This window comes from Sinocyclocheilus grahami, unplaced genomic scaffold (assembly GCF_001515645.1).
Source record: "Sinocyclocheilus grahami isolate Dianchi unplaced genomic scaffold, SAMN03320097.WGS_v1.1 scaffold100.1, whole genome shotgun sequence".
In the NCBI taxonomy this organism is placed as follows: domain Eukaryota; kingdom Metazoa; phylum Chordata; class Actinopteri; order Cypriniformes; family Cyprinidae; genus Sinocyclocheilus; species Sinocyclocheilus grahami.
The window spans coordinates 515,674-583,889 of record NW_015505279.1 but is presented as its reverse complement, the minus strand read 5'-3'; the positions used below and the strand labels follow the sequence as shown (position 1 = coordinate 583,889).

Here is a 68,216-nt window from a genome sequence, read left to right as displayed (position 1 = left end):
ACACACACACACACACACACACACACACACACACACACACACACACACACACACACACACACACTCTTGAGCCCTGCTGGCACCATAGAGGGAGGTCATTCAATTGTCTCTGCTTGGAAAAAAGAAGGGAAAAAAATCACTGACCTACTGCAAAATTGGCCATATTCAGCTGTGGGGGAATATCAGGTTATTGAGTTGGTCCATGCTGAGTCTACTAGCCTGCGGAAAACGATCAGCTTCAGCATACGCCAGTTCTGCAGTTGATCAAGGACACGCGTGTGTGGTGAATGCAGAGCGCTCTCACTCCCTAAAGACACTTAGAGGAGAAAGCAACTCTCAAACTCTCTGCCATAGAAGCAGATTGATTCCGTCATCCAAAGAAACTGAGCACCACTACATTCAAATAAGACAAACACAATAGTGTCTAGACAGATTTACGACAACCATTGTGAAAAACAGTACACTCTGGCATACTGTTAAAAACAGTATATATATATTTTTGGCGTAAATAATATACTTTTTTTTGACCCACTTAATAGGTTTTCTTTAGTAGTACATCTTCATCAATATGTACTGACAAATAGTTATGGTATTTCTAAGTAATACACATTTGTAATGATGAAGTTTCAATTGAGTTCATTTAAAACATTTTAACTTTAAATTTAATATCAAATAAATACAAACCAGTTAATATTATAATCAAGTGCTCAGCATGATATTTAGTATGTGAGTCAATACATCAAAAATTAGTGTACTAAAGCATGACAAATGAAATATTTAAATTGTACGTTCAATTAAAACTTTTAGTTTGACATTATCTTTTTAAAAGTGTGCTAAGAAACAGTCATGAAAAGTGAATTATCTTAAAGTACACTTAAGTGGCGTTTCATTCTTCATTAATATATTATCTGAAAATATATATTTTTAAATATACTGTAAGATTTGCAGAACACTACAAGTGCACATGCAATCAAATAAAGCAAACTTCTTTTTCACAATGGAATATTTTACAGCATGCAGAAAATGAATTTAATGTTTTTTTGTGTTTTTTTTTTGTGTCTGACATTAATAAAGGCCTTTCGTTAGATTCTGATCTCCGTTTCAGATCTTTATGAAGATGAAATATGAAATTAAGGTAGGACATAGCCAGAAATGTATGGTTTCAAGTATTTTGTGACTTATAAATTACTTAACAGTTTTATCGTTAGAAGTTTTATTCAATAAGAACATGACTGTGAATAGGAAAAGAGGCTTTTATACCAACCTTAACTACTCATGCTAACCAGACAAGCTTTGACCAATCGGACAAACCCTCATTTAACAGCTTGTAACATGGAATAAAGCAATGAAAGCACACCAGTTTACTTTAATCCAGGTACTTCATTCACAATCAATAGAAAGGAAGTGTGACAACAAAAGACACACAAACAAACCAATAGCTACTTAGTATCGGTAATCGCATATGTACATGTATATGGTAGCCCATTTATATAGATTATTTTATTGAACAAAAATGTGTATACAGTACTAGGTGAATAATAGAGCTTTGTGGTCCACAAGGTTCGAATGAGTTTTTTTATTTTTGGTATAACTTTCAGGTTCATCACCACTACAAGATCTTTAAACTTTCATTTAGCATCTATGGCGCCAATCTGCAATCTGCCCCGTCATCTATATAACTTAGTCCTCATAAGTAAATAATCAATAGAAAGGAAATAAAGTGTTAGCGCACATGATTTGCTACAAGGGTCAGAAATAGACTTTTCCATTAATGGGCAATATTTGCAAGTCAGAATCTCACACACACATATACATTACTGTAAACATACACTGTAAAAAAAATTATTGTGATTTTAACAGTAAACAACTGTAAAATGCTACAGTAAAAACCTGTTAACTGGTTAACAGTAAGTTTCCATACTATATTCAGTGAATAAATGTAATTACATTTAATGTGATTTCACAGTAAAATACTGTTAAAAATACGTTTTTTGGAAGTGAAAAAGAAAAAGCCATTGTATAATTTACAGTGAAAAACCATAAATTGACACTCCCAGAATTCCCTGGAAGACCCTTCATATTTGATTTTTTTTGTTGAAATAACATGTTTCTTATCAGTTGTGTACACTAGAGTTTAATCTTACATCTGTTGTTAAATGCATGTTTATTGCATTATTTCAGTATCATGTGTGTCACCGTGATGGGCTTTAGTGTTTGTGTAAATGACACTGTGCACCTTCTATATAAAAGTATTGCCCTCCTCAGCTCGTAGAAAAGTCATGTTTGTGATGAGCTTTGGTTCATCGTGTGACTTTCTCCTCACCACCAGTTTTTGGAGGTTATCAGTGCATTTAAATGGTTTAAAACAGATATTAACACTTCAATATGCTGGTTTATTAACATTACATCAGTTAATGAAATATGGTATTTTATTGTGAATTTAAGTTAAGTCTGTAAAACCTAAAATGTTGCTACCATATTTTTTACGGTGAAGTTCTGGCAACCACAGCTACCGGTATTTTACCGTAAATGTCAGTTTTTTTTTTTTTACAGTGTAGGTTCTAGTGCTGTTTAACTTTACTTCCCTATGTTTATTCATATTAGCAATATAAACTATGTGTATCGTGTAATATGGACTTCAACGACAGGATGTTCGTAAATGTGACTGCGGCAGGGATTCTCATGGCACGTGTGTGAATATATACATTAGGCCCGAGTATCAACACATTTACCAGAGCTGAGAGACACCACGGGTAGAAATGTATGTGAATAGCACAAAGTGGCTGAATGAAACACAGAGCACATGGCACATGAATGCAGCTCTCAGAACGATTCCGAAGACCCTCCTCGCAAAGTTGCTGCTCTTTCAATCTCATTGAATAGTGGCCATTTTGGGAAATTACTGCCTTATATTTAACCACCTCAAAAGCGACAGAAAGGAAGAGAGAGCGCGCGAGAGAAAAGCAGTTCAACTAAATGGGAGAGACCGAGATGAAACCTCAGGTTTCTTGAAATGTGCTACATCCTGAGGTAAATATAATAAAATAAACCATTTCTACCAACTGTTCTCATTATGGTCCTGTTTCACAGGAGCCCTTTCCCTCAGGAATATCAAATTGTGTCACAAATGCGGCTGAAAATGCCTTTATGTTATTTCTGTGTGGGCTTTCGGCCGGCCTGCTAAATCTTCAGTTATCTCATTTATATATTTTACACATGAATTGAAATGAAAAAAAGTGGAAGACTGGGTCCAATTACTCTAATTCGAAGTGAGAGGGCCTTCACAGACACATCAGGAATATCAAATTGTGTCACAAATGCGGCTGAAAATGCCTTTATGTTATTTCTGTGTGGGCTTTCGGCCGGCCTGCTAAATCTTCAGTTATCTCATTTATATATTTTGCACATGAATTGAAATGAAAAAAAGTGGAAGACTGGGTCCAATTACTCTAATTCGAAGTGAGAGGGCCTTCACAGACAGCCATTTGGCATCTCAAACCACAAACAGCTGTGCAGATGAAAGAGAATACCTGAAATAACACTCGCCCTCATGCATCGTGCGCTAAATTCTTATTGCTTTTACTTTTAAAAACTACCGTATTTTGCTACCGTCGATTCCCCTGAGCTCACACCAACACTGGGAGAAGTCTTGTTTTACCCAAACACTTCAGCAAATCTTGTACACTCTTCAAAACCACAAGGTTCAACCATATTTTATATATACTGTATATATATATATATATATACAGTATATATATATATATATATTATACATGCATGAATGAAATGCAGATTGCTTTCAGAACAGATTTCAGTATAACTTCAGCATCTTTAGGGTAAATTTGCAGTCTGCCCTTTCATCAACAGAACCTGCTATCATAACATTAATACTATTTATTTCTTTATTATGGTTAGCCATTCATCTTTTTTTGTAATATTTTCTTCCTATACTTTCAATCTGTTTTCTATAGATGTTTTTGGCATTTCTGCCACCGGGTTTGCTCAGCTGGGGTTTAAAAGACAATAAATATTCACTTAATATTATTGATTTGACTGCACTGTCCGTATCGGAAGAGAATAAAACTTGAACTGAATTGAGTTGGATAATGACAATAACTTTGCAGCATTGACACAGTTATTGAACTGAACTGAATCAACATTGAACTGAACTGAGCTGAATAATGACTCTGCTTCTAGCTGAATTACACTCGTTAACGATGAATGAATTTTAAATGAACCGAATTAAGCTGAATAATGATTACATTATTGTCTTCTGTAGAGCTGCCGATAACTGAAATCAGATTTGTTTCATAAGTGATTCATTTTACATTAACACTGTTATTTTCATGTTTGTTAGCTGCTTTGAAAGCTTTGTATAACGGAATATGACTTGATTTTTGTAACAATTCTGTCTTCCTTTTTTCCTTTCTCCCTCAGCTTTATGCAAATAAATAAATAGAATTTCAGTAATACCCACACAGTTCAAAATTAATTTCTAGATGTTGTTACTGTGTTGTACTGTTTTTTACTTGTAATTTATGGTTTGATAATGTTATTAATAAAAGTTCTTATGTTGGCGATAAAATCTGGTATTTTAATTGATTTATTTGAGGGTCTCTGGCTTGGCTGAGAGTCTCCGGTCTGAAACCATGCATGTTTTAGATGGAGTCCCCTCAAAACTGTCCATTTCTCATGTCCCCTTAATCAAACACACCTGATTCAACTCATCAGCTCATTACTAGAGACCCCAAGACCCGAAATGAATGCGTCAGTCAATGGAGGCATGCAAAACATCCAGAAACGAGGTTGGGGACCATTGTTTTAAAGCAATTTGAACACTGAATATGACAAAATGCAACTCCTGAAAAACAACGCCAGCTGGAGAGTTGCATCTACTCTTTTGAGCTGCCCTCCCCATCCAGATCCCGCTGGAAAACATGGGCGCTTTTATCTGTGCTGTCCAGCAGAAAGTGGCCCGTCCACACCAGAGCGATTTCACTTATCAGAGCTGTAGCGTGGCCGGGGGTCCACGGCGGGCCTCCCATCGATCTCCTCGCACCGCGGTCGCTGCTTTTACAGGAATATATCACTTTCCTTCTATCAGAGGAACCGGACATCACACAAGGTCAGAAAGAAGTCGTCCAAACAAAACTCAGCTATCAGCTGGACTGCTGATGCTTTTATCTGGCGCTTTAAAGGCGCCCGGCTCCAATTTGAGGAAGGCCTGTTTGGCGACTGGAGGATTCTGGGTAACCTGAGGCTTGGAAAGGTGAGGATGTGGTGATTCATAGGGCTTGCTTCAATATGCCTCGCTCCCCACCTGACTTCAATATTCAGATTAGCGTGCACTGGAAATTAATTGGACTAATTAACATACAAGTAAATGATGATACCGTTAACACATTTCATTAACTCAAACTGTCATTTCATGTTCACCGTGCTCTCTGTATTGAATTACAATGAATTGAATTCATTAAATTATGCAAATGAAAGGTGGCAAGCAACGGACGGCTCCATATGAACGTTAAAAGACAGTTTTCTCCGAATCTCTGCAACAAATCGCGTCGAATTCAGGAGCATGTGCTTTTTTCGCTTTGATTTGACAAATACACTTTTTCAGTGGCCACACTTTTGATTGTGTGGCCGCAACCGTGTAAGTGACGACAAAAGCAGTTTGCAATTTAAAAAGCACAAAATTTGATGGATAGTCCACATGAAAAGTCAAGCTGTCGAGCTGTTGTTGGCTATTTTAACCATGTTTTCTTTATAATTATCTTAAGTGCAATTTTTGGAGTAGCTATTTGTGTTTTAAAAAATTCATTTTACACACCACAAGGATGTTTAAGGGGATAGTTCATTAAAAAAAATAAATGAAAATTCCTCATGTCGTTCCAAACCTGTATGAGTTTCTTTCTTCTGTTGAACACAATAGATGTTTTGAAGAATGTGGGTAACCAAACAGTTTTGGCTCCCATTGACTTGCACTGCATTTGTATTTATTTTTTTTGTCCATACAATGGGAACTGTAACTGTTTAGTTACCCACAATCTTCCGAATAACATTTATATAAGCATTTGAAATAAAAAAAATGTCTTTATATATTAAAATAAATGTAAACTTAAAAGCTTGATTTAAAAAGAAAGGACATTGTCAAATATCCAAATCAATTTCCACAGTGTTCACCTTGAAAACAATAGACAATAGTTAAAACAGACTCTGATCATCAAATGTGATGTGCTTTTAATATATAAGCCCCTCTAAGAGGAAATTGCCGTAAGTGTATTTCTAAATTGAAAATGAAAAAGGCATGAAGGGGAATTTTGTTCACACTTGAACAAGTTCAAAAATAAACTACATATTTCATATGCAATTTAAGGGGGTAAAACGGTGGGTTGGGTGGGTGGATGCTCGTCATTTTATACATATTTTAACATTGCCAAATAAGCTTCTAGACGCACTTGAGATGAGGACTATATCAGGATTTAGAGGGCAGGAAGACTCAGCTGGATGTCCTGCTCTGGTCCTGTTGCTGCAGTGACATCTGCTGGACTTCATACACACAAAGGACACACACACACACACACACACACGTCTGGTCAGCTATCCTTGTAGGGACTCTCCATAGGCGTAATGGTTTTTATACTGTACAGACCGTATATTCTATTGTCCTACCCCTAAACCTACCCCTCACAAGAAACTTTATGCATTTTAAGATTTTCAAAAAACTTCATTCTGTATGATTTATAAGCTTTTGTACCCATGGGGACCACAATTTAGGTCCCCACCGTAACACGAGTCCCCGGGTGAGTCTGTGTGTAGTCAGGTTTAAGTCCCCACCAGGATATATAAACCAGTACACACACATACACACACAAATATTACAAGGTAGAAAATTTAAATCACAAAATTTGTGGTCTTAATACAAATACTAAAAGATGGTCTGCACATATTCATTCTGTATGATTTATAAGCTTTTGTACCCATGGGGACCACAATTTAGGTCCCCACCGTGACACGAGTCCCCATGAGTCTGTGTGTAGTCAGGTTTAAGTCCCCACCAGGATATATAAACCTGTACACACACACACACACACGAATATTACAAGGTAGAACATTTAAATCACAAAATTTGTGGTCTTAATACAAATACTAAAAGATGGTCTGCACATATGCTTCTGCCTATTCAATCTGTTTATAGTTTTACAAGAATGCAAATGTTTAAAATCATGTATTGTTATGAACTCATACGAATTTACAGACCTCAAGGAACAGTTGTACTTAAATGTCAGTTTAAATAATTTCAAATAAACTAGTGAAGGCTAAGAAAGTAATTGAAAATGGTAAAGTAAAAAAAAAAAAAAAAGTGTTTTTGAATGATCTTATCTTTATTCCTGTGATGCAAAGCTGAATTTTCAGCATCATTACTCCAGTCTCAAGTCACACGATCCTTCAGAAAATAATTATTTCTTATTTATATTCCTTATATTGAAAACTGTTCTGCTGCTTAATATTTTTTGGAAACTGGGATACATTTTTTGATGAATATACAATTTAAATGAACACAACTTGATGTGTCCCTGCTGAATTCTTTTCTAAAAAAAAATAAAAAATAATCATACTTTACCAAAATTTTTAACAGTAGTGTACAACTTCCCATACCGTTTTCTTTTGTTGTGATGATGGGGGTAAAAACTTGGATTTCATTTGTCAACCATCCATTTTTTTCTCTGTTGTGTGCAAGTATGTGCCCCAGTGTTCTGTGAGAATAAGACAACTGACAAACACAGGAATATGTTTAGTCATTTTAGTGTGAAATAAACAGCTGCCCTCAAAAGTGGGCGTTGTACAATAATCCGAAGCTTTCTTGGAAAAATGACCAAAATAAAAATAGAAGTGACATGTTAAGATGCTATTTATAATGAACAAAATCAAATTAGACTTCACAAACCAGCAAAAGACAAAACAATTCAAATTAAGCAATTCTGGATCACGGTGACAGAACAACCCTTATCAAATCAGAAAACAAAATAGTGTTTGATTATCTGCCATTAACCCTGCTGGACCTTTTCAATCAAACTCCTGATCGTTACGAACTTGGCTACGGGAAAATCCCCAACACAAAAATTGGCAAAGGTACTCAACATTGGTAGTTAAAGAGACATGAAAATCATGATTAGCTAAAGGAATAAAAACAGATAAGCGGAGAATAATTGTAAAGTACCAAGTGGAAACAAAGCCATACTTGTACATGGACTGACAGCAAATGAGTGCATCCTCCCTGATGACCTGCAGTGTATTCAAATAAAAGAACTTGAGAACTCCTTACAAAACGTTCATTATCGAACTCCTATGAGGACAATCACTCTCTGTGATTAAAGGCGTCAGACTCACGGCAATAACGAAGGAGAGGGAATTCAAAACCTACATATTGACCACCGTGAGCGTCGCCTGCATCATCACATGGTTAGGCAGTGATTTGACCGCAAAAGGTAAAAGGCTCCCAATAGGCTGTTACTGAAGCTGGCCGCAGTATTTGGACACAGCACTGCTAGATTGATGCCAGATACTCAAGAGCTGCTTGTTTGGTCCTCAAACACATAGTACAGATGCTGCAAACCAGACGACATAAATCAAGAGTTTTCTCTCCATTTTATCAAAGAGTGCGAATTCAATTTGGCAAACTACAAACCGATTAATTTCATACAAATGATTCTTGATGCTGATTACAGTCCAGTTCTTTAAAAAAAAATAAAAAATAAAAAAAAGTAAAGCCGAAGGGAGTTTTTTTTCCCTTAGAAAAGCAGTTGTGGACACCACAAATCCAAGTTATTATAAATATCATTTTGCTCAAAAAAGACTTCATTCGCAACAAACTCATATTGAAAGATCTGATCAACTCCAAGAGGTTTGAGAATTACGATACATAAAATGCTTTTAATTACATGATTGTTTCATATTTTTTCCCCTTTGTTGGGCCTGGGTTTACCTACACAGAATAAAACTACATAAAATAAATCAAATGCATTTTTATGAGGACATGTAAAGACACTATTGGACACCTTCATGACTCCCAAGAGCACACTGGCAGGCTTCTCTCTGAAGTTCATGTTTTACATCTTCCTCCTCGTATGGAGAACTTTCACCACGAATATCACTTACGACCTATAATTAAAATGAAGCAACAGCTCACCCACAAATGGAAAGTCTGCCATTACTTACTCCCCCGCTCCACAACAACTAGTTCAGACTGAAGACGCTACATTCCCAGTCTTCTGAAGCTTTGTGTGAGGAGGAACAGTTATGGGGCTGATGAGATGACTTTCACTGAATAAAAGCTTACTTTTTGAGTCTGATTCTCACACGATTTAGAATACAGCATCTGAGTCACATTGACTATTCTGATGGGAGTTTTTGTCCATTCTGGAGCTTGACAGACGTGGAAAGAAATCAATTTTCCCTCAAAGAACCCACAGAAGTTTGGAATGGAGGGGGAATAGATAATGGGAGGATTTTCACTTTTGGCTAAGCTGCTCCTTTAACATCAGCCACCCGTTTGTCACCACCACTGCATTCTTTACACAACATGATTATTCCCATTCCAACAAGTACACACTGAAACAGACGCTTGACACCCATGAAGAACTCGAGATTTGTACACGACAGCTTATAATACAATATAAGGCATTTCAGTGTTGTATGTGAAAACAAGAAATAATGCTTCCCTCATAAAAACACGAACAAAACCCCCAATAATTCTATATTTGTAAAATATATATATATATATATGTGTGTATATATGCATTTACGTAAATATACATATTTACGTAAAGGAGGGTAAATATGTAAAGGTATAAAAGCAAGGTATATGCGTGAGCGTGGAATCGATGTAGTCAAAATGAAGTCTCAGGTTGGGGGAGAAGAGGATGTGATGTTGTACAGGAACCTTGGCAGTCCGACAGAATTTTCAGCTGCATCCCAGAGCAGCGTTTCGTCCTCTTCACGCGTGGTCGCTACAGCCATCCCGCCGTCACTCGGCCGCGTCCCCGGCAGACACAGAGACTAACTGCAGAGGAATCTCGGCTGTGCTCAGCTGGTCCTGTGAGCTAGACGTGTTGACGGTAGCGCTGACGGTGGCCAGGCCCTGCATGGTGCCGGGCTGGATGTTGGTGAGGATGAGTGTGGTGCCGCCCGTCGTGATGATGCTGTCCGAGGACACGGCTCCGCCCAGGCTGGCCACCATGGCTCCGCCCCCTCCCTTCTTGTTCTGATGCGTCTTTATGTGCTTGGCCAGGTGATCGCTGCGCATGAATCTCTTCGAACACTCTGAACACACAAACTTCTTCTCTCCTGTTAATGGTAAAATAAGCATTGAAAAAGAAATGAGAAAAAGAACAGATAGAAGCTGTTATAATAACTAGTGAGATCTCGACATGTAGCCAGCTCCAAAAGCTCAAAGATACTCATTTTAGGAAACTTATATGTGACCCTGGACCACAAAACCAGTCATAAGGGTAAATTTTTCAAAATTGAGATTTTTACATTATCTGAAAGCTGAATAAATAAGCTTTCCATTGGTGTATGGTTTGTTAGGACAGGAGGACAATATTTGGCCGAGATACAACTATTTGAAAATCTGGAATCTGAGGGTGCAAGAAAAATCTAAATATTGAGAAAATCACCTTTAAAATTGTCCAAATGTAGTTCTTGGCAATGCATAATGTGATGTAAAGCTGAATTTTCAGCATCATTACTCCAGTCTTCAGTGTCACACGATCCTTCAGAAATTATTCTAATATGCTGATTTGTTGCTCAAAAAACGTTTCTTATTGTGATTAATGTTAAAAACATTTGTGCTGCCTTATATTTTTGTGGAAACAATGATACATTTTTTTTCAGGATTTTTTGTTGAATGGAAAGTTTAAATATCAACATTTATTTGAAATGTATTTATTTATTTTTTTGGTAACAATAAAACAAGTCTTTACAGTAATTTTTGATCAATTTAATACAAGCTTGCTGAATAACAATATTAATTTTTCAAATATATTAAACATTTTGAATTGTAGTGTACATCTGTTGACAGAACTCAGTTACTGCTCAAAAATGCATTGCTACACACAGCATTTAAGGGCTGGGTATCGAGTTTGATACTTTTTAGGCACCGACCGAATTGCCTTGATACCACAGAGTATCGAAAAACTTCTCGTCGTTCGGTACCAAATTTCGATACCTAAGGGGTTAATCTCATCAGCGTCAGTGAGCCAATAAGCCTGCAGAACTAGCCGGTGTGTTCGACTAGAAGAGGTGCGGCGCATATCGAGTGTTTGTTTGACATCGGCGAGAGCGATTCAAAAGCGCACAGAGAAGTCTGCTCTCTCAGCACTGCAATACACCGATCGGTCTGCACAGTCTGTTCAAGTCGAACACACGCGAGGCACGACCGAAAGCGCGTGTTATGTGATTATTCATGCAAACTGTAGCATCATGCTACATAAGACAATAAATAAGATTTATATTCCACTTTTACTCAAAACTCACTTTAAACCACCATCAAGTGTTTATAATAACTTCCGACTGCAGTCTAATGTGTGTTTTGGCCATGTAATGTAGCTGAAATTAAAGATGTTATTACCTCTGACTCCAAGTCAGAGCAGCGATCATGGAAGAGAGAACAAGCAGACCGCGCTGGAAGCTGTTAATGCTCATCAGTAAATCAGTGGAAAATAAATAGATATCATGATTCTGTCTGAGCTATGCGTTTTAAAACGAACACTAATTAGTGTAAATGTAGCCTAACAGATGTATAAACATTTTTCTAGATTTGTAACAGCACCACTCGCTGCGTGTGTGTGTGTGTGTGTGTGTGTGTGTGTGTGTGTGTGTGTGTGTGTGTGTGTGAGAGAGAGAGAGAGTGAGAGAAAGAGTACCAGTGTGTGTTCTCCTGTGTCGCTGTAATTCATCACTGCGCGTGAACCTCTTCCCACAAAACATCCAGGTGCAGACAAAGGGTCTCTCTCCCGAGTGCCAGCGCAGGTGAGCTCTCAAGTGAGATGTCTTCCCGTAAACCTTCCCGCAGCCGGCTATATGGCACACGTGCTGTTTCTTCTTGCCCATGTTAGATCCCCTACAGCATATCATTAGAAATGTACAGTCAGAATGGAAATATATTACACACATCCAGTGATGAAGACATGTAGTCAAACACACACCGTGGGGTGTCTGTATTACATATTAATATAAACACAGAAATTGTACCGTGTCTCAAAACAAAGTGAGGAAATGTGCTAAAGGAAATGTGCTTTCGGCAGTTTGCGCTCACCTCCCGCCTCCCTCTTTGCAGTTGGGGCAGGTGCATGCGACCCTGCGCAGACGTTTGCCCTCCTGGTTCAATCCCTCCATCTCCTCCTCCACTAAACGAACACGAAGGTGAGAGAGGTCATTGGCATTCAGCGTAGAGCTACTGTCCAGAGGCCACTCCTCCGAATCAGGCTCCTCCTTAATCTGAATATCTATAGAGTATAGTATGATCAGCGTTACACTAACAGCACTGCATCATTAGTGCTAAAGACATCTTCCCTCTGCAATGTCACTCTAAATTTTCTTCTTGACTGCTTCATCTTGTTTACTTTAGAAGGTCTCATTTTTAGGGCCCTATGATTTCCATGATGAGGAAAACGTGGATGGAATCCAGTCATAAAAATGGATTTTACGGCATAACTTGGAATTGCACAGAATTTGGCAAAATTTGGGTGAATAAATGACGTTTGTGGGGTTTATGGTCCACATGAACTTCATCCCTAAAGCTGCTCTGATTTTACACAATTTTAATTTAATCAGTAAATCTCTGTTGTGCAACACTTTGTTTCCCGTAAAAAGAAAGGGACTGTTCTAATTTAATTTGATTACAGTTTAGAAGATTATTGCTGAAGTTGTATGCACCGAATCTAAAATGAACAACACAGAATTTATATAAATAAATACATTCCATAGGGCAGTATTATAGTTACAATTTTAAGAAATTATTCAATTAAGTTGTATGAATTCAATTGATTAGAGATTTTTTTGATTATTTAAATTTTAATAAACTATTAAAACAGACTCTACACAAATTAAAATGGATAACACAGAAAAAGAAAAAAACTTCATAGGGCCCTACATCTAACTAGTATGTTTTTTTTTTTCCATTTGGAAAAGGTTTACTACAGACATCCAGACACAGACAGTCTTCCTGAAACACCAGCTGCAGTACCTCCAGTGCTGTCTGTGTCCTCGGACTGCTGGAACTGAATGCCTGTCTGGCCCACAGCGTTCACCGTCACCGACTGCAGGTTAGGCATCTGTCCCTGACCCAGAGACAGCGTTTGCACCGGGGCAAGAGTAATCTGCTGAGCTGGAGCCGTCTGGAGCTGAAGATTCTGGAGGTTCTGAACTCCTTGAACCTGAGCGGACAGATAGGGGCAGGAGAACACAAACTATTAAAATATAATTCAACTATTTTTGCTAACATTTTTAAACCACAGCAGGCTTGTGTTATTTTAAAGAGTTTGTCAGCACTTCTGTGTTCAGTCACACTGTTAAAATTTGTTCACATGACAAATTATGTTTAAATAAAACATATATGACGATTCAAGTTGGCTCAGATGTTAAATGAATCGCGATTCAGTTTGTGGTGGGGGTTTATATGAATGTGTCTCTGAGGGAAACTGACTGTCTTCAGCAAAGTTTAGATACAGGTATAGGTATTTTCTTTTCATCTTGTCTCTGTATAATTCATATTAAAGCATAAGAACAGCTGCTTTGTTTACAGCGGTAACCAAAGAAACGATGTATCACTGCTGTTCCATAAGCGCCACCTGCTGTCAGAGAGTGAATTTTGCATTTTCATTCAGAGCGTCTGCTGTTTTAGTTTCAGACCATGCTGTTTTTGCTTCAAATTCTGAAATTATACAATCTAATTTAAATCATGCTGCATCTTTGTTTGGATTGTGATTAAAATGCAGTGGTTGCCTCTCATTTTAAATCGAAAGAGCACAGGCAAGAGAGATTTTTTTAATTTTTGAATTATTTACTTGATTTGGGATTTGTTTTAAAATTTCAATTTACAATTGACTGTATCGTGAAATCAGTATCGTGAATCGTATCGCATCGTGAGTTGAGTGGATCTTTACATCCCTAGCATTTAAAGCAGCAGATGACAAAACTGCAGCACACACTTATAATAAACAGAACGATATCGTCTGTTGGTGCGGATGCTAATATATTTATCGTTCTTGGTGCGGACAGGCCTCAAGTCACAGTGTGCCATTTTTGAGTAAAAAGCTATAAAAGGTATCACCGAAAAAAATCACAAAGTAACCAATCAAGTTGTGAATTTTTACCTAATTTCAAAATCAGTAACATCAAACACGATCAAGACTGATCCGTTTTTGTGATGATTCATTAATTTGTGACTCTAATGGTGGTCACTTGTCAAACTATGTTTGTTGTCGTTTTCATGGCCGCTTTAAAAATGTGTTTTACTAGTGCAGCGTGTGGAGATAATTACAAATTTAAAAAAAAAAAGGTTCTTAATTCTCAAACCTAAAACAGAATCTTGTCACAAATGATTTATAACTACGTACCTGGAAGGTCTGCCACTGTATCTGTCCTGACGGACTGACGGTTTGGGCCTGGATGAGGAATGTTCCTGGGTTGATGAGCTGGACGTTTTGCAGAGACTGCTGGGCCTGAGCAGACACCTGACCGTCAGCGGTCTGCAAGGGCAACTGCTGTAACTGGATCACTTGCTGTCCTCCAGACACCTGCACCGCGCACTGACTGAGGTAGCCCGAGTCGTCTCCCTGCTCTCCCGCCGCAGACTGCATCAACACGCCCGTGCCGTCTATTGTGCTGGTTGGCTGCTGCGAGGACGAGGAGGATGCTGAAGATGTGGTAGGCACAAACATGTCTGCGGCTGCATTAGAGCTGAGTGTCTGTTGCTGTTCCCCTGCTTTCTCCGAGCCTTCAGAATTCTCCATGCTCTGATTGGTCATGATGAGCTGTCCGTCAGCCGTGACGCCGGTGGCGATTGGCTGAGCTCCCGAGAGCCCGAGAGAGTCCAGATCCACGCTGTTTATGGGCACAAAGGTAATGTTACCAGGCAAACCCAGAGGCACGTTAGTGACCACCTGACCCTGACTGCTGAAGACAGAACTTCCCAGAGACACCTGTGGGATATGGTGCACTTGGCCAGAATGGGTCATGAGGTTCTGACTGTTGCTGAGAAGGTCGGTGGATGCCGTCCCCGTGACGCTGATGGTATGGGTGCCGTCTGGGAGGATCTGGATCTGCCCTGCGGCGTCCTGCGCCATTGAGGCCCCCTCGACGGAGGCAGAGTAACCCATCTGCCCTTCGGCCGTCTGCACCTGAGGGATGACTTGGTAATGGATGTTAGGCACTGCGCCGCTGGACGTGTCGGTCCCTGACGTGAGTAAGATGGGCTGGTTCTGGAGACCCTGGAGGCTCTGGAGAGGAAGAACATACTGTCCATTGGACGTGACGATACCCGTGCCGGGGAGATGCAGGACACCCGAATCGTCCTTTACCGCCTCCCACCTTTCAGACGACTCTGTTAACTGCACTGAGAGGTCTGCGTTCTAGGGAGGAAATACATTCACAAAAGAAAAACATATTCAAAGTGATGGCACAACAGTGCACGTACACGGCAAGATTAAAAAACAATGAACAGGTCCTCATCTCTTGCTGTTACTATGGTGACTGATGCAAAGCATGGACCCTGATGCAAAACATGTATAAACCCATCCTGCGTATAAAAAGAATGATTTGAAATTGGTCAGAAATACTACAAGTTAACATGTGACCTTCAAAACAATGCAGTTTTCCACTAAATATATATATATATAGACACACACACAATGAAATGGGGAAAATGAGTAAATGACTAAATGGAGTAAAATTTGTGAATCTGGATTTTTTTTGTGGACATTTTTAACTTACTGGATTAAGTCTCTTATTAGTGGCAGGGAGAACATTCAGCTTTACTATAGTTGTATTTCTGTACTAGCTTAAACATTTTCAGCCAATTTTGGAAATTTGCAGTGCTGCACTTTTTCCACTTCACTTGTATTGTACTGCCTCATGATTAACTGTTGTGTTTGTATTCTAGCTTTTATTTTTGTGCAAACCATGCAACATTTTTTTCAGCATTCTTTAATAATTAGAAAGTCTACAAGCATTTATTTTGACTTTTTTTTGTAACAATGTACAAAATCTTTACGGTCACGTTTTTTTTTTTAATGCATCTTTGGTGAGTAAATGTATTAATTACTTTAAAACTAAAATCTTACAGATCCTAAAACCTTTTAAACGTATATATCATATGTTCCATGTGCAGCCTCTGAATGACTGACTCGCTAAAAAGCTTGTACATCTACAAAATTAAACATGCCATGGTCCATTTTTCGACTTTTCCCAGGTCTGTACCTACCTGTACCATTGGTTCTTGTTAAACATAAGCTGTACTGTGAACTAGACCAGTGCTTCTCGAGAGCAGGGGTGCCGTGTAAACAATCCTTTTTTAATATTTTTAAATTGCTAAAATGTTCAAAAAAGCAGCTATTATATAATATCCATTTCTGATGTTGCCAATAATTAGAGATGCACTGAAATTCCGGCTTCTGGAAATGAGTTCACCGCTCAGGACTCACTTTCACGTGGCGTGACGCTCTGTGTGTTATCCGCTCTATGCGTGTGCGCTCCGCTCAGTCGCTCCACTCGTATACCGTTCATGCTCATCGGAAACAGCAAAGTCCACTCAAACGTTGAGCCGACGGGAAACATGGATGTAGTACAGTACAGTTTCTGTCTGCAACAGCCCTACTGTGTTGTAACATGGTGTGGTATATGAGCAACTCTGGTAACGCTGCCCTCTCATTCATTGATCTGCTAACCGTTGTGCTCACGTGTTCTGATAATAATAGCTTTCTAGGACTAAACATTATTTGGATAATTGGTAAAAAAAAAAAAAAAAAAAAAAGTTAAATATCTTAACCCAACTGTTAGACCTACCTGAAAAACTAAAAAGCAATTTATTTAATTCGAAGGCCTGTCGTTATTTTTTATTTGTGCTATCACTATTAATTTCTTTATTTGTGCTTATTTTATGTATAAACGCCTACATTAAGATCTCTCATATAAATTGGTCTCTTCATTAGAAATTAGTCTACTGGTTGCCACCACTGATGGACCAAAACTTTTTAATAATATTAAAAATATCTGTATGACATTATATTCTGCAGTTCTTCCCTGCTGTGCCGAATATCTACACTTTTCAAATTATCACATCGAAGTTAGAAATTCTAATATTGTGACAAAATTAATTTTGTAGGGTGCCACAAGTTTGTTAAAATTTCCAAAGGGTGCCGCGACTAAAGAGAGGTTGGGAAACACTGAGCTAGACTATAATGTATACAGAATAAACCAGATCACAGCTCCCACCCTTAAGTTTGGGGTGTAAACACTCACCCGTTCACAGTACACACAGGCTCACACTCGAGCCACAGTGCGGTCTAATAAAGGTGGCCCGGTAGCGGCGGACTTACCCCTCCAGCAGCAGCAGCAGCAGCAGCAGCAGCAGCATGATTGGAGTGCGCCCCGTGCTCTGCTCCGGGGGCGGGCGAACCGAGGCCCGTGCAGGTGGCGGCGAGCAGGGCGAGCGGCGAGGGCTGTCCGTCCTGGCGATGGGCGGGTTTAACACATGAAAGGGGTGGCCACACAGGAAGCACCAGTGTTTTAACAGAACAAAGTGAAAACTTCACCAAAGCACACGCATTCGAATAAGAGAGGAGAGGATGTGATGCGGTTTACCTGCTCCGCGCCGCCGCCGTCCTGAGCGCCGCTGCTGTCCGCCAACAACACACACACAACACACACACACACACACACACACACACACAACAGCCGTTAGAGCCCGTCCACTGCACAGGCGGCTTCATCGGCTATAGCCGAGGCGGTTTGCTGTTTTATGGATGATTTGAGCTCTGTATGTAGCCTGTGAAAATAAATCTGCATTGTTAATCATTTTGATCTTTTATTCAACAAAAAAAAAATCACAAAAACCTAAACTTTCATTGAAGTAAAACAATTCTCATTATGAAATAAATGTTATTCTCAGATACATGTTGGCCACACTTATTGACACCCCTTTTTTCAATACTGTTTTGAAACCTCCTAACAGCTCTGATTTCCTCCTATAATGCCTGATGAGTTTGGAGAACACCTGACAAGAGACCAGAGACCATTTTTCTACACAGAATCTCCTCAGATCTTTCAGATTCAAAGGTCCATGTTTATGCACTGCAATCCTAAGCTCACCCCACTCGTTTTCTATAGGGTCAGGGAACTGGGACGACCATGGCATGCCATTTTGTGATTGTTGTCCTGATAGAAGATCCAACCACTGGCCATTATAAGACTGGCTAGAATCCATGATGCCATGTATCTGAACAAGATGTCCAGGACCTCCGGCAGAAAAATAGGCCCACAACATTAAAGATACAGCAGTATATTAAATTGTACACATGGGGTACTTTTTGCACCAAACCCATCTTGACTGTTTGCTGCCAAAAAGCTCATTTTTAAGTTTCATCTGACCTTAGAACCCAGTCTCATTTGAAGTTCTAGTAGTGTTGGCAAATGAATATGCTGGAGTATGTTTTTGGAGGAGAGCATTTTCTTTTCTTTAATAATTTTAACTATTTTCTGCAATTCTCCAGTTGTGATCCTTGGAGAGTCTTTGGCCACTCAAACTATCCTCCTCGCCTTGCTTTAAGACAATATAGACACACAGGCAGATTTGTACATTTTCTGTTGATTGAAAATTCTTAAAATGCTTAATTATTGCCCTGATGGTGGAAATGGGAATTCTCAATGCTTTAGGTATTTTCTAAAACAGCCACGTTTTATTTTGTGAAGCTCAACAATCTTTTGCTGCACATCAGAACTGTATTCTGGATCCTCTGCAGTGAATGGGTGCCGTCAGAATGAGAGTCCAAACAGCTGATAAAAACATCACAATAATCCACAAGTAATCCACACCACTCCAGTCCATCAGTTAATGTCTTGTGAAGTGAAAAGTTCGTAATAAATATATCCATCTTTAATGCATTTTAATTACAGTCCATAATTGGGACCCTGGACCACAAAACCGAGTGTGTCTTAAGTGTAAAGTTTTCAAAATTGAGATTGCTACAAAAGCTGAATAAATAAGCTTTCCATTGATGTATGGTTTGTTAGGACAACATTTGGCCGAGATACAACTATTTGAAAATCTGGAATCTGAGGGTGCAAAAAAAATCAAAATACTGAGAAAATCGCCTTTAAAGTTGTCCAGATTAAGCTCTTAGCAATGCATATTACTAATCAAAAATTAAGTTTTGATATATTTGCAGTAGGGAATTTACAAAATATCTTCATGGAACATGATCTTTACTTAATATCCTAAATATTTTTGACATAAAAGAAAAATCGATCATTTTGACCCATGCAATGTATTTTTGGCTATTGCTACAAATATACCCCAGCGACTTATGACTGCTTTTGTGCTCCAGGGTCACAATTCATAATAATACGAGCTGCTTTGGACTGATTTTCTAATAAACAGTGCTTAATCTGTGCATATTTCTCTCCTGATTCAGACAAGACAACTTTTTCACTATAGAGAAAGTAATATTATGAATATAGAATTTATTTTGGGCAGAAGCAACAGTTTGAAGTTTACCTGAATGATGAATTTATTTATTACAAACATACATCTTTTCACTTCACAAGACATTAACTGACGGACTGGAATCGTATGGATTACTTGTGGATTATTGTGATGGTGAGGCTGAGTAAATAGCAGATTTTCATTTTTGGGCTAAGTATTCCATTAAATTTAGTACAGCTTTGGTAGCACATCTTGATATATACTATTATTGTTTTTTGAATTCTGAGATGAATCCATAATCCATAAAGTTCTTAAGTGACGGCATTTATTGAGTTGACCAGTGAAATTAGATTTCCCTAGTTTGTGGAAAAATCATGCTAGTATTGTTCATACTTAACGATAGGAATAAAGAGAACATGAAAGTTTGTGTTCTACTACTCTTGTTAGCATCACCATCTCACAAAAAAAGGATAATACCATTTCTAATTTTCCCTAAGTTAGACAACCGATGTACCTATGCCTCCCTGATTCATGGTACGTCAAGGGAGTTCAGCAGCACAGAATGAGGAAATTAACTTAGGAAATTAGACTGTCTGGGGGGCAAATTCGGCAGATTGTTTTGTTATTCACCAGAGAGCATTAGTGGAAAAAACTGGGTGGAAGTTGATATCACCAAGATCATATAGAAAAAAATCACTTTGTATCGTACTACAGAAGGAGAAAAGAGTCTCTGGAGTTTGTTCGCGGCAGCTGTGTTGCTTTTATAAACGCTAAAAGATTAGCACGATTGTATTGAGATAACAGCCCAGAGACATTCTGCACTCTCAGCTGCGCTCCTGATCTAAGACTCATTTCCACTGTGTCAGCTCCTCCATGAGAGTGACCAGAGAGCAGCGTTTTCCTTCAACCTTCAATTCAAACTTGGCCCATTACAGCCAGACTACAAAAGCACTTTCCTTGCACTCAGGGGCTCGCACCAGTGAGTGGGGGATATTTCCAATCACTCCGCTGTCAATCTGAGTGTCAGGTAAACACAGGCTGGCAGACAGAGCCTTTAGAAAGGCCCACATCTGTGGCTCTCGCTCTCCTAGCTTACCTTGCGCTGGCTTATCCACAATCTAACGCACAAAGACACCCACACTCAAATGGAAAGGCAAAACGCAGCTTTTGTACAATGGCGCGGGTATCTTATCTCATATCTTTAGATTGAAGTACAACACAATAAGTTAATTGCTTTGAGATTTCGTCTGATGTGTGAGAGGATGTGATTTCAGGCAAGTTGACAAATTGGCTTGCAAACCAGGAACACATTCTTGATTGTTGAACAAGCTGAGCTGGAACACAGAACACATAGTTTGTATCAGAGTTATTGATTGATTAGGTCGGAGGAATGACGGGAACTGTGGGAGTTGGTTTGGTTTCGCCTCATGGCAAATCAAGTTACGACTTAACGCTGTACTCAATGTTGTCTGACTTGACCTTGCATACACTCTTAAAAATCATGGTTCTTTTTTTGCATCTTCCATAAAGAACTATAAAGAACTTTTTTTTTTTGGAATGGAAAGTTTCCCTAGATGTTCTTGAAGGTTCTTCATGGAACCAGATGCCAATAAAGAAACTGTAAGAACATTTTTTTTTTTTAGGAACTGTTCATTTAAAGGTTCTTTCCTTCTAAGGCATCGTTGCAAAAACCCTCTTTTTGGAAGCTTTATTTTTAGGAGTACAGTTTAGCTCACACTTTTTGAGGATGAGGACATGTCAAGCAACACATCAGGCTAGCTTCCCTTACCAAAAAGTAGAAAGAACAGGGTATCTGCTTGTAAACAAAAACATTTTATTCTAGCTTTTTTGAAATGAACAACATTTTGCCGAGAAAACCTAAGCTGAAAATAGACTATTAATTGGATTCAGAATGATAATCAAAATGTAGATAGAGTCGATCAACACCCCAAAGCTTGACAGTCATTATTAACTCTTCATTGGTCGACATTTTATTCCATAACGTTACACAGTTTTGATGCTGTTTTATGTCTGATGATCGTGTTAGAATACATGTGGAAGCATCTGTTGTTTCGGTTTCTTCTTCACTTGTGTTTTTTTGGAAATTCTGTACAGAAGATGTGTACTAGCACCCCCTACCGTATAACAGTATAATCGGAGCACAAGTAGGCTATAAATCTATAAGGCTATAAGTATAAGTCAAATGTCATTTTAAGTATATTTCTGAAAAGTACATAAAGCCCATGTCTGAGAAGTACATACAAAGAAGACTGAAAGTATACTTTCCTATTTTTAGTTTAAAAGAAGTATACTAATAGCACACTTGAATAAGCTTCTTTTTCGTAAGGGTTCTTCCAAATGAAAGATGAAAATGCACTGAAATATGTTAACAAAACTTGAATTTGAATGTTTCTTTTGTACGTGCATTAATGCGTTTCAAAACTTCAAAGCTGAGGAATTTAAATCCTGTTATTTATGACCTTTCAGAAATCTGCATGTTTAGTTCGGAGAGAAAAAATCAGTAATTTTCCGGTATTTTGTAAAGCGCAGAGGTGAGACGTGTTCTTCGTCTACTGGGGTGAAAATAGCTGGGCCTGCTTACCGCGTGAATATGAGTTGTTTCAGAAGGCGTCATATTAACATATTGGCGGAGCGGCTTGCTGGGGCCGATCTACAGTGGAAGGGACCGCGTGGAGAGAGTCCGCCCGCCTGGAGGCTCCCGGTGGCCTGGGTAAATGGAACCTCAATGGGGAAGCTTCAAAATGGCACCACAGGAAAGACTGCGGCCAGAATATCAAATGTGTCTCAATGACACATGAGTGAAAGGACCTCCATTCGGACACCACTGAGCTGGAGACAGAGGTTTACTGCGCTAGCAGCTTAGGCTCATGTTTAAAGAAAAATATGTCCATTAGGGGAAAATGTTGCGCTTTTCAAGTCTTTCCTCTAAACGTTTGTCCGTGCAGGAAAGAAAAAAAAGAAGCTCCCATAGGTGCAGTTATGATGAAGGAGGAAGCGTTCATGTGAATTACCCTGCATTCCTTATGCTCTAACTTCTGTACAATATATCAGTGAACTGAGCTGCTGGTTTCCTTTTGGATAAAGTGATGTATACATGCTGGTTTGATTCATCATCATACAGTTGATGAGCTGAATTTGGCAATGTGATTAAAGGAGAAACATGGAAAGTGAAAACTGCTTTAACTTAAGCATGAAATCAACAGCATTCACAGTCAATTTTACAACAGTAATATATCAAGTTAGGGTGGTGGAATTTTATCCTCTATATGAGTCTACATGGTTTGGATGGGAGGAGTTGAATACTAAAATGGCTTTGTGAATTCATTCAGAAAGGAAAAGTGTTTTAATAATGCACATGCTTGAAATGTAATATTTGGAATAATTTGCACCAATGATAAGACTAGGAACACGTATTAAGAAAGCAAAGAGGATCAATTTTGATTTCATGTTGATTCAAAAATGAACCAAAAACAGTTACATAACTTTTCTTAAAAATTCCATTCAATTAAAGGTGCCTTTAGTATTTTCCATAAAAATATTTTAGCTGCATGCGTTTGAAATTCCATTCTGAGTATGTAGTTCTTTTGAATTTTTAAGTTACTATTTCACGACTGCTAAAAAGCTATGTTCTATATAGTATAAATGTGTGTGGTATTAATGCAATCTGGATGGACTAGATCTGTCATGTTATCGTTGTCATGTGACTTACCAGTGCCCGTTGCATCGCTTTACAGCCATTCACAAACCCTCTCCTACGGCCTTAAAGAGTAGTAAATGTGTAAATCACATGAACACTTCAAAATCTTGCCGGAAGTAGTTCCCAACCAGGTTCCTGGAGTTCCTCAACACTGCACTTTTTGCATGTCTCCTTTTTCTGGATGCATCCATTTCAGGTCTAAGAGTCTCTTCTAAACTAATAAGCTGAATCAGGTGTGTTTGATTAAGGAGACATAAAAAATGTGCAGTGTTGGAGGGGCAAAGTAGTTGGTAACCACTGACCCACTATTTCCAGCGAGATTCAGAAATGGCTTGCTAGAGACTAAATGGGACTACAGAGGTTGTCGGTGACATTAAATGTCATCACACTGAACAGGTAAAGCCAACTACTTACTAGTCCACTTTTATAACCTCAGTGTGTTTATAGTTGCACTCTTAAATATTCTATGTTCTTATTCTTAATCAAATTATGTTTTTAAATCAAGACTGAAAGAGTGTTGGGAAGCTTAATGGTGATGTTGAAGTGTGTAGTTAATCTACTTTTATGTTTGTTTGTTTTTCTGCTGATTGTATTCAGGCTTCAAAATTCTGGCTTGAGAAGCTGATCATTGTGATGAACAAAATGTATAAGACTCATAAACTTTTTGTTTATCATAGAGCTTATTTTCTGCAATAATCCAAAAGCCAACAGAAAAATCCTATTGCGTTTTGTAGAAGGAACCAGGGTGTTTTGGCTGGAGTCTTCATCTTACGTGAGTGGAAATCATTTTAAACAATTTTTTTAAAAAGTGCTATTCATTCATTTCAGAGTCAGAGTCAAAGCCTTAGAGTCCTTCTCCCATTACTCTTCTCCTCTCTCTCATACTGTTTGTTCAAATGAAAGCGAAAATGGGTGTTGTTCTTAGGTTTTGCATTTAGAATTGTATTGCATTGTTTGCACTTAGAATTGTCAAGTTTATTTATGTGTTTATTTCTTTCCGTCCCATAATATATAAAGTTGGCGATTTGTTTTTTTTTTCAAATGTTTTGGGGTTAGCGCTGCGCTGGTATGATTTATAGCAGCAGGATTTGGCCTTTCATGGGTGCAGTCCTTTATTCTGTCTGTCTTGCTTGGTGTGGTGCCATTGTGGTTTTTGCCTCTGGGCAGAGTGGCACCAGCTGATGGATGACTGTGACAGCATTTGTAGCACAGACACCAAAAAACCAGCCACTAATCGCTCTTTGATATCTTCTAATCCTTCCCCTTCTTTTCACAAATCCGTTACAATTAAATCAAATGAACGCAGCCCAGAGCGGAGAACACAACTGGAGTCTATCTGATGTGTATTTTATCCACCAAAGTCAATTGAGTTCTCCTCATTGCCTTTACGTTCCAGACATCTTTGCGCAATGACGTGTTGACATGCAAGTGCAGTTTACTATGTCTTCTGAACTACATATGCACTTTTCTAAATAACTTGATTTATTGTTCCAGAAATGTTAGTGTCACTGTATGCAAAACAAAACACTGTAGCCAAGCCACAGAAAACAACTTGTCGTTCTTAGCTCATTTAGGTCTGACAAACAGGCCTCAATAATGGGTTTCAGCTTTGGCTAGCGCAAGCAGAACTCAGCCCTTGGAGTGAGAGAAGAAACCCAACCTCTACTTATCTCCCTGTGAACTTCTTAATGGGAGAAACCTCAGTGGTCGCTGAAAAAAATGCTGCAAAGAAAAGGAAAACGTTCCTGCTCAGCTGACCCATTTTCTCCGGAGCTAACTAGGTTTGGAAATCTAAAATTGTACAGAACTTTAGGCACTGCTGCAAGACCTGAACAAAGATTAAAAAAATAAAAAGCAGTCCGGACCCATCAATCATATACATCAACCATAAAATCCTCTTCCTCTAAGAAAAAATAGGGATTATACAATAAATTGCTGAAATCACAAAGAAATATGTGTGTATGTTTTCACGGGATGAAAATCAGGCACAGAAATCAGTATGCATGGTTTCCCAGTGTTCCCGTGGAGCGAGCCAAAATATCCCTCTCTATGACCTACAATCAAAACATGTAAAGTACTACAATTTAAAATATTCTACACATCTTCTATTCAATCTCGCCCTGAAGTACAGACACAGTAATACAGAAACGGTTTTGTTTTCCCATATCTGAGAGTGCAATTTCAGCTGGGAATACTATACTACACTGAATCAGAAGCTCAGACTTTGTCTCGTAAATATGAGAAAGATGACAATTTATGCAGTCTTTCTGTAGAGTGTGTGTGGAAGACAGTGCTCTGAGCTCAGGGCCGATTGTGTGGGTTTTTTTTCTAGGTTCCTGCAGAGAATGTGATCACACCGTCGAGTCATTACCATTCCATTACACACACGTACTGTAGGGGAGAGTGCATGGGGTAAGATGTGTCGACATATACTCATGTTGTTCTCCAGGTAATTCAAAATGATATAGAGGTAAAGCTCTATTTCATAATGCTTCTTATCAATTGAAATGATAAGAAACCTCTATAAAATGTGCTCAAGTGGCTCAACTTCCTGGGCCATGCAGAGTGAATTAAACAATTTAGTTTTAACAGTAAAAACATATGTTACAGATAAATGCTGAAACAATGTATTATAATATTCCAAAATACTTACTCATACTAAGCATTAGTAGTTTGAACGTACAGGTCCCCAGTTTGAGTCCAGACTGGAGGTCTTTCTGTGTGGAGTTTCCTCCTGGTGCTCCGGTTTCCTTTTTTACTAAATTGTGCGTCTAAATAAAGTGTGAATGTGTGTGTCTGACAGCTGAGATGGGCTGGCCATCCATTCATGGTGTTTTCCAGTCTATGGCTCAAGAAGCTGGGAGAGGCTCTAGTATCTGACCCTTGGAGAAAGGATTCAGTTCAGCAAAAGTAATCATCCTAATTTCTGTACAGTGACAAAAAGGAGAATAAAAATGGAATTCCAAAGAAATATCTAATGTGGTCATATATAGAGTGCTGCGTTGTAACTGATTACATGTAATCTGGATTACTTTTAATTAGAGTAGATTACATTTTAAAATGCTCATCATCAGATTACAGTTACTTTCTATGGATTACATTATTCACACAGTGGTTGTAAATTATTCATAATGTTTTGCTTTTGCCTTCTAAATTTTCTTTTCTAAAAACCCTACTGTGCCATACCATTTAGCTTTGACATGCTTTTGAATTTGAGGGAAAGAAGGACCTCTCAAGCAATTAGACCATGTATGAAACAAATTAAAATGATGCAAGTTACTGAACACTGGTGACGTATTGATGTGAAACACTCTGTCTTCATCATATCCAGTGACCTCCAGGAACTCTTGATTCTGGAAGTCTGGACAATAATATTGAAACCGTGTCTTTGGAGGTGTCATTGTTGTTGTTTTCATGTTTATTCATGTAATGCAGGGATTCGCAAACTTTTTTTCAGCCAAACCCCGTAAAATAACACATTTACTTGAAATTTCTCTGAGGAACTTAATATTTCAAAGAATTTAACAACACATTCAAGTGTTTTAAAATATTTTTTTTACATTTTCATGATTTTGTTAATTATCTTTTTATCAACTCACAAACTCGGCTCAGTTTGGGAATTAGGGATATTTAATGGTAAGTTTTACACCGAGCCGATCCTCCCTATATGCAAAATTTGCAAGCTGCGTAGGGCCTCCGAAACACCAGGGGGCCCCCTTGTTCTCAAAGATTATTTAATTTGCTTCATTTTTGAATTTGGCCAGCAGTTATGAAAACATGAGAACTCTCTTTCATTTGAGTATTCACACTTCCCGAGGAAACAAAATGACTCCCATCAGCTCCTCGTAGGCGCCGGGCCTGTTTGTTCCCTGTCCGGCTGAACTCAAAATAATTGACTTGAAGTGCAAATACGAACGAGTTTATGCATTCTGCTTCTGAACGGCGCACAATTAATTAGAAGAATCAATGTTCCTTTTAAAAACCCAGGAGACCATTTAATCCGAGCTCAATACCGCCAGACTGGCTGGATGGAGGGGGACACAGAAAAAAAATCAATGGCTATTTGTGAATCGTGAGTACGTATTAAAGGCGGCCTCGTCTCACTGCTTCATTTGCACTTGAAAGCAGCCATCTGGAGCAGCAGGCTTGGCTTAAGCAGATATGATTACTAATAATGTGATATAGCCATACACTGGCCTATTCAAACGGCCTATTCCCACTGCTGAAATGAAAAAGCTCTGCTTTCTGCCTTGGGAGAAGTCAGGGACGCACACATGCAGACACAAACACGCACGTCTGCATACATATAAACAGCCTGCGTGCACTGGAGTGGGAGGATAAAGAGACGCACCGAGGGGCCTTCAGCAGTTTAGCATCATAGACAGTCTCTGAACTTCAATGCATGAATGCACGTGTTTACTTAGCTAGACTTTAGTTGGCTAAATCTGACACAACCTCCGTTTGGGGTTCTGGGATTCATAAATATTGCAAATAAGATTTCTTATAGCGGGAAGTTTGGTCTGCTCTGCAGTTAGCTTTACATAAAAATGACAGAAGTCCATCTATTTAGTTTAGATTTTTATTTAGCTTATTTATTTAGTTTAGACAGCTAAGTGTGTGACACCACAGCAAAATCTATAGACAGCACATTGACATGCTATGTATCACCATACATACAAAAACTATATTTAAATATAAATAATAGTAATTTTCTTCAGTATATTTCAACAAATAAAAGTGAGTTGACATGCTTATGTTACATGGTACATGCTTGTAGTCTACTGATTCTGGCAAGGTCCTCTCAAAGTTATGAAGAAATATTCTTACAGTAACATTAATCAAACATTGTTCAAATCTGGTCTTTAATAATGTTCTCAATCTTATTTAGGTTCAAGGTTCTTTATTTGTCACATATTACATACATGTAGTGAAATGTTTTCCCCTATTCCTCGTCCCAGAGTAGCTACAACAACAAGTTAAGGACATACACACATATAATAAAAATATATATTTGGAGAGAGAAGGCAGAGAGAAGAATGGAGTATAAATAATTTTACAAAATATGAAAAAACTATATGTACACAGATCATATTTATTCATCATTTTATGGAGAATTTTTCTGAAACGTTTTAGTTGAATGTTCATGTATCTATTCTAAACGATACTACTTACTACTGGTTTCAGAATGTTCAGAGGATGTTTAAAATGTTCTCAATATTTGCAAAAAAATATCAAATGAAACATTCCCTTAATGTTTTCTCAAACTGCAATTAAGTTGCAATTCACAATTAAAGCTGGCAGTTACAAAAATGGATGTTTTGAACATTTAGAAATAATTTAACGTTTTCATAAATTCACATATTTTTGTTAGCTGGTGGTCCCTTAGACTCGCATTGTAAGTGAATGTCTGTCAACTCTCAAACTGTTAAAGGGGTCATATGACGTTGCTAAAAAGAACATTATTTTGTGTATTTGGTGTAATGAAATGTGTTTATGCGGTTTAAAGTTAAAACAACACATTATTTTCCACATACAGTACATTATTGAGCGACGAGACAAAAACATGAAAACCCATTATAAATGAAGCATTCATTGCATCCAGTGGGGCCATAATTACTGATTATAAAGACTTATACGTTGCGTTGCATTGTGTCGCGTAAAAAAAATTGTGATTGGAGAAATGACAAACAACAAGCACTACTCTACACTGCTCAAAACTCACGTTTGAATCGTTAGTGACCAATTCTTTAAATTTGAAAACGTATTTGCAGTCTGCACGAACAGCTTGTAACACTCTAAAGAGAAAGGAAAACTTGAAATTGCATCATATGACCCCTTTAAAATCACCAAATTGCATCAAAATAATTTCTATATAAAAGTTAAATTATGGTTTATTTATCACATAACATCCTGGATTTACGAGGGATATACTGGATGAATGGAGACAGCTAGAGTATATTTAGAGATTACAATGAGGACAACAAACCGTAGGTGTCAGATCCCTTGGGCTACTGCTAATAAGGGTTAAAGGGCTGTCTCAATTACACACACATACACACAGGGATTACTGCCTAAAACGCTTTAACTCAATCTCCTTCAGGCTACTGATTAATCTGAGCCATCCTGATAAAATACCACTTAACATATCTCAGTGTATACATTGAGTTAATTTTTTCATACTTTAAACTGATTTATAAATGCAAAGTGGATTGTGTTATGACTTTTCCAATTTTACTAACCAGACGTATAATACAGTGTAATATTTAAAGGGGTCCTATTATGCTTTTTCACTTTTTCAATTTTAGTCGGTGTGTAGTGTGTATGTTTGGGCATAAAAAAGATCTAGAAAGTTACAAATCTCAAAGTCCACTCCAAAGGGAGCTATTTCGTTTTTTTTAAAATCCCTTTTCAAGAACTACAACGAACGGCTCGTTTGGACTACAGCGTTGGTTTCCGGGCTTTGTGATATCACAAAGCGGCTCATTAGAATATCATTAAATATAATTCCCACCTACAGAAATTCGAATGGTAGGGGGGTGGGGAGGGGCGAGGTTGTGGTTAGAACGCTTGGTTGAGTGAGTGCATCAGACGAGACGACGAAGAAGAAGTGCTGCTGCAGAATTAGTGCATCAGAGAAAACCAAGAAGAAGAAGAGCTGCTGTGCTGTAGCTTCAAATTTTCGGCATGTCTAGAACAATTCTTACAAGTACAACACGACGTAGCTTGGCGCCGTGGACAGACGGCGAATGGCACCAGTGTGCCTACACTCATAGAAACTAATGTATTTGAATTTTAAAGACGTGGCGCGATGCTGCGCTTCTCGTCCGGTGCGCGACTGCCTGAAACGCAGGTTATTTTTTTTAATTTTTTTATTTTTTTATTAATTAATTAATTTTTTTCACCTCCGTGCCCAAATGTCTTTGTTTGGGCTTCCAAAAGCAGATGATGTCAGGAAACAGTGGTTGCAATACATTTTTTAACTCCGTTCCTGAGCATTATAACCTCAATTTGCTATTGTGTGCTGCGCATTTTACTGAGGACAGCTTCCACAACATGAGGGAGTACAGTGCCGCATTCGCCAAAAGTTTTTGTTGAAAGATGGAGCAAGGGGCGTGGCAGTACTGAAACACCGTCTAAGCTGTTCGCCAATCACAACACATTTTGTTTTTCGGAAGGCGGACCTTCATCAAAGCCGGAACTAATCGAGCCGTTTGTGCCAGGCTGGGGAGAAAGGTATTTTAATAATGTAAAGTATGCCCAAGCATGAGAGCATGTTCTAGTACCCCCCCAAAACAAAATCAAGACTTTGTAAAAGAGTATAATAGGATCCCTTTAAGACATGACAGCATTTATTGGATTATTGCTAGCTTGAACAGTTTATTCAGTTGTTTTGTTTAATGATGAGATTAGCTTGTTTTATAAAATTACTCCTTGCATAATTAATCATCATAATTTTATGATTATAAAGGATTAAAACAGAATGCCTATCATTTATGCCTTTGCATGTTTCATGCATACGGAGAGTATTATTACTCTCGTAATAAGAATTTTAATTATACAGTGTATTTAGAAACTTGTTACATTTGAAATATCTGGTTGACATTCTAATAGATATAAAATATGAAACTACATAACATTTATTTGAACGACATCGCAGAAGCAATTCCTTTTTTCAAATTTACGTTTGGTGTGTTTAAAATGATTAAACCGCAATATCCGAAGACAAAAGGTGCTCTACCTGTGGTTCCTCTGCTAGGAGACCTGGGTGAACTTGAGGAGAACTTTATAGATGGACGAAAAATCATCAAAACACTTACCGATTAAACACCATTTCAAAAATGGCTCAGAAAAGTGAAATCAGTTCTGAGAAAAACTCATGCCGCATTTGAGCGCATAGACCTTGATATCCAAAGCAATTCAGATTCAGAAGCATTCAGATATTTTAGGTGTGCCTTAAATGTACAAATACTTTTAACGGCCTCTGTAAACCGTGAGCTGTGTGCTTGTCTCAGGTTTAATCTGAGGTATTACAGCAGCAAGCTGAGAACTTTCTGTAAGGGTTCGTTCTCACACCCTGCTTCTGTTCTCTTCTTAAGAGTTCATTAGTTTAAACAGGTGTTGTGTAGTAGGCTACATACCTGCAGGGCTCACGTTCCCTCAGGGATGGCATTAAACAACCACTCACTCAACAATGCTGTGCGTAAGAATGCAAATCCACAGGTATTATGGAGAATTTCCACAAGGAGGAAACCTTGTTTTCGTCTGTGGTCTGTAGATGTCAGTGGATACTTATGTTTTTTTTGGTGATGTAATAAGTTATCTTATGGGTTGTTCATATAAGCACATTTCAGGGTGTTTGGAATGGAGTACTAGTTTAGTACTTGCTGTATACTGCACATTGTATCCTGTTTCTTAAAAATAGTATGTGTAAATGTACACATTGATACACTCACCACACATATTTTAAGAGTGCAAATTAGGTTGCAAGTGGTTTGATCAAAAATCTGTCTCTTGACCAGTATACATCTCTACTTTCTCCGTCCCCTGATGCTATATCCCAGCAGAGCACCTCCGCACCCAGCAATCTTCCCAGACCCTCCACCTGCCTCTGCACTGTCTGTGATGTGATGGGCTCTGGAATGCTTTTCCCAGCCTTGGGCATTTCCTGCAAACACTGAGATGTGTCACAATGGCATTACCTCAGCCAGTTAAAACAAATGTCTCACTTTTACCTATCAAAGACACACACACACACACACACACACATCTGACTCTGAGATCGACTGCTTCACTTAATGGCTTAAAGCTGCAGTGCATTGTTGTTTTGAGGTTACAATACTTCCTCCTATCACAGTTCAGTGTGGAGACACAACTGTAAGTCAGCCATTCATGGGTTAATTTCGATGTGGAAACATTGTGACACTTCGTTTGAGCAACTCAACACAGCAACATTGGCTCAACCCGTTTGAATAGGAACAGTGCGTTTTTCTCTAAGCCTAAGCTTTGACAGGTTAGTTCACACAAAAATAAAAGTCTCTCATCATTTATTCACCCTCATGCTGTTCACCTTTTGTTCATCTTTGAAACACAATTATTCATGGAACCTGAGAGGTTTCTGCATTGAAAGTCCACACAACCCAAACGTCGATGCTTCAAAAAGTATATAAACATTTGTATAAGTAATCCAAGCTTCTATTTGCCATATTTGATGTGCCATATGTATGTGCATTTATTAAAGTTTATATATAACACACTGCAGCTTTAAATCGGAACTATATATATAAATATATATATATATATATATATATATATATATATATATATATAAACGTGATGCACTTGTAACATGTAAATTATACATGTAAGAGCTTGAGCAATGGTGTTACGTTTAAAGCTGGAGTCAAGCTTTAATCTGCATTTTAAGTCAGATTTTAAGACCGGGTCTTAACACGGCGTCAACATGCTTTAACTCAATGGTTTTGTCATTACAATTCCACCATAAAATTAACTTTACATGTGGCCAATCTGTCTGTGTGAAAACACAGCGGTTCTGTGAAAAGGTCACAACACATCAGCAGTCACAAAAAAGATATGCAACCCTTATCCATGCTCCCTTCATCCGTGTAAGTCCTTATGTTAAGAATTTCACACTTTATTTAACTTGCCTGTTGGTATCAGTGTCAGTGCAGTGCGTGAAATAAAGGGATGAAGTGCGTATTCTCCTGATAAAAAGAAGGAAATCAGGAAATCGGTCACAGGCTCTGTTCTGTGAGGGACTGCTTTGAGGATCCAGTCAGAGATGTGCATTTGAGTCTATGTAGAGTGGATTTCAGACTGGATTTGGGCGTTTTGTTAGCTGAGGGCAGTCATTTCTCCCCCTGTGTTAAAAGTGAAGATGTGTGTAGACGTCTGAGCTGTCTGATCACTGGAGGCCGTGCTCATCTGGGCCTTGACATCCTTCCTTCCGCTGGCCTCTTTGTAACGACCCAGTTTCATCACAACAGATGTAATAAAGCCCGCCTCCGTGTCCTCACGGATTACTCCTTGGATACCTGCGGAGAGCTCAGCTTGTGGAAGAGAGAAAGGGGCTAGAGACAGAATAAGGGAGACTTAGATGTGAGCGTTAGGTTCTCTGTGGGCTTAGTGAGGATTTATGGGTATAAGGGGCATGTGGCTACAGGTGAAGTGTGGGTCTGGTAAGTGATTTTTTGGAAACTCTTCCCTCGTGAACACTAAACTTCAGTCCTGCTATCAACACGGAGCAGCCTTCAGTCTTACACACATTATTGATTGATTGAGAGGCAGAGTGACTACAGGTACACATTTATGATAAAACTGACTTCATGATCAGGTTTACAGGACTGGTTTGGCAAACCTCTTTAACAAGGGTGGCCAACTTCGATCCTGGAGAGCCACAGTCCTGCAGAGTTTCGCTCCAACCCTAATCGAGCGCACATGAAAAGTGTTGGGGGTAAAGCATTACAAGTAATGTGAGTTACGTAATCCGATTACTTTTCAGATTACTTACCCATTTATTCAATGAAACCTCACTTGTCCCCATGTTAAGAGAAATTGGGAGTTAGTGCAGAGGCACTTCCTTCAGCCTGATGCTTATTCATTTTACTTTTGGTGTGAAAGGGCCTTTACAGTTGCCAAAAATATTACTTTTTTGTTGGTATATAAGATAACTGTGCAGGTAAACCCCACTCACGGCACACTAGTAATGGCGTATGTATGGATGACGTTAGTTATCCTGCACAAGGATGGCCAACTTTAGCAGAGTTTAGATCAGGTGTCTCCAGCTCTGCTCCCGAAGAGTTACTTTCCTTCAGACTTTAGTTCCAACCTGCTCCAACACACCAGTCTGTAATTATTGACCTTGATTTGATTAGCTGGTTCAGGTGTATTTGGGGTAGGATCTTAAATCTGCAGGACAGTATATTTCCAGCAGCAGGGATGTAGACCCCTGGTTTAGATCCAACCCCAAATAAACACACCTGAACTAAGGTAATCGAGGTGAATTACTAGAAACGTCTAGGCAGGTATATTGGGACAAGTTGAAGCTAAACTCTGCAGGGCCCTTCAGGATCGGGACTGGACACCCCTGAGTTGAACTGGCCTGCCAGGAACAGGATTAAACATCCCTTTGTTAGAGGCTGCGTCTTTAGCATCTTTGTTAGCGTGGCCACCTCAAGTGTCAACTACCATCAGTTAAAGCACATCGTGGAGTGAAAAGAGCAGAACTGGTTGGAATGGTGCCGTGACCCGGGTGGGAATGAGTTTTATGCCCAATCTGTTTTTATGCATATGCTATGGCATAGTGTGTGACACAAATTTAATCATCAGCATATTACGTGCACCGTAATGTTTTTCTAACCACGTATGCAATGTGCACTCGGGTCGCATGTGCACCTTGAGGTTTCTGCACTAATCAGTTGGTCCACAAGGTGGCAAAAATGGCCTGGTTCCACAGTTGACATTGTTCCACACTTGAAAAAAAACTATGAGACTGAACAACAGCAAACTACTGGATGCGGTAACAACAATAGAAAGCCACGTTAATGTGTGAGAGGGTTAAGGGATATTCTCAACTCTTATTTAAACGAGTACAAAGACATGAAAAGTTCAGTAGGCTTTTTGCTTTAAATGAATGGTTATTGTCATGGTGTAAAGAACAGAAACTGCTTTTTGTTAATAACTGGAATCTTTTCTGGGAGCGTCCTAGGCTTTTTCGCGCTGATGGCCAGCACCCTAGCAGAGTCGGGCGGAGCTCATGTCGGACAACATCTCCAGGATGCTGCGCTCCATGTGACTAGTAAGTCAAATCTCAAATAACTGCCCTGATGACTTTTGTTCTACCCGCTTAAATGATAGAAGTACTTGCGCTGTACAAACTATAAAGACTGTGTCTGTTCCCCGAATAGTGAGGTCAAAATATAAATTTAATGCAGGATCTAGAAAAAATCTGATCGTGATTAAACCAGAAAAAAATTAAATAAATGAACAAAAACAATTTTTAAAGTTTGGGCTCCTAAACATTAGATCACTCTCACCCAAAGCAGTTATTGTAAATGAAAGGATCACAGACAATCGTTTTGATTATAATATCTGTCTTTGTACATGTAATATCTAAAGGTGTGTACTTGATTTAACTATACTTATGAGGGCCAAATGTGCACACTTATATAGTAAATAATATGACAACCCACTAGTGAGGACATTTTACAGGCCTTAGTTAAAAAGACTTATAAATCAGCCAAAAGATGTTTTGGTGTAAATCTAGTGTTCTGCACATGTTTCTGTGATGGGTGAGTATAGGTGTAAGAGTTGGGTTAGGGGACAGAAAATATCATCAACCTGATAGAAAATCAATGGGAGTCTATATTACTAATAGAGTGAAACAAAATGTGTGTGTGTGATGTGACAGTTTCTGCTCATCTCTCCTGTGTAATGCACTTACAGTCACTTGCATTCACTGAGAACTATAGTTCTAATTACAGTAGGGCATATTAACACTAATTATCTTTTAGGCTGCATTATGACATTTTGCACTTTTGCAATTTGTGTGTGGGTGTGACCCTGGACCACAAAACCAGTCATAAGGGTCAATTTTTGGAAATTGAGATTTATACTTCAATGGGAAGCTTATTTATTCAACTTTTATATGATGTGTGGTATGTTAGGATAGGACAATGTTTGGAATCTGAGGGTGCAAAAAAAATCTAAATATTGAGAAAATCGCCTTTAAAATGGTCCAAATGAAGCTCTTAGCAATGCATATTACTAATCAAAAATTAAGTTTTGATATATTCACAGTAGGAAATTTACAAAATATCTTCATGGAACATGATCTTTACTTAATATCCTAATGATTTTTGGCATTAAAAAAAATCGATAATTTTGAGCCATACAATGTTTTTTTTTTTTTTTTTTTGGCTATTGCTAAAAAAATATACCGCAGCGACATAAGACTGCTTTTGTGCTCCAGGGACCACATATACATATACATATGTATATATATATATATATATACATAGTGATATACATGGACTTTGGAGTCGTGGACTAGTTGTTAGTACTTAACATTTCCCATTCAATTCTCCCAGTATTTCTCTTCCTCTCTTTACTATCACTATTAATAAATGTTAGAGAAAAAAATAGATTTATGACCCATTCATTCATTCCTTATTATTTTTATTAGTATTGAGATTTTTAAATAATAGTAAACATCATGAAAACTATAAAAATAACAGCTAACTTCATGGGGTGCATCCCGGGACGCTTTTTAAACAGTACTGAAGGATTTCATGTGTGTGCTGGACTCTCACCTGATTTTCTTCACTATTCACTTCAAGCATTTATGCATAAGCCATAAGATTAAAAGGCTTTAAGATAATGCAAAACATAAATTCTAGTCAAGTGAATCTAAAATTAGGCTGGTATGTACATGTAATATTTATTATTTAATATTATATAATTTTATATAAAGAATCAAAATAAATATTATATTAAAAAATGTCACATAATATTATTATTATTATGTAAATTTAAATATAAAATGTATTTTCCCTGTTAAGTGTATGAAAAATAAGTGTCATTCATTAATTGATCATCAACTTCAGTACCACCTTTCCCTGTTTAAACAACGTTCCCGGTCTCTTTTTCTGTCAGATCTCTGTCTGTCTGTCTGTCTGTCTGTCTGTCTGTGTTTTTGTGACGTATGAGGACACAAATTTGTATAATGACATGGGTATGACAGGTATTACAAGGAGAAGGTGATTTATGAGGACATTGCCCCAAGTCCCCATATTTCAAAAGGCTTATAAATCATACAGAATTATTTTTTTGAGAAGGTAAAAATGCACAAAGTTTCCTGTAAGGGGTAAGGTAGGGGGGGGGGGGGGGGGGGGGGGGGGGGGGGGTGATGGAGGAGTGAGAGTGGGATGGAGATCACAGCGGGATGTGTTTAATCCTCGCAGCAGTGAACAACTGGAAGGACACAAGCGTAGATGCTGACTGCACCTCCCGGACACACACACACACACACACACACTAGAGGAACTCCACTCTGAATGTCCTTCTCTTTTCCTGCCTGCCTTCCTCCCTCTCTCTCTCTCTCTCTCTCTCTCTCTCTCTCTCTCAGAGGTGATCATCATCGCTGAGGCACAGGGTTGTGTTGGTCATGACACAGGATAATGAATGAGTTACTATTTGGGTTTCCATCAGTGTCCCTTTGTATATGTAAAAAGTGGCATGTGATAAGGCTAAACATTTGTTACTTATTATTATTTAAACACTCAGTAAACACACCTCAAACTACTTTAAACACCCTAGAAACACCTTAACAACCACTCAGATCACCCTAGCAACCAAATGTGATAACAAGCACTCAGTACACACTAACTACTGGATGACAACACCTTAGCAACCATCTAGAACGCCCTATCAACTACACAGTAATATGCTAACATACTACTGACTGCTTAACAACACCCTAGAAACACTTTATCAACCACCTAAGACACCATAGAAACACCAGCCACTGTACAGCAACACCTTATCAACTACCCAGAAAACCCTTGAAACGGCATGCTAACACTTAAAGAGCACTGAGAACACTATCAACTACTTAGCAACACCCTAGAAACACCTTAACAACCACCCATAACACCATAAAAACCACTGTAATGCACTAAGCAACACCTTAGCAACCACCCAGAACACCATAAAAACCACACTGTAATGCACTAAGCAACACCTTAGCAACCACCCAGAACACCATAAAAACCACACTGTAATGCACTAAGCAACACCTTAGCAACCACCCAGAACACCATAAAAACCACACTGTAATGCACTAAGCAACACCTTAGCAACCACCCAGAACACCATAGAAACCACATACTAACACTTGATGAACACTAAGTACACCATCAACTGCTTAGCAACAACCTAGAAACACCTTAACAAACACCTAAGATAGTAGCATGCTATTGAGCATTGAGTACACACTACCAACACCCTAGCAACACCTAGGTAACCACCCAAAACACACTAGCAACTGCAAAATGACATGCTAAAGAGCTTTCAGTACACTCTTTCTTAGCAACACCTCGGCAACCACTCAGTACACGCTAGCAACTGCATAGCAACACCCTAGCAACCACTATCTGGCAAATGCCATTTTCTTTCTTCAGAAAAAGAAAAGTTTATCTAGTTATAAAAGTTAAATTCACTTATAAAATTACAAATTTCAGAATGAATGTTTGTTGAATGTCTGTTTTTAAATTGTCTACACTACAAACACAAAACTGCAAAGACAAAACCAGATTTCTTTATGAACAAGATTTCTATCTACGTTACAAGTGGACAGTGTCAGAAGAAAGACGGTTGCTGTGTGCATTTGAAATCAGTGGCACAAAAATATAACACATAATGGGTAATATAATGCATTGCAGTTAGCATAAAGTGCATATTTCCAGCATATTTTACATGCACAAAATGGCAACATGACATATGCTCACTGGGAAAATCAACAATTTTGCCTTCTAAATATATGCTGAAGTGTACTTCTGAAAAATAAGTACACTTCAGCATACTTAGTATGGAAATAATATACTTTACAAGAATTGAAGTGTAAACTGAATAATATTTTACATGCTTAACTGCACATTAGTTGCAATTAAATGAAAGCGTATTATAGTTTACACTTACTGTAGGTTTTTAAAAAGTAATATTTAAGGACCTATTTAAATCAAAATTTTCTAGAGTTTTTGAAATATAGTTATACTGCCGAATGTACCGATGTTAATGCAATTTCTGCTGAAACCATAAATACCATAAACCATAAAGAACCTTTAACATCTGAAGAACCTTTCTGTTTCACAAAAGGTTCTTTGGGGCAAAAAAAGGTTCTTCAGATTATAAAAAGCTAAGAAAGAGATGGTTCTTTAAAGAACCTTTGACTGAATGGTTCTTTGTGGAACCAAAAATGGTTCTTCTATGGCATCGCTTGAAGAACCTTTTGAAGCACCTTTATTTTTAAGAGTGTATGTCGAGACCTGTTCTCACCAGTCGAGAATCACTGCACTAGCATTTACACTGTACAAGAGAACACCGTGAACCCACTCAATAGAGAAATGAAAAACCCAAGGGTGTGACGCTCCATCATGCCATCGAAAGTTCAGGAATTTGTGACTTTGTCATGGACATCCAATGAAAAATGAGAATTTAGACATGCAAGTTGATCATTCCAATGTGCTGCATTCTCACTTGATTTCATGCTGACCCAGGTCTTCACACACTCTCACGAATCTTTCGCATTTCTATCCATCAAGCGCTCAGTCAAACTGTAAGTGCTCTTAGTGTTGCATTCTGTCCGAACGCAATTCGTAACGCAATTCCAAGTCTGCATTTTCAGTGTAGCCAAAAATGGCCACTAGAGTGGCATTAGAGTATACTATCTTCCACAATCTGTTTTCTCTTTCAGGTCAACTACTGTCATAGTGGAGCATTAGTTTGAAGAAAATCTCGCTGAGCAAGCCAGTTCAAGTTTGTTAGACAACATATGTATAGCTAGCTGCCGTTTGTGAAAAAGAAGGGTGCTTAGTTGTATTCAATGTGCACTTGTAGTGTACTTCAAATATTAAAAGTATATTTAAATAAAACCGATAATATAACTTTCATGAAAAGAGGAGTACACTTATTTTGATGTGTTGACTAACATAGTAAAGCACATGCATTTTTATTTTAACTTTAGTGTTAGTCATTCCATATTGCATTTAATATATTAATACTAAAGTTAATAACTTCATCATTACAAATATATTTAAATACACAACAAACACGTTTCATTAGAAATGACATTACAGCATATTTTAGTTTACCATGAATTCTAGTCAGTACATTTAGCCGAATAACTATATTGCAAACTCAATAAACGTAATTATGAAATTATTACATATAAAGATGCACTAAAGTCTTACTTAAGGGGTCAAAAAAGCACTCTAAAGTTCAGATAATTGCAAAAACTAGGCTATAAAAGATTTCCATTTAGTTGTAAATAACATGCAAGCAAGCGTTTTAAAAGATTGCATTCAGTCTGCACTTAAGTATATTCTTTTAAAGTATGTTAAAGTGCTCTTTTTAAACGTATAATAAAGTTGATTTCTTTTTCACAAGGGGAATAATAACACATTTGGTTTAATATTTGAAGGAAACTCTGAGGTTTGCTATTGTCAAAATGAGACACGAGAATAATTTGAGTAAGAGTAAGCATTTGATTGTTTTTTTTTTGTACTTGTATAGAGTGTGTTTCTGGTGTTGCATAGATTTGCATGTGGATAAACGCAAAGCAAAGTCTTGGCAAGGTGAACAACTGCAACAGAATCTCACTGAGATTGATTCTGTCCAAGGTGCAACTAATGCTTTTTTTGTGAATCCTGCATTAATGGGGGCGAATTTGAGTCTCTGAAAGCTGCGATCAGTATCTGCTGCCTGTGAGCAGGTGAATGCTGCGCTCATCAATGCTGAAATCAATCATACTGTCAGAGTATTTACCTCAACAACACACACAAACACTCCACTGAACATCACAGTCAAGAGCTCACAGCTGATAACAGATACACACACCTTGATGGACACACACACACACACACTCCCACAGCACTTTATTAATGCCATCTGCTTCTGTTTAAACTCAGTGTCAGTCGTCTCATTACTTCATCTCCAGCCACAAGCCCGGCGTTCAGCAGGGACCCGCTGCTCCTCATGGAAAAGAGAGGCCTTTTTTTCCTTCAGGATACCACAGTTTCCGAGAGAACCCTCAGACATCTTCCCAACAGCTTTCTCATACAGCTGAAACCGACTGACGCCACAGGAAATAGCAGTTCCTCAACCCTTGCGTGGAGCCAGTGGTTTTGCACTCTATAAAGTCTCTACTGGTTGGCTGGGGCTTTCAGACAAGTAGCTGCGGACAAACTGAGTTTTGTGCTCTCTGTGTTTTAAACATGTCCTGTGTCACTAAACACTTAAGACAGATGTGGATCTAGCTCATGTTCATCATCTGGATAGAATATTGCTTTATTTTACAAGCTGTATTGAGGACATGCCATTTTAATGAAGTAATTCTATTTCAATTATATTTAACCTGAAGCCTAACTCTCCCCCTAAAAAAATTAATACTCGTTCATTCATTCATTCATTCATTCAATCAATCAGGGACAATACACAATAATAATTGATAAAATCAATGTAAAATTTGCCAATTGTTGCCAAGGGGGTCAATTTTTACCGATAGTCCCAGGTCAGACTGAATGAATGAATGAATGAATGAACGAGTACATCACTACATAAATACAAACATTTTAACACTGATATCCCCTTAATTGTTCACAATTTTAATTTTATAACAACCAAATGCATTAAAAAAAAAATTTAAGACAATTCACAGTGACTTTTATTCCCACTTTTAATATTTTTAACATATTTTACTACTATTGGGAGTCTATTCCAATCATATGTTCATCTAAATGTGAATGATAACTGACTAAAAGTACTATTTGCTATTTATTTATTTAGCTTTTATTAATTTTGGTAATTATAAAAGTCATATTTTCTATTTTTAGAATTAAACATAATAATTATTAGTTTGTTTATGAACCACTTTTATTCAGAAAGGAACATAATTCTTATATGGGCATTATTGTAATGATTATAGAAGATATACACTACTATTCAAAAGACTGGGGTCGATTTTTTTTCATATGTTTTTGAAATACGTCCTTTATGCTCACCAACGCTGCATTTATTTGATAAAAAATGCAGTAAAAAATGTAATATTGTAAAATATAATTACAATTTAAAATAACTGTTAACACTTGAATATATTTTTAAATGTAATTTATTCCTGTGATGTGAAGTTAAATTTTCATCATCATTGCTCCAGTCTTCAGTGTCACATGATCCTTCAGAAATCATTCTGATTTGCTGCTCAAGAAACCTTTCTGATTATTATTAATGTTAAAAACAGTTTTTGTGGAAACCTTGATACTTTTTATCAGGATTATTTGATGGCTAGAAAGTTCAAAGGAACAACATGTATTTGGAACAACATGTAATCAATTAAATGCATTATTGATGAATAAAAGTATCTTATAGAAAACAGTAGTGTGTGTTAAATTTTATAATTTTTTTCCCCCACCTGAGAATGACTGGGGACAATTTTGTCCCCACACTATAGTTAAGTTCAACCCCCCTTCACACATATTAATGCACAAGTATTTTACGTGAAGCATCCTGCTAAGATAGTTGCTGGGAGGCATTAGTGCTGTGGCATTCAGTTCGACTGAATGTCCTCTTCCCTGTCTCTTAAAGGTCAACACACCTACTCAAGACACACCAATTTACCTCTTGAGTACATTAGGAAGCAGCTGCCCGCACTGGAGGGGCTCACATTTACACAGTAAAACCCCGGCCAGACTTCTACTGCAAATTAAATAACCCAAAGAAAAGATGTCAGCTGCTTATAAAGGTTAAACTTCACAAATAAAGCTTCAGAGATGCTTTTTAATTGATTAACTACTACTGTATGCCACTGTGAGTCAGTCGAGTTTGAAGCTTTCTATAGGATAGAGAGATAAACCACTAATACTAATACAAAAAGTATTACAAAGACTTACTGTACACTTAAAGGCCAAAAATGTACACACAACAGACTGGATTAAGTAGTACAAAAACAAAAATAGGTCTATGTATGAATTTCTGTAAGAAATTGGAATTAAAATTATTCCTTTGATTGCAAGCATCCCATGATGCACCTTGTGAAGTTTGATAATCTAGACAAAGACGAAGCTCAAATATAAGAGCGTTTTTGGTTTCAACGTGCTTCCATTTGAGTTAATTCCCAGTTTCTCATTAGTATTATAACCTAAAATGTGGAAAATAGCAATAATAAAGAGATTGTGCTCACACCTTTGACTTATATTTTACATGTAACATTCTATGTTTTTGAACATGCAGCATGGCAGAACCATGGTAATCTTGCTATATATAATATGGTATAAGAATACAGCATGTGATTCAGTACCATGGTATTTCCATCTGATACTGTCACTTTACCGTGGTACCAGAGAGAGAGATCATCCCTCATAAAGTCTTCATCAGAGAATACGTCTCACTCATAAAGATGACAAATACGGCCCTCATCATTTTTTACGAGCGGAGATGTGCGCGAAGCAGCAGGGCTGGAGGGAAGAACAGAAGAGCGGAAGAAAGAGAGAGCTGTGTGGTTAAAGTCTCCCCCGAAACATCACTCGTCCTGGACGTCTTTGATCTTCTTACCGTAATTACATTCACATCCAAACGAGCATCCAGCCTCAGACTTCAAACATGCACATGGACACATTCTCACACACACATAAACATACATTTATAAAGTGCCGTGTAAAGCACTGAGCTTAAGGAGGACGGTTAACTGAAATACTCTGAACATGTTTAGTCAGGTAACCTGAAAATGTACATAGGCCTAATTTAGTAGCATCTGTATTAAATGGTTTTATTATTTAAATCAGAAATATAATGTTTCGGTCACGTAAGTAACCCATGTACCCTGAAGGAGGGAATGGAGATGTCATGTCGGTGATGACCGACGAATTGGGATCTCGCCAGAGAGACCAATCCACTTCAAGTTAAACTAAACAAGCCAATCGACATTGGTATGCGAATTTCGCATCTGGCTGCCACCCCCCACATTGTGAGTATAAGACGCAGCAGGTGCACCGCATTAATTCATGTTTTTGCTGAGGAGCCGAGTCGGTGACCCGGCAGCTCAGCGGTGGTACAGCAACTGTGGCGATGGGACGTGACGTCTCCGTTCCCTCCTTCAGGGTTACATACGTATACCGAGATGTTCCCTTTCAGTCGGTCACTCTCGACGTTAGGTCGGTGATGGCCAACGAATTGGGATCCCTACCAACACAGAAAAGGTCAACTACTGCTGTTCCTTGCAACCCAACAGTAGGACTTGGATAACACTGGGAAAGCGGGTCCCTGCCCATTTGGAAAGGGCATGCTGCAGAGTCACCTCCTCCCAGAGGGGGTTAAGTGACATTTACTTACGTGGAGTAACCCAGAAGGGACCTAGTACACATGGAGGTCTCTGAGATGGCTCAGGCTGAATCATTTAGAGATGGCAGAACGTGGTCTGCCAGGGGAAACACAGCCTTAGTTACTGTACCATGGAAATACACATATGGGATCCCAACAGGGTCACTCATATTGGCACTAGCCTCGCACCAGATTTCAGGAATTCATTGGCTGAATGGCCTGTAGTCGGACGCTCCGCCACATCTGGCCGCCGGAGTGCTGGAGGACTCGACAGGGTTTGCCCGGTCAGGGAACTCTCTGGAGAATCAGGCGCTAAGGACGCCGCAAGCCGACTCTGAACCGGGCCTTTCAGTGCCACTACCCGTTTGAGGGGAGAACACAGGAGGAAACCGGTTCGACACGTAAGCTATAAAACCTAGCGAACATGTTAGGAGTAGCCCAGCAAGCAGCTCTACAAATGTCTGCTAGCGAGTCACCGCGAGCCAACGCCCAGGACGATGTGACACCCCTAGTGGAGTGAGCACGCAGCCTGAGCGGGCAGGGCACACCTTGTGCTTCATAGGCCAAGTTGATGGCATCCACTATCCAGTGGGCCATCCTCTGCTTGGAGACAGCCTTGCCCTTCTGCTGTCCACCGTAACAGACAAAGAGCTGTGCTGAGGCCCTAAAGCTCTGAGTTCTATCCACATACTGTCGCAGTGCGCATACAGGACAGAGCAAAGCTGGGGCTGGGTCTGCCTCCTCCATGGGCAGAGCTTGCAGGTTCACTACCTGGTCCCTGAAAGGGGTGGTAGGAACCTTGGGCAAGTAGCCGGGCCGGGGTCTCTGTGTTGCACTGGAATTTATTGAGGTCAATGCAGTCAGGAGTAGGGTTTTCATAGAAAGAAACCTCAATTTGACTGACTGCAAAGGCTCGAAGGGGGCAGTTTGTAGGGCTCTTAGCACCAATGCCAAATCCCAAGAGGGTAGGGAGGGAGGCCTAGGAGGATTTAACCTCCTGGCTCCCCTAAGAAATCTGACGACCAGATCATGCTTCCCCACCGACCTCCCTTCTATGGGGTCGTGATGGGCAGAAATAGCAGCAAAGTAAACTTTAAGAGTGGAGAGGGACAGCCTGCGCTCCAACCCTTGCTGCAAGAAGGAAAGCACGGCTCTGATCGAACATCTCTGGGGGTCCTCCTGGTGAGAGGAACACCATTCGATGAACAGGTTCCACTTCAGTGCATAGGCCCGTCTTGTGGACGGAGCTCATGCTGAAGCAATAGTGAGACCTACCTCCTGGGGTAGGTCACCTAGAACCTCCACGTCCCGTCCAGGGACCACAAATGGAGTTTCCACAGTTCCGGACGCGGGTATCCGGACGCGGGTACCAGAGGGTGCCCCGTCTCTGAGAAAGCAGATCCTTCCTCAGAGGAGTAAGAGCTGTTCTGAGGCCCTAAAGCTCTGAGTTCTATCCACATACTGTCGCAGTGCGCATACAGGACAGAGCAAAGCTGGGGCTGGGTCTGCCTCCTCCATGGGCAGAGCTTGCAGGTTCACTACCTGGTCCCTGAAAGGGGTGGTAGGAACCTTGGGCAAGTAGCCGGGCCGGGGTCTCTGTGTTGCACTGGAATTTATTGAGGTCAATGCAGTCAGGAGTAGGGTTTTCATAGAAAGAAACCTCAATTTGACTGACTGCAAAGGCTCGAAGGGGGCAGTTTGTAGGGCTCTTAGCACCAATGCCAAATCCCAAGAGGGTAGGGAGGGAGGCCTAGGAGGATTTAACCTCCTGGCTCCCCTAAGAAATCTGACGACCAGATCATGCTTCCCCACCGACCTCCCTTCTATGGGGTCGTGATGGGCAGAAATAGCAGCAAAGTAAACTTTAAGAGTGGAGAGGGACAGCCTGCGCTCCAACCCTTGCTGCAAGAAGGAAAGCACGGCTCTGATCGAACATCTCTGGGGGTCCTCCTGGTGAGAGGAACACCATTCAATGAACAGGTTCCACTTCAGTGCATAGGCCCGTCTTGTGGACGGAGCTCATGCTGAAGCAATAGTGAGACCTATCTCCTGGGGTAGGTCACCTAGAACCTCCGCGTCCCGTCCAGGGACCACAAATGGAGTTTCCACAGTTCCGGACGCGGGTGCCAGAGGGTGCCCCGTCTCTGAGAAAGCAGATCCTTCCTCAGAGGAGTCGGCCAGGGAGGGGCTGTGGCGAGGAGCATGAGATCCAGGAACAGGTCCTGTTGGGCCAATATGGAGCCACTAACAAGACCTGCTCCTCGTCCTCCCTGATCTTGCACAGTGTCCGTGCGAGCAGGCTCACTGCGGGGAACGCATATTTGTGCAGGCCCCGGGGCAAGCTGTGAGCCAGTGCATCCGTGCCGAGTGTTGCCTCTGTTAGGGAGTTGAACCACTGGCAGTAGGGGGTTTCTGGAGATGCAGACAGGTCTACCTGAGCAACTCCGAACCGTCTGGGGGTCCTCCTGGTGAGAGGAACACCATTCGATGAACAGGTTCCACTTCAGTGCATAGGCCCGTCTTGTGGACGGAGCTCATGCTGAAGCAATAGTGAGACCTACCTCCTGGGGTAGGTCACCTAGAACCTCCACGTCCCGTCCAGGGACCACAAATGGAGTTTCCACAGTTCCGGACGCGGGTGCCAGAGGGTGCCCCGTCTCTGAGAAAGCAGATCCTTCCTCAGAGGAGTCGGCCAGGGAGGGGCTGTGGCGAGGAGCATGAGATCCAGGAACAGGTCCTGTTGGGCCAATATGGAGCCACTAACAAGACCTGCTCCTCGTCCTCCCTGATCTTGCACAGTGTCCGTGCGAGCAGGCTCACTGCGGGGAACGCATATTTGTGCAGGCCCCGGGGCAAGCTGTGAGCCAGTGCATCCGTGCCGAGTGTTGCCTCTGTTAGGGAGTTGAACCACTGGCAGTAGGGGGTTTCTGGAGATGCAGACAGGTCTACCTGAGCAACTCCGAACCGTCTCCAGATCAGCTGAACCACCTGGGGGTGGAGTCATCACTTCCCTTGAAGTATTGCTCGAGACAGCTTGTTGGCTGCCCGATTGAACACTACTGGGACATGGATGGCACGAAGAGACCTCAGATGCTTCTGACTCCAGAGGAGGAGGTGGTGGGCCGAGTTACGACATGCGACGGGAGCGTAAACCGCCGTGCCGGTTGATATACTCAATGGTCGCAGTATTGTCCGTGCGGACCAGTACATCCCTGCCCCGAAGGCGCCCTCTGAGGCGGCCCAGGGCAAGGCGCACTGCCAGCAACTCGAGACAATTGATATGCCAACGCAGTTGGGCTCTGTCCATACCCTGACACTGCTTGCCCGTTGTACATGGCTCCCCAGTCGGTGGCTGAGGCATCTGTGAACACCACAGCATGCCTGGATACCTGTTCCAGGGGCACTCCTGCCAGAAGGAACGAAGGATCTGACCACAGCCTGAAGGTTCTGCAGCAGGCCGGTGTAATCTGAACCCGGTGAGTACCGCATAGCTATGCCCACCTCGGGACTCGGCCGTGGATCCAGTGCTGAAGCGGTCTCATATGGAGCAGACCGAAAAGAACTACTGCCGCAGCTGAAGCCACATGCCCCAGGAGTATGAGCCAGTTGTCGAGATAGTTGAGGATGCGCACCCCCCGTTCTCTCAAAGGAACAAGGTCTGCCTCTGAGACCTTGTACTGATATGCCCAACCCTCGAACGCAAACCGCAGGAATGGCCTGTGCCGTGGGAGGAAAGAGAATTGCGCATCCTTCAGGTCGCTCATTGCAAACCAATCTTGGGGACGGATGCACTCGAAAATGCGTTTCTGCGTCAACATCTTGAATGGCAGCTTGTGAAGCGCACAGTTCAAAACTCGTAGATCCAAGATCGGTCGTAACCCACCGCTCTTATTGGGCACAATGAAGTAAGTGCTGTAAAACCCCGACCTCATATCGGCTGAAGGGACCAGCTCTATCGCGTCCTTCTCCAGCAGGACTGTGATTTCCGCACGCAAGGTGGAACACAGGGACTCGGCCCGAGGCTTGTGACGGCCTGGCCTGTGATGGCAGAGGGCGGAGTCTGGGTGTGAAGTGTAACACTCACCTGATTCCTCCTCGTGCGGGAGAAAACACAGAGCCCCAACTTAAGGCTTGTGACAGCCCAGCGTGTGACGACATGAAGCGGGACTAGAGTGCTACAGCCCTTACCTGGTTCCACAAATGGGCAGGAAGGGTGCTCTTGGGCAACCCACTGCTGCCTGCTGGTGAGAGAGGAAGAGGGAAGTGATCCCGTGATGCACAGTTCACAACTCTCCTCCTCTTGAGACCCAGAGACCGAGGAAACTGCTCTTTTATTGAAGTTTTGGGTACCGCTGGCTGCTGGGGAGCGGGGGCAGCCACAGGGGGCGCCCACGGCGACGAGCAGGCTGAGGGGCTGCAGCCGGGGTGGAAGCAGCAGGTTTCCTCTTGCGCATGATGTGCTTATTCACCTCAGTCTGCTTCTGTGCTGCCGAGAACTGCTGGGCAAAGCTCTCGACAGCGTCGCCGAAGAGGCTGGTCTGTGAAACAGGAACATTCAGAAACTGTACCTTCTCATGCTCCTTCATGTCGGCCAGACACAGCCAGAGATGGCGCTCCTGGAACACTAGTGTGGACATCGCATGACCCAGAGACTGTGCAGTTACCTTCGTCGCTCGAAACGTGAGGTCCGTCACACCACGCAGTTCATGCAGAACCGCCAGGTCGTGGCCACCCTCGTGCAGGTCTCTCAGGGCTTTGGCCTGATGGACCTACAGTAACGCCATGGTATGGAGGGCAGAAGCCGCTTCCCCACAAACTCTGTAACCACTGCCAGTTAGGCCTGACGAGTACTTACTGGCCCATGAGGGGAGACACAGATCACCCCGCAGAGTGGTAGCGGCTGTTAGACACAGTTGCATGGCCACAGACCGCTCCACAGAGGGAATGCCCGTGTACCCCAAAGCAGCCCCACCATCGAGGGTGGTGAGGACGGAGGAGCTACAAGATTTGTAGGTGGTGCCTCTGTCTTGCAGAGGGCCCAGCACGTTCCGTCAAAAACTCCACCGGCTGCGCAGTGCCTGAGGGGTTGGTGGGGGATGGTGGCAGAGGCAGAGGGACCCCGCCATGTTTGACGTAACGGAGTCTTTTATGCAACTCCGAGATGATCATGCCCCACAAGAAGAACATGCACCATCCACGAACGCTTCCTCAGTGTGTTTAACACTCAGACACGTGAGGCAATGCTTGTGACCATCCTGATGCGCCAGGAAATGACCACATCCAGAAACGCACGGGTGATGAGACATCTTTAAAAAGACATGATCACCCATGTTGCTCTTTAAGAGATTGCTCTTTTAGTGCTGAAGCACGCAGGGGAGCTGGCCACCGCACACTCCTGGTGTGGCTGTCTGCACGAAAACTATCACTTTTTTTCCCGTGAGACCGTGACCACTGCTGCCGTGCTGTAACGTCCGTACTGGTTCCTGCAATCACTCGAGGAATGAAGAACACTAGTGATGCACCACCTCTCGGCTCCGAAGCGAAAGGATGAATTAATGCGGTGCACCTGCTGCCTCTTATACCTGCGCTGTGGGGTGTGGCAGCCAGATGCGAAATCCGCATGCCAATGTCCATTGTATATATATATATATATATATTGGCAAGTGAGAGTGTTTCTACTTATCATTGGCTGATTCTGAACTTGCTATCAAGATATAGTGCCAGATATCAAGCTAAAATTGATCAAATAAATAAATTATACTACATGAAAGACACTTATTTCACAAAATATTTATTGAAAATTCACTCAAATATATCTGTAAAAGGACGATTGGCCTTGTTTATTAAACACAAGCAGAATTCATTTATGTTTATAAAACAATTCTTATGCAAAAACATGTTAAAACTGGGTTTAGAAATGATTAGTACGTTTGTTTTGGAACTGACAAAATTGTGGCTGATAGATCAGCTGATATCACTGCTTCCTGCTCTGCAGGGTATGTACTACAGTTTAGTAAACAAACCTCAGATTTCACCCTGATGACGTGAGAGAATAACACTCCTGAAACTCCTCCTGCTCATCAACAAACCGTCCACCCTCATCCCGCTCTGCTGCAGAGTAAAGCTGAAGCAGCCCTGCCTGTGGGATCACATTTATTACGGTTTTGTCATGAGGATCAGTATAGGGGAGCAAAACCAACCTAATTTCACCAGAAAATGTAACTACTTTAGAGGTGGCCATTTCATAGGCATTTGTTCAATGTTAATCTACAAAAATGTATGATTTCTAAAAGAAAAGTAGGTATGAAGGTCCACCTCTAAACTTCACTGTCACTGGGCCATAGGCAGGTTGGATGAAAACATACAAAATAGATTGTAAGAATTCATATGAATTAGCCATCAAATCACCAAAATAAAAAATAGTTATGAATTGCTGTGAGACTGTGTTGAGCCAAACCAATTTCCACATCAGAAAGTATATTTATTTTGGCTATTCATTTACACAACAACCTGAAAAATGCAAAAAAATCTTTTTGAAAACAGGTTTCAAAGTGCATGTTTTTTAAACCGATACGGTTATTGTCTCTGTGTAAACTACAAAAATGTACATTTGTGAAAACAGTGATGTCATGCGCATGCGTATTACAATGTTCACGTAGTGTTTCTTCACAAAGTGACAGCACCAACTACTGGCCTGGCATACAAAATACAGCGTTTTTAGTTGTTTTCGTGGATCTGTGTGAACAGGGATCTTTTTGAAAACGCTGTTGCCTGTATGTGAAAAACGGAAAGGAAAAACGTTTCTGTTTTTAGTACATCGTTGTTGTGTAAACATACGCTTAAAGGATTTGTTGTGGAGTGTTTATGGTGTTTATATTGCTTGTAAATGTTTCTGTATTTTGTTATTTCTGAATATAGGCCTGATTAAAAAATTTAACTTATAAATCAATAAGTTCTCTCAACAGTTTTGTCCATTTTTGACCCAATTTTGCAACTAGTTTTCACAGAAATACAGTATGCACACTAATATACTACAAAATAATATGAATAATATGGTTCATGTGTTGGGGAGTAACTAGTTATATGTAACAGTGCAACAGTAAGTAACAGTGTTGGGGAGTAACTAGTTATATGTAACAGTGTAACAGTAAGTGACAGTGTTGGGGAGTAACTAGTTATATGTAACAGTGTAACAGTAAGTAACAGTGTTGGGGAGTAACTAGTTATATGTAACAGTGTAACAGTAAGTGACAGTGTTGGGGAGTAACTAGTTATATGTAACAGTAAGTAACAGTGTTGAGGAATAACTAGTTATATGTAACAGTGTAACAGTAAGTAACAGTGTTGGGGAATAACTAGTTATATGTAACAGTGTAACAGTAAGTAACAGTGTTGGGGAGTAACTAGTTATATGTAACAGTGTAACAGTAAGTAACAGTGTTGGGGAGTAAGTAGTAATGTAACTGTAATCCATTACGGTTACAGATAACATCTGAATATTAAATTTTTTTTTGAAAAAAGCTGGGATATGTTGAATAATATGAATTTGTTGCTTTGCCTGTTGAAAGTGAAAGTGACATGACATGTGGCCAAGTATGGTGACCCATACTTGGAATTAGTGCTCTGCATTTACCCATCCTAAGTGCACACACACAGCAGTGAACACACACCCGGAGCAGTGGGCAGCCATTTATGCTGCGGCACCCGGGGAGCAGTTGGGGGTTCGGTGCCTTGCTCAAGGGCACCTCAGTCGTGGTACTGAAGGTGGGAGAGAGCACTGTACATTCACTCCCCCCACCTACAATCCCTGCCGGTACGAGACTCGAACCCACAACCTTTGGGTTATGAGTCCGACTCTCTAACCATTAGGCCACAACTTCCCCTGTTTATGATGTGCATAATGCCTCCTGCCATTTAAAGGCCGTTTAGTAAAGCGATTCTATTCTGATGCTTTTGATTGGTACTCTTGTTTTAACGGCAAAAGAGAAAAATGCATTCCAGTGCTGGAAATGTAAAAATCAAAAATCTCAAAGAAAAGAGCGGTGCTAAAGTCTGATTTTGTGGTGGCTGTCCCTGCCGGTACGAGACTCGAACCCACAACCTTTGGGTTATGAGTCCGACTCTCTAACCATTAGGCCACGACTTCCCCTGTTTATGACGTGCATAATGCCTCCTGCCATTTAAAGGCCGTTTAGTAAAGCGATTCTATTCTGATGCTTTTGATTGGTACTCTTGTTTTAACGGCAAAAGAGAAAAATGCATTCCAGTGCTGGAAATTTAAAAATCAAAAATCTCAAAGAAAAGAGCGGTGCTAAAGTCTGATTTTGTGGTGGCTGTGCTTTAAAATGACATTTTAATGAATCTTAGTTCAAGTGATGAAGGATTTTGAAAGTCTGACAGTAATCAGTGTTGAGCACTACTGTAAAGTTAACGCTGCCTGGTTTAATTGTTGAAAATGATTAACAGTTCCAAACCTTTGTTAGAAATTAAGAAAAGTAATCGAAAAGTAATCAAATGTAACCAGTTACATTACTTCAATAAAGTAACTGAAATGTAAGTAGTAATGTAACTGTAATCCATTACGGTTACAGATAACATCTGAATATTAAATTTTTTTTTAAAAAAAGCTGGGATATGTTGAATAATATGAATTTGTTGCTTTGCCTGTTGAAAGTGAAAGTGACATGACATGTGGCCAAGTATGGTGACCCATACTTGGAATTAGTGCTCTGCATTTACCCATCCTAAGTGCACACACACAGCAGTGAACACACACCCGGAGCAGTGGGCAGCCATTTATGCTGCGGCACCCGGGGAGCAGTTGGGGGTTCGGTGCCTTGCTCAAGGGCACCTCAGTCGTGGTACTGAAGGTGGGAGAGAGCACTGTACATTCACTCCCCCCACCTACAATCCCTGCCGGTACGAGACTCGAACCCACAACCTTTGGGTTATGAGTCCGACTCTCTAACCATTAGGCCACAACTTCCCCTGTTTATGATGTGCATAATGCCTCCTGCCATTTAAAGGCCGTTTAGTAAAGCGATTCTATTCTGATGCTTTTGATTGGTACTCTTGTTTTAACGGCAAAAGAGAAAAATGCATTCCAGTGCTGGAAATTTAAAAATCAAAAATCTCAAAGAAAAGAGCGGTGCTAAAGTCTGATTTTGTGGTGGCTGTGCTTTAAAATGACATTTTAATGAATCTTAGTTCAAGTGATGAAGGATTTTGAAAGTCTGACAGTAATCAGTGTTGAGCACTACTGTAAAGTTAACGCTGCCTGGTTTAATTGTTGAAAATGATTAACAGTTCCAAACCTTTGTTAGAAATTAAGAAAAGTAATCGAAAAGTAATCAAATGTAACCAGTTACATTACTTCAATAAAGTAACTGAAATAGTTACACTACTTAATACATTTTGAATAGGGTAACTTGTAATCTGTAACCTATTACTTTTCTAAAGTAACCTTCCCAACACTGGGTATTATTCTATTCCAAACATATCCTTAGACATTTCAGAGCAAAAGCATAACATCAAGAACCAGCATGAGCGTCACAGGAATGTTGTGGTGTGTGTTTCAAGAATGTTACAAACATGTGAAAAGAACAGCATCAAAGGCCATTAACAAACGCTGCTTTAAGACGCTTTCAAGCTATAAAAACTGAACTAAACATCAGGGACACACAACAGAGAGAGAAGAAAACAATGAATGATCATGACTTCACTCATGCTCTCTTGCTCTCTAGCTTGTCTTAAAGGCTGAGATTGCAAGTTATCTGGCAGTTTGCTTTGAATACTCCTGTTATCATGGTGGCCGTGCGGGGGAGACGCGGGGACTTCTGGCGACGGCCAAATGGTAGCGTGGCGTCTGAGAGGCAGACTGCAGCCATTAGCAGGCGGAGAGTGGTGTTTATTGTCCAATTAGAGGGAGGCAGATCTACCTGTAATCACCTGCTACAGGTGTGAGCCTCCTCTGGTGGGAAGCCAGTCATCAGCTGTCAGAGATGAACGCTTTGATCTCCACATTGTTTGAGAACAAGAAACGCCTGGAGCTTCTCCGGCTCTGAGACTTTACCTTTCCGCTACAAGCGCTCAAGGAGATTTATTGCACTTAGTACACTGAGAGACACACATACAGAGATACGCCACCTGAAGGCGTCTTCCTGTCCATGACGGATGCTCCAGAAGTCATGAGTCACGTGATTTATTTGTTGCTCCGTCTGACGGAGACAGAGTACTCTTCTGCGAGGAGCGTTTGATCAGTCCCAAGTAAATCATTTCCTATAGCTCTCAACACTGCTGTCAGACTGAAAAACAAATATGACAATATAATTTACTAGGGACAGGTTAGTGCTGACACACCAGAGGAGACAACAAGCATTCCTTGTATGGGCGTGTGTGCTGCGTCTCATTCTGTCCCCATAGCTTCCTATGGTATGAATCAGTAGGATATAGAGCGCTGCAGGGATTATGTATTTTTGTAGGCCAATCTGGAAGTTCGCCCTGTTCCCTCAGTAAAAACTCAACAGGATTTTTCCATCGGCTTTTGGATTATTGCAGAAAATAAGTTCTGTGACCATCAAAATATTTTGATTATTATACAGTTTGTTCATCATAATAATCTTCACAAATGAATACAACTTTTATGAATTTTCAAGCCTAAATACAATGAAGTAGAAAAAGGCAAACATCGGCTATAAACGACCTTACATCACAGTCACATGACTTCAACGTTGACATCATTAAGCTTCCATCAACTCTTTCAATCTTTATTTGAAAAACTTTTTCCCTGAAAGGTTGCGTTATAACACAATGAGCTTGTAAAAGCGGACTAGTCAGTAGATGAGTTCTTTTAATGTCTCTGACAACCTCTGTAGTCCCAGTTGTCAGCAATCACATTTTTCAAGACAAAAAAAAAATCAAAAGGGTTTATGACTCATGTATTTTATGTTGTAGAATAAAACATGAATATCGCAATAAAATATCTTGATCTTGTGTGTTTGACCACAGGCCTTATTTCAAGCATTTGGCTTACAAAAAATATGTAATCCCTGCAGCACTCTATATTGTGAACACGAGTTTGGGCACTAGCAAGGGTCTCGATCCACTAATGCTACTGATGACTTCTATTAATAACATATCACTTGTATTTATCATCAAAATACATGTTTTTTTCTGTTGTGATTTGTTTTGTTCATTGTGATTTATTACTATATTTTTTTAAAGTACAGTGTCAACATGAAATATGCACTCAACCTCTGTTTACATCGGCTGGAGAGATTGAAGAGACAGCACAACATTTACAGTAAGGGAATGTGCTGAGCAGCGAGTGGTGTGCATTGTAAGAGTTTACAGGGAATGAGTTTTGTTGTGTACTAGAATGATTTTAACATGCTGAGAAATGGCAGGCACAGAATCGCAATTTGTTGGTTACTAGTTTTTTTACTAGCAAGGGTCTCGATCCACTAATGCTACTGATGACTTCTATTAATAACATATCACTTGTATTTATCATCAAAATACATGTTTTTTTCTGTTGTGATTTGTTTTGTTCATTGTGATTTATTACTATATTTTTTTAAAGTACAGTGTCAACATGAAATATGCACTCAACCTCTGTTTACATCGGCTGGAGAGATTGAAGAGACAGCACAACATTTACAGTAAGGGAATGTGCTGAGCAGCGAGTGGTGTGCATTGTAAGAGTTTACAGGGAGTGAGTTTTGTTGTGTACTAGAATGATTTTAACATGCTGAGAAATGGCAGGCACAGAATCGCAATTTGTTGGTTACTAGTTTTTTGTATGTAATCTGATGCAAAGGTAATATAATACAAAGTATGGTGTTATAAATGTACATACATTTTAAAATATTAATTTTTTTCAGAATTTATGACGCTGATTACTGTTGTGAATAAGGTCCATTGTCCATGATTTGTTACTTTGATTGCTTACTTCAAAGATTTGAAGATGATCTGAAAGCATGGATGTATCCATGTCTTAAACATTGCGGGGAGGGGGCCTTTTAATTTCTGTGAACAGTAACGCCCGTCTTTATAATTTGATTTGCTATCTCAAGCATTTTGACATTGGTTAGCATGGTTAGACCACTGAGACAAACAAGCCTACAAATCTAACTTTTTGTGAAATATTGACATTTATAATTATTGGCAGGAAGGACTGGTCCCCTTCAGTGTCTATGGCGCAGGGGCGGACTTACCCATTAGGCAAAGGTAGGCGACCGCCTTGGGCCCCCAAAAGCCAAGGGCCCCCAAAAGCCAAGAGCCCCCTAAAATGCTTTTCATATAGGATATGCACATTAAGCACGGACACGCGAACGTTTGCTGTTTACGGTGTTTATTACCACCACGACAACCGTCCGAGTCTGTGGCGCCTGCAGGTGTACGGCTGTACGCACTGTGAGTACCATGAGCGCTCAGACTGATCTGAGATTTGCCCCGCAAACATTTCAGCAGTTATTATAGGCCCGTGTGTCCCGTATTTCTGTCGACTGAACCCATGCCGTTAATTATGAATTTATCAGTCTTTTGCATGCCAAAGTCAATTTCTGCATAGAAATATTAAGCCAAATAGAAGCAGAAAATCGTGCTGTACGCACTTTCATGAGATCGGGTTAGCCTACAACAATTAATTTGTTGGCTATTTTACAAATGGGAATACAACGAATTCATGACAATGTTTACATTCAAGCTACCCGTACAATTTATAGTGAAAAGTACTTTAAAAGCGTCTGGAATGCAATAGAGTAATTTTAAAGCTGTTTTTTAAAGCATTTGCTGCATGGATAAAAAATAGAAATAATTAACATATCATACAAAATTGCGTTGCAGCAAATCCATTACATTTTAAGGTATTCAGAACAGAGCAACATAAAAATCAGAAAAAGCAGCTATACAATTATAGGACAAAGTTTTTCATATATGCCATTATAATTAGTGTTTTATTTTTTAACTGTACGGAATTATAAAATAAAACGCAAATTATAATCGGGCCTTCCATCAATTAAAGTGATGAAAAAATGACTCGCACCTAATTGGATGTGCCTTTAGAGAGAAATGCACGGATTACATAAAGAAAGAGTTTTTAGAGCCTTTACAGTTTAGAATGATGTATTACTCTTACCTTTATGAGCAAAAATGACTGCGTATTTTAAGTTGTTTCCACTGTTTCAAAAATGCAAGTGATCGCGCTGGCGCCTCCATGTCTGCAGACTCTAAGCACAAATGATTAGATATGCACATTTATCTAGGTTAAACATTTAAACTAACATTGTGATATACTTGAACTGTTTTATATATAGATTTTATTCTAGGCAAGTCCTGATGATTTGAGAAGGCTAAATTGATCAGACATAGGCTATAGGCTATGATCAATTCACTGTCTGCCGCTGGCCTTTACTTAACAAAAAAAAAAAAAAAAACTTACGTATTAACGAACAAAAAATACTCCAAATGTTTTTCTAAATTTACTTTATAAAAAAACTAAACGAAATATAATCACTTTTCCATTACATAAAAAACTGAACTATTTTAATAGCTGAAACAGTAGTATAAGGTTTTTTTTTGGGAAAAGGGGAAAAAGACGGGCTAGATTTGAGACCCTTGCAGGGCTTTAATCCACTTCATCCATCGCTGTTTTGTTCTCATCTGTTAGCATGCTCTTGATATATGCATTTTAGGTGTGTAAATGTATAATTGCCTTTTCATTATTTTTTTCAGTTTTATTTAAATTTGTAGTTAAAACAACTAAAAATAAATGTATTTTAAAGTTAAATTAGACAGCCTTTGCACAGGCTTACGCTGAAAACAACAAAATGGAACCTCAAGGTTGATCTAGGAAAATGTGTGCAAATGTATAGGGCCCCATTCCTATATTTTGCCTGGGGCCCCCAATCCGCCCCTGCTATGGCAGTTACGGCCCTGGGCTTAAGACACACCCAGATGATGTCTAAAACTGAAAAATACTATAGGAAGGTAACAAGCCAGTTTCCATAACATCCAATCTCACTTGCCTTCATCTGGTTGGAATTAGAAGGCAGCATCACGACATCCCACCATCCTGTGCATGCTGTTCAGCAGTAACCCTATTGATCTTATTTGTGCTGCTACTAATCATGTAGTCAGAAATATGTCCTTTGTTACCTCATCTGAACTAGATCATTTAACAGTACATTATGGTTTCTGGGAAGCCTGTCTGCTTGTTTCCTTACGACGAACCTTCATACAGAAAACGCTGTCTGTTTAGTCATTGACTGAGTGTGCAGCGACGCACATGCCTTCGGTTTCACACACATCTATACAGACCGTCAGTCTTGGTCTGTAGATCAGTCCATACTCTGGAGATCTTGTCAGGGGGGCAGGGTTTCACGAGGCCCTGTGGATATATGGTGTGTGTAAACAGCTTCATTTAAATTAACGGACACTGTAAAACAAGAAGAATGTCATTCTGCATTAGGTCATCTTTAAAGGAAGTCAGGTTTACTGCCACTTATGGGACACAGATGAGCCAATCAGAGGCAGATTTGCCTTCCCATTCAGATTTGAATGATGCATTATGGTCAATGCTGGCTGTGTAAATGTTTAGAATGGAATAGTGTAATGTTTACTGCGTACTCTACAATGTATACTATATAGAATTTTTTTTTTAAAGTTGCTTCCTACATTGTTGCTACATGTCCTTAATCTCTCTCATTCTCTCTCTCTCTCTCTCTCTCTCTCTCTCTCTCTCTCTCTCTCTCTCTCTCTCTCTCTCTCTCTCTCTCAAGTGACATCCAGATAATTTTATTTCATGTTTGTATAAAAACGTGTTAACTTTTGACAGTTTAATCAAATAATGAGTCAATTTTGGAGGTAAATTTTGTTGGTTATCTGGTTATTCTGTGCACAGAAATTAGCATAATACACATACTTCAGAAACTGTAATAGCAGTATGTCATTTCAAACAATCAAACAATGATCCAACATGTCTACCATCTACAATCTGCCATGCAGTTTTCAGTAATGCATTATGGGTAATGTTGGTTATGCATGACTTTTCTTAAATATCCTGATATGATTTTCTTGGATCGTGTCTCTCACATGTTTCCAGTTATGACAAAGTGTTTCACCAAACAAATAACAGTAACTGTGTAACCACACAGTAAATAATGTGGCTCTCCATTGAAATACTGTAACTCTTACATGTCACCTTTCTAATTTTGTAAGTTGTATTTCATGCGGTCAGAAACCTCTGGTGTCTATAAACCTCTCTCTCTCTCTCTCTCTCTCTCTCTCTCTCTCTCTCTCTCTCTCTCTCAAGTGACATCCAGATAATTTTATTTCATGTTTGTATAAAAACGTGTTAACTTTTGACAGTTTAATCAAATAATGAGTCAATTTTGGAGGTAAATTTTGTTGGTTATCTGGTTATTCTGTGCACAGAAATTAGCATAATACACATACTTCAGAAACTGTAATAGCAGTATGTCATTTCAAACAATCAAACAATGATCCAACATGTCTACCATCTACAATCTGCCATGCAGTTTTCAGTAATGCATTATGGGTAATGTTGGTTATGCATGACTTTTCTTAAATATCCTGATATGATTTTCTTGGATCGTCTCTCTCACGTTTCCAGTTATGACAAAGTGTTTCACCAAACAAATAACAGTAACTGTGTAACCACACAGTAAATAATGTGGCTCTCCATTGAAATACTGTAACTCTTACATGTCACCTTTCTAATTTTGTAAGTTGTATTTCATGCGGTCAGAAACCTCTGGTGTCTATAAACGAGGAAATAATTGTTCTACAGTTGTCTAATGGGAAATAAATGTGTGCAGTCATTCACGATATACTTGACAATTGGCAGTAAAATCACTCAGAGACCAATGTCTCACCCACAAAAATCTGAATTTTAAACAACAAAATGCTTAGCTAATATATTTTGTCAGTCATAACTCAAATACTGGGCTGAAATCAAGCAAGTGAAATTAACACAACATGTTCAAACTATTTCCCCAACACTTCTCTACAGAAGTGCATCAGAATCCAGACAAAACCAAAGACTGGAGAAAAACATGATCATGCTCAAACGAGATCATTCGCAAGTGATTCATTGGTGTTTTCCATATGATCTGAATTACTGTGCTGGCTTCCAGTCCTTTCAAGAGTCTTTTCAAGTTTTTGAGTCTCTTTTGAGTCTTTGATATTGTATGGAAATTAGACATTTTAATGGGAAATGAAAACCATGTTAGCACACAGCTGTGATGAGATGAGTTTGGGGGAGGGGTTTGTTTGGTGCCACTGGAGGGAGGAGACCCTTAACATTATCAGTCTATCTGCAATGACCTGCAGTAAAACACTGAGCGCACTTCAGCCGCTGATGTTGGAGGTCACTTCCTGTAGCTCAATAAACACACTCAGTCATTCTGTTCTGGGAACAGTGTTGCTTTCAGTCTAATTAGATGATTGTCCAGCTAACGTGCAGTTAAAGCGACAGTTCACCCAAAAATGAAAATTCTGTCATTGATTACTCATCCTCATGTCGTTCCAAACCCGTAAGACCTTCGTTCATCTTCGGAACACAATTTAAGATATTTTTGATGAAATCCGAGAGCTTTCTGACCCTGCATAGACAGCAACGCAACTGAAACGTTCCCAGACCCAGAAACGTTAAAATAGTCCATGTGACATCAGTATTTCAACCGTAATTTCATTCATGGCTGAACTATCCCTTTAAGTTGCTGTTGAAGAGTATCAATGTTAGTAGTTCTGATAGAAAGTGAAAGGCAGAATAACTTCATGATGCACCATTATTTAATACAAATAAAACACACCAAATAAATGCATGAACAAAATTGTAACTTCTATTTTTTTTCTACTCACATATGTTAAAGTGAACCCAAAAGTTACGATTCTGTCATTGTGTTGTATAATGTATAATGTTTTTTTTCTGTTAAACCCAAAAGTAAACACTTGGCAAAATGTCATGGCTGCTCTTTTCCATACAGTGAAATAATATAGTGATCAGTGGCTAAAAGCTCAATATAAAAGTAATATATAGTTTAAAACAGACTGGCCTCCTTATCATTCTCTTATGAAGTCATACAAAAGCTCTGTGTAAGGAACAGGCAGAAACTGACTGGCGCACAGTAATTTCTTATTTTGAATTACTGCTGCACTATTCTTGCTACATGTCCTTAATCTCTCTCTCTCTCTCTCTCTCTCTCTCTCTCTCTCTCTCTCTCTCTCTCTCTCTCTCTCTCTCTCTCTCAAGTGACATCCAGATAATTTTATTTCATGTTTGTATAAAAACGTGTTAACTTTTGACAGTTTAATCAAATAATGAGTCAATTTTGGAGGTAAATTTTGTTGGTTATCTGGTTATTCTGTGCACAGAAATTAGCATAATACACATACTTCAGAAACTGTAATAGCAGTATGTCATTTCAAACAATCAAACAATGATCCAACATGTCTACCATCTACAATCTGCCATGCAGTTTTCAGTAATGCATTATGGGTAATGTTGGTTATGCATGACTTTTCTTAAATATCCTGATATGATTTTCTTGGATCGTGTCTCTCACATGTTTCCAGTTATGACAAAGTGTTTCACCAAACAAATAACAGTAACTGTGTAACCACACAGTAAATAATGTGGCTCTCCATTGAAATACTGTAACTCTTACATGTCACCTTTCTAATTTTGTAAGTTGTATTTCATGCGGTCAGAAACCTCTGGTGTCTATAAATGAGGAAATAATTGTTCTACAGTTGTCTAATGGGAAATAAATGTGTGCAGTCATTCACGATATACTTGACAATTGGCAGTAAAATCACTCAGAGACCAATGTCTCACCCACAAAAATCTGAATTTTAAACAACAAAATGCTTAGCTAATATATTTTGTCAGTCATAACTCAAATACTGGGCTGAAATCAAGCAAGTGAAATTAACACAACATGTTCAAACTATTTCCCCAACACTTCTCTACAGAAGTGCATCAGAATCCAGACAAAACCAAAGACTGGAGAAAAACATGATCATGCTCAAACGAGATCATTCGCAAGTGATTCATTGGTGTTTTCCATATGATCTGAATTACTGTGCTGGCTTCCAGTCCTTTCAAGAGTCTTTTCAAGTTTTTGAGTCTCTTTTGAGTCTTTGATATTGTATGGAAATGAGACATTTTAATGGGAAATGAAAACCATGTTAGCACACAGCTGTGATGAGATGAGTTTGGGGGCGGGGTTTGTTTGGTGCCACTGGAGGGAGGAGACCCTTAACATTATCAGTCTATCTGCAATGACCTGCAGTAAAACACTGAGCGCACTTCAGCCGCTGATGTTGGAGGTCACTTCCTGTAGCTCAATAAACACACTCAGTCATTCTGTTTTGGGAACAGTGTTGCTTTCAGTCTAATTAGATGAGTGTCCAGCTAACGTGCAGTTAAAGCGACAGTTCACCCAAAAATGAAAATTCTGTCATTGATTACTCATCCTCATGTCGTTCCAAACCCGTAAGACCTTCGTTCATCTTCGGAACACAATTTAAGATATTTTTGATGAAATCCGAGAGCTTTCTGACCCTGCATAGACAGCAACGCAACTGAAACGTTCCCAGACCCAGAAACGTTAAAATAGTCCATGTGACATCAGTATTTCAACCGTAATTTCATTCATGGCTGAACTATCCCTTTAAGTTGCTGTTGAAGAGTATCAATGTTAGTAGTTCTGATAGAAAGTGAAAGGCAGAATAACTTCATGATGCACCATTATTTAATACAAATAAAACACACCAAATAAATGCATGAACAAAATTGTAACTTCTATTTTTTTTCTACTCACATATGTTAAAGTGAACCCAAAAGTTACGATTCTGTCATTGTGTTGTATAATGTATAATGTTTTTTTTCTGTTAAACCCAAAAGTAAACACTTGGCAAAATGTCATGGCTGCTCTTTTCCATACAGTGAAATAATATAGTGATCAGTGGCTAAAAGCTCAATATAAAAGTAATATATAGTTTAAAACAGACTGGCCTCCTTATCATTCTCTTATGAAGTCATACAAAAGCTCTGTGTAAGGAACAGGCAGAAACTGACTGGCGCACAGTAATTTCTTATTTTGAATTACTGCTGCAATTGTAGAAATGAAAATCAGATTTGAATAATTTATTCAATATTAATTTATTTGAGTGGAATTATCTGGTAACAGGGGGTTACTGATAAAGTTTGTCTGGTGTGCTGTGCGTCTTCATTGAAAATAAATCAGCTTTTATTAGTTTACTGATATGACTGGAGTCTTCGTTTCATGTGAGTGCACTTGTGAAAATGAAGTGTGCTTATTTGTAATGAATGTGCACTTGTAGTGTACTTCAAATGTTATAGTATACTTAAAAAAACTTATAGTGTATTAAAAACACCTTACTTGCAGATCATACAATATTAATGAAATAAAAGGCCACTTAAGTGTATTTAAAGAGAGACACTTTCATGAATGTTTCTTAAGACACTTTTAAAAAGTGCAATTTGTAATAATGTCAAATTAAAAGTTTTACTTTAAATACATTTTAAATCACGTTTTAATATAATTTGTTGTGCTTTAAAGTAGTTAACGTTTTTGATTTGTTGACTAACATATTAAAGCAAAGATGAAATGCATATTCATCATTACAAATATATTTAAATACATGATATACAAGTTTTAAAAGAAATGACATTACAGTATATTTTAGTTTAACATAAATGCTTTATCCATATTTCAAAGACAATAGAAGTACATATGAAATCGCATATGAAGATGTACTTAAGTCCTACATCAGTGGATCAAAAATACATTCTAAAGTTCAGCTAAATGCGTTTAATATAAATTTAAACTATATTATATTTTAGTAACTCTTCAAGGTGGCACAGTCATACATATTACATGAACGTACCATAGTAAATCTGAATATATAAATGTAAATCTGAATATATATAGAAGTGCATCTGAATATATAAGTACATCTGAATATATAAATGTAAATCTGAATATATATATAGAAGTGCATCTGAATATATAAGTGCATTTGAATATATAGAAGTAAATCTGAATAAATGAATGTAAATATGAATACATAGAAGTACATCTGAATATATAAATGTAAATCTGAATATATATAGAAGTGCATCTGAATATATAAGTAAATCTGAATATATAGAAGTAAACCTGACAATATAGCTATCCATGAACATATAGATACAAATCTATATATATAGAAGTCAATCTGGATATATAAATGCAAATCTGATTATATGGAAGTATATTTGAATATATAAATGTAAATCTGAATATATATACATACAAATCTGAATATATACAAGTACATGCTCCCGTACTCTCCATTGTTGAACTCTAAGTCCTCTGACTCTCAAGCTGCCTTGAATGTATATTCAAATGTACTTCTACATATTCAGATTTGTATCTATATATAATCTGAATATATAGAAGTAATTCTGAATATATAAATGTAAATCTGAATATACAGTTATAACCATGAACATATAGATACAAATCTATATATATAGAAGTCAATCTGGATATATAAATGTAAATCTGATTATATGGAAGTACATTTGAATATATAAATGTAAATCTGAATATACAGTTATAACCATGAACATATAGATACAAATCTATATATATAGAAGTCAATCTGGATATATAAATGTAAATCTGATTATATGGAAGTACATTTGAATATATAAATGTAAATCTGAATATATACATACAAATCTGAATATATACAAGTACATGCTCCCGTACTCTCCATTGTTGAACTCTAAGTCCTCTGACTCTCAAGCTGCCTTGAATGTATATTCAAATGTACTTCTACATATTCAGATTTGTATCTATATATTCAGGTTTACATTTATATATTCAGATGTAGTTCTATATATTTTGATTTGTATCTATATATTCAGATTTACATTTATATATTCAGATGTAGTTCTATATATTCTGATTTGTATCTATATATTCAGATTTACATTTATATATTCAGATGTAGTTCTATATATTCCGATTTTAATCTATATATTCAGATTTACATTTATATATTCAGATGTAGTTCTATATATTCTGATTTGTATCTATATCTTCAGATTTACATTTATATATTCAGATGTAGTTTTATACATTCAGATTTGCATTTATATATTCAGATGTAGTTCTATATATTCAGATTTGTATCTATATATTCAGATTTACATTTATATATTCAGGTGTACTTCTATATATTCAGATTTGTATCTATATATTCTGATTTACATTTATATATTCTATATATAACTATATGTAACTATATTATTTCCATAATAAGTACTCTTTTCAAAAGTATGATAGAGTTTAAGGGTGTAAATGATTACATATTTTACAAAAGCACTATTTGTTTCTTATGTGTAAAATGTTTCTGAATGATGAAAAAATACTGAGAGCAACTTTCTTGGCGGCTTTCTTTGCTGAAAGTCTCCACTGTAGCTCTCAAATCGTATTCATATTTAAACCTGGAGATTGAAGACACATCTGCCTAGCGATGAGATTTGAGAGCTTCAAAAGGGAATAGTATTAGTGAATAATGACTTGTAAGGGCTAACTTTATGTTTTATGGAAGAGCAGTGTGAATATCTCAATTTGTGTTTCACACATGAAAGGCAGTGATGGAGGTTTTGAACAACATGAGGTTGAGTAAATGATAAAAGAATTGTCATTGAACTACTGCTTTATTGATAAACTTTTAATAGGTCTTGATTTTAAGATCAAATATTTGATTTAGTTTCTAAGTCATGTGCTCAAACTTTTGTGCTAGTTATCTGAAGGCCACTCTAAGACAAGAAGCTCATCTGACGCACAGCAGGGAGCATCTATCTAGATTTTAGATCAATATCAACTGATGCAGATGTCATTAATGTTCTCAAAAAGTAATACATTAAACATCGCCAGCAAACTCAGCATGCACATTAGGCGCTGATTTGCATAGCAGAAGCTTTGCTCAAACTCTAGATTTGGACTTTAAATGTAGATGAAACACAGAACCTGACGCTGGGAATTAATCATTTTGAGTGGAACATCAAAGGCTCACGTCCTCTCTGCTCCAGTGGGGACAGCAGCGGCCGCGTCTTCCTTCTGCACGTTACGTCCTGTTTGGGATTAGAGACCAATGAAGAAGAAGCCATTAGAGAAGATGAAAAAGAGTTTCAAAACAGCAGGATGCTGGGTAATTATTTCCTAAATGCACGACATCCTGATGTTGCACTGAACAATGTGGCTCCCTTGCAGTGCGCGCGGCACAGGTATGACAGAGATGGCATGCACACACACTCTCACTCACACACACACACACACACACACACACAATGAAAAGCAGATGCTTGACCGCAGAAATACAGCCTGTGCAAACAACACAAATGCTTGTTACTCTTGTTAAATGTTTACACTGCTGAGGTTTCAGTGCTTGTGCAGTGGGGTAAACATGGTAAAAGTAGGGTAAAACCTTAAGGCAAAATGGATTCGTTTAAGTGCAGAACGACATAGTTTGGCTGTATCTGGTGGCAACAAAGCTTTGGGAAAAAAATGAATTATAAAGAAGTTCCATTTCTAAATTGTGATTGGATGAAGCCGTTCTAAAATTGCTAATATAGAAATTAATAGAAGAGTTCAGATGAATTCTGTGTCAAAACAAAACATTCTGCTTTGCTTGGCAAGAGTAAACAGCCTAAAGTTAGACTAATGCACTATATTACTTGGCAGAAACATTATCTTGACATATTGCTCATGATTTATGTTATAAAGGACTTCCAGGTCAAAAAAGTAAAATTTTAGATAGACTTTAGATCATTTGATTTGTGATCCAGTTAATGGGTGTTAAATGACAGAAGTGGTAACGTCTGAATCAGAATATTGTTTGATATTTGAAATTTTAACATCCATGCAAGATTTTAATCGTCATGAAAATCTAGAAATATCACGAGTGAGCAGACAGGGATGGCTGTCACAGGACTAGACCGCACAGACCCAATATGAACAAAACGGGACAGCATGTAAGATGACATTTGACACAATTGTAAAAGCGAATTTAAAAAAACAATGTCTGTTTCTACAGTTTTTTATTGTTCGCCTTTTTAACTGTTAGCCTTTCATTTTTTCATATATTTCTGTATTTGTTTGCAATAGATTTTGTCATTTTGAATTAAATTGTTTCAAATTAAATGAAGATGGGGTGGTGCTCTCATAATTATTTTGAATAAATACATTTGTTTCTTTGTAAACAAAATAAAAGAAAGAATAAATAATAAATAAATAAAGAAATAAAATAACACTCCAGATCTCACCTATATTTAATTTATTGAATTATATTGTATTTTTTTGTACTTTATTATTTACTTAACTAAAACCAAAACCTTAAACACATTTTTGTTATTTATAAAATTATTATAGTTCTTATATTTATTATTATACATGATTTCAGCTAGTTGACAATACTTTTTTTTATTTTCATTTAGTTTAACTTGATGTATTAAAATAACTAAAACAAAACGGTCACATTTCTCCAATACTCACAATTAACTAACTATTAACTATGACATTTGTCTCTATAAACGCCTAATTTGCTGCTTATTACAGTTGTATTTATTTATTTATAAATTTT

The 68,216-nt window shown here is 38.9% G+C and overlaps 1 protein-coding gene and 1 long non-coding RNA gene across 2 annotated transcripts; one reads left to right on the top strand and one right to left on the bottom strand.

Annotated features, from left to right (window-relative positions):
- Positions 1–7,790: 7,790 nt before the first annotated feature.
- Positions 7,791–17,907, bottom strand: LOC107588232 (transcription factor Sp3-like; the record flags this gene model as incomplete). The annotated part of the gene is made up of 7 exons (XM_016276262.1): positions 7,791–10,347; positions 11,928–12,124; positions 12,320–12,509; positions 13,250–13,439; positions 14,622–15,635; positions 17,601–17,732; positions 17,866–17,907. Coding segments are annotated over 7 exons (2,085 nt in total), but the record flags the coding sequence as incomplete, so codon positions are not given.
- A 5,817-nt stretch (positions 17,908–23,724) lies between these two features.
- Positions 23,725–26,364, top strand: LOC107588268 (uncharacterized). Its single transcript, XR_001609559.1, has 4 exons — positions 23,725–23,819; positions 24,101–24,195; positions 25,756–25,835; positions 26,227–26,364. It is a non-coding gene; the product is annotated as an uncharacterized lncRNA (long non-coding RNA).
- The last annotated feature ends 41,852 nt before the right edge of the window (positions 26,365–68,216 follow it).